Source organism: Triticum urartu, chromosome 2 (assembly GCF_003073215.2).
Source record: "Triticum urartu cultivar G1812 chromosome 2, Tu2.1, whole genome shotgun sequence".
NCBI classification, from domain to species: domain Eukaryota; kingdom Viridiplantae; phylum Streptophyta; class Magnoliopsida; order Poales; family Poaceae; genus Triticum; species Triticum urartu.
Genome location: NC_053023.1, coordinates 537191844 through 537263932, shown reverse-complemented (window position 1 = coordinate 537263932; position 72089 = coordinate 537191844). Strand labels below are relative to the sequence as shown.

At 45.1% G+C, this 72089-nt stretch overlaps 3 protein-coding genes across 4 annotated transcripts; 1 reads left to right on the top strand and 2 right to left on the bottom strand.

Annotated features, from left to right (window-relative positions):
- Positions 1 to 39310: 39310 nt before the first annotated feature.
- LOC125538583 (cyclic pyranopterin monophosphate synthase, mitochondrial) lies at positions 39311 to 43790 on the bottom strand. 2 transcript variants are annotated; one of them, XM_048701847.1, is made up of 3 exons: positions 43581 to 43790; positions 42367 to 42498; positions 39311 to 40170 (listed from the first exon to the last, which is right to left on the bottom strand). In XM_048701847.1, the coding sequence occupies exons 2-3, from the start codon at positions 42466 to 42468 to the stop codon at positions 39595 to 39597; spliced, it is 678 nt and encodes a 225-aa protein (XP_048557804.1). In that variant the 5' UTR covers positions 42469 to 42498; positions 43581 to 43790; the 3' UTR covers positions 39311 to 39594. The 2 variants fall into 2 exon arrangements, with proteins under 2 accessions (XP_048557804.1, XP_048557805.1); XM_048701848.1 differs by lacking the exon at positions 42367 to 42498 and having other exon boundaries at positions 43581 to 43776.
- A 1484-nt stretch (positions 43791 to 45274) lies between these two features.
- LOC125538581 lies at positions 45275 to 45807 on the top strand. The gene has a single exon (XM_048701845.1). The coding sequence runs from the start codon at positions 45473 to 45475 to the stop codon at positions 45632 to 45634; it is 162 nt and encodes a 53-aa protein (XP_048557802.1). The 5' UTR covers positions 45275 to 45472; the 3' UTR covers positions 45635 to 45807.
- Positions 45808 to 46019: 212 nt separating this feature from the next.
- On the bottom strand, positions 46020 to 48183 carry LOC125538580 (amino acid transporter AVT1I-like). Its single transcript, XM_048701844.1, has 3 exons — positions 47840 to 48183; positions 47108 to 47718; positions 46020 to 46870 (listed from the first exon to the last, which is right to left on the bottom strand). Exons 1-3 carry the CDS (start codon positions 48036 to 48038, stop codon positions 46358 to 46360), a joined length of 1323 nt encoding a protein of 440 aa, XP_048557801.1. The 5' UTR covers positions 48039 to 48183; the 3' UTR covers positions 46020 to 46357.
- Between the last annotated feature and the right edge of the window lie 23906 nt (positions 48184 to 72089).

Genomic DNA, 72089 nt, shown 5'->3' with positions numbered 1-72089 from the left:
ACGAGTACATGATCGAGGAACCCGTTGAGTATGCCTACGAGGTTCAAGCTTTCGTCTTCTCGGAGATCTTTGCAGACAAGATGACCATACCCTCGAAATCACTTCTATCTTTCCTTGCTAGATGCTCGCTCTATTGCTATGCCTATGCTACGATACCTACCACTTCCTTATCATGCCTCCCATATTGCCATGAGCCTCTAACCCACCTTGTCCTAGCAAACCGTTGTTTGGCTATGTTACCGCTTTGCTCAGCCCTATTATAGTGTTGCTAGTTGCAGGTGAAGATTGGAGTTTGTTCCATGTTGGAACATGGATATTTTGTTGGGATATCACAATATCTCTTATTTAATTAATGCATCTATATACTTGGTAAAGGGTGGAAGGCTCTGCCTTATGCCTGGTGTTTTGTTCCACTCTTGCCGCCCTAGTTTCCGTCATACCGGTGTTATATTCCTTGATTTTGCGTTCCTTACACGACTGGGTTATAATGGGAACCCCTTGACAGTTCGCCTTGAATAAAACTCCTCCAGCAAGTCCCAACATTGGTATTACCATTTGCCACCTAGCCTCTTTTTCCCTTGGGTCGGCCAACCCAAGGGTCATCTTTATTTAAACCCCCGGGCCAGTGCTCCTCTGAGTGTTGGTCCAACCTGTCAGCTGCCGGTGGCCACCAGGGGCAACTCTGGGCTGGCCTACCGGAACCTTGAACAATCCGGTGTGCCCTGAGAACGAGATATGTGCAGCTCCTATCGGGATTTGTCGGCACATTCAGGTGGCATTGCTGGTCTTGTTTTACCATTGTCGAAATGTCTTGTAACCGGGATTCCGAGCCTGATCGGGTCTTCCTGGGAGAAGGATTATCCTTCGTTGACCGTGAGAGCTTGTGATGGGCTAAGTTGGGACACCCCTGCAGGGTTTTGAACTTTCGAAAGTCGTGCCCGCGGTTATGGGCAGATGGGAATTTGGTAATGTCCGGTTGTAGAAAACCTGAAGCTTAACTTAATTAAAATGCATCAACCGCGTGTGTAGCCATGATGGTCTCTTTTCGGCGGTGTCCGGGAAGTGAACACGGTGTTGGAGTTATGCTTGAACGTAAGTAGTCTAGGATCACTTCTTGATCATAGATTTCTCGAACGTGCTTTGCCTTCTCCTCTCGCTCTCATTTGCGTAAGTTAGCCACCATATAAGCTAGTGCTTGCTGCAGCTCCACCTCACATACCTTTTACCTACCCATAAACTTAAATAGTCTTGATCACGAGGGTGTGAGATTGTTGAGTCCCCGTGACTCACAGATTACTTCCAAACCCAGATTGCATGTGCCGATGATACCATGCAGGTGACGCAAGCGAGCTCAAGGAGGAGCCTGATGAAGTTCGTGTCCGTTGAGTTGTTTCGTTTCCAGTTGATCAGTAGTGGAGCCCAGTTGGGGTGATCGAGGATCTGTAGCATTAGGGGTAGTCTTCTTTTATTTTGGTTCCATAGTCGGACCTTGATTGTATCTGGTTGATGTAATGTTATATTCATGTATTGTGTGAAGTGGCGATTGTAAGCCAACTATGTACCTCTTTCCTTATTCAGTACATGGGATGTGTAATGATTACCCCTCTTGCGACATTGCTTACAATGCGGTTATGCCTCTAAGTCGTGCTTCGGCACTTGGGAGATATAGCCGCATCGTGGGCGTTACAGCTGGAGGGGGCATCGATCACAGAGGGCTTCTACATCAACACCATAGCCTCTCTGATGAAGTGTGAGTAGTTTACTTCATACCTACGGGTCCATAGCTAGTAGCTAGATGGCTTCTTCTCTCTTTTTGGATCTCAATACAATGTTCTCCCCCTCTCTTGTGGAGATCTATTCGATGTAATCTTCTTTTTGCGGTGTGTTTGTTGAGATCGATGAATTGTGGGTTTATGATCAAGTCTATCTATGAATAATATTTGAATCTTCTCTGAATTCTTTTATGTATGATTGGTTATCTTTGCAAGTCTCTTCGAATTATCAGTTTGGTTTGGCCTACTAGATTGATCTTTCTTGCAATGGGAGAAGTGCTTAGGTTTGGGTTCAATCTTGCGGTGTCCTTTCCCGGTGACAGTAAGGGCAGCAAGGCACGTATTGTATTGTTGCCATCGAGGATAACAAGATGGGGTTTTCTTCATATTGCATGAGTCTATCCCTCTACATCATGTCATCTTGCTTAAGGCGTTACTCTGTTTTTAACTTAATACTCTAGAAGCATGCTGGATAGCGGTCGATGAGTGGAGTAATAGTAGTAGATGCAGGCAGGAGTCGGTCTACTTGTCTCAGACGTGATGCCTATATACATGATCATACCTAGATATTCTCATAACTATGCTCAATTCTGTCAATTGCTCAACAGTAATTTGTTCACCCACCGTAGAATACTTATGCTCTCGAGAGAAGCCACTAGTGAAACCTATGGCCCCGGATCTATCTTTATCATATCAATCTCCTACTACTTAGTTATTTACTTTGCTATTTATGTTGCTTTTATTTTACTTTGCATCTTTATCATAAAAATACCAAAAATATTATCTTACCATATCTATCAGATCTCACTCTCGTAAGTGGCCCTATAGGGATTGACAACCCCTATTTGCGTTGGTTGCGAGGATTTATTTGTTTTGTGCAGGTACGAGGGACACGCGCGTAGCCTCCTACTGGATTGATACCTTGGTTCTCAAAAACTGAGGGAAATACTTACGCTACTTTGCTGCATCATCCCTTCCTCTTCGGGGAAAACCAACACAGTGCTAAAAGATGTAGCACACACCATATCTAATAAAGTGCGGTTACGACGTTCGGACACACCATTACGCTGTGGTGTTCCAGGTGGCGTGAGTTGCGAAACTATTCCGCATTATTTCAAATGAAGACCAAACTCATAAGTCAAATATTCACCTCCACGATCAGATTGTAGAAACTTTTTTTTCTTGTTACGATGATTTTCCTCTTCACTCCAAGATTCAAACTTTTCAAATGTTTCAGACTTATGTTTCATCAAGTAGATATACCCATATCTTCTCAGATCATCTGTGAAGGTCAGAAAATAATGATACCTGTTGCGAGCCTCAACACTCATTGGACCGCATACATCAGTATGTATTATTTCCAATAAGTGAGTTGCTCGCTCCATTGTTCCGGAGAATGGAGTCTTAGTCATCTTGCCCATGAGGCATGGTTCGCAAGCATCAAGTGATTCATAATCAAGTGATTCCAAAAGTCCATCAGCATGGAGTTTCTTCATGCACTTTACACCAATATGACCTAAATGGCGGTGCCAAAAATAAGTTGCACTATCATTATTGAACTTGTATCTTTTGGCTTCAATATTATGAATATGTGTATCACTACTATCGAGATTCAACAAAAATAGACCACTCATCAAGGGTACATGACCATAAAAGATATTACTCATATAAATAGAACAACCATTATTCTCTGATTTAAATGAATAATAGTATCGCATGAAACAAGATTCAGATATAATTCTCATGCTTAACGCTGGCACCAAATAACAATTATTTAGGTCTAAAACTAATCATGAAGGTAGATGTAGAGGTAGCGTGCCGACGGCGATCACATCGACTTTGGAACCATTTCCCACGAGCATCGTCACCTCGTCCTTAGCCAATCTTCGTTTAATCCGTAGCCCCTGTTTCGAGTTGCAAATGTGAGCAATAGAACCAGTATCAAATACCCAGGTGCTACTATGAGCATTAGTAAGGTACACATCAATAACATTTATGTCAAATATACATTTCACTTTGCCATCCTTCTTATTCGCCAAATACTTGAGGCAGTTCCGCTTCTAGTGACCAGTCCCTTTGCAGTAGAAGCACTCAGTCTCAAGCTTAGGTCCACACTTGGGTTTCTTCACTTGAGCAGCAACTTGCTTGTCGTTCTTCTTGAAGTTCCCCTTCTTCCCTTTGCCCTTTTTCTTGAAACTGGTGGTCTTATTAACCATCAACACTTGATGCTCCTTCTTGTTTTCTACCTCCGCAGCCTTTAGCATTGCGAAGAGCTCGGGAATCATCTTATCCATCCCTTGCATATTATATTTCATCACGAAGCTTTTGTAGCTTGGTGCCAGTGATTGCAGAACTCTCTCAATGACACTATCATCAGGAAGATTAACTCCCAGTTGAGTCAAGTGGTTGTGGTACCCAGACATTATGAGTATATGTTCACTGATAGAACTATTCTCCTCCATCTTGCAGCTATAGAACTTATTGGAGACTTGATATCTCTCAATTCGGGCATTTGCTTGAAATATTAACTTCAACTCCTTGAACATCTCATATGCTCCATCACGTTCAAAACGTCGTTGAAGTCCCAATTCTAAGCCGTATAGCATGGCACACTGAACTATCGAGTAGTCATCAGCTTTGCTCTGCCAGACGTTCATAACATCTGGCGTTGCTCCTGCAGCGGGTTTGGCACCTAGCGATGCTTCCAGGACGTAATCCTTTTGTGCAGCAATGAGGATAATCCACAATTTACTGACCCAGTCCGTGTAGTTGCTACCATCATATTTCAACTTAGCTTTCTCTAGGAACGCATTAAAATTCAAGGGAACGGTAGCATGGGCCATTGATCTACAACAACACAGACATGCAAATACTATCAGGTACTAAGTTCATGATAGATTAAAGTTCAATTAGTCATAGTACTTAAGAACTCCCGCTTAGATAGACATCCCTCTAGTCATCTAAATGATCACGTGATCCATATCAACTAAACCATGTCCGATCATGACGTGAGATGGAGTAGTTTTCAATGGTGAACATCACTATGTTGATCATATCTACTATATGATTCACGTTCGGCCTTTCGGTCTCAGTGTTCCGAGGCCATATCTGCATATGCTAGGCTCGTCAAATTTAACCCCGAGTATTCTGCACGTGCAAAACTGGCTTGCGCCCATTGTATGTGAACATAGAGCTTATCACACCCGATCATCATGTGGTGTCTCGGCACGACGAACTGTAGCAACGGTGCATACTCAGGGAGAACACTTATACCTTGAAATTTAGTGAGGGGTCGTCTTATAATGCTACCGCCGTACTAAGCAAAATAAGATGCATAAAGGATAAACATCACATGCAGTCATAATGAGTGATATGATATGGCCATCATCGTCATGTGACTTGGATATCCATCTCCAAAGCACCGTCATGATCACCATCATCACCGACTTGACACCTTGATCTCCATCGTAGCATCGTTGTCGTCTCGCCAACTATTGCTTTGACGACTATCGCTACTGTGTAGTGATAAAGTAAAGCAATTACATGGCGATTGCATTTCATTCAATAAAGCGACAACCATAAGGCTCCTGCCAGTTGCCGATTACTTTTACAAAACATGATCATCTCATACAACCATTTATATCTCATCACGTCTTGACCATATCACATCACAACCTGCCCTGCAAAAACAAGTTATATGTCCTCTACTTTGTTGTTGCAAGTTTTACGTGGCTGCTACGGGCTTCTAGCAAGAACCGTTCTTACCTACGCGTTAAAACCACAACGATTTTTCGTCAAGTGTGTTGTTTTAACCTTCAACAAGGACCGGGCGTAGTCAAACTCAATTCAACTAAATTTGGAGAAACAGACACCCGCCAGCCACCTGTGTGCAAAGCACGTCGGTAGAACCAGTCTCATGAACGCGGTCATGAAATGTCGGTCCGGGCCGCTTCATCCAACAATACTGCCGAATCAAAGTAAGACGTTGCTGGTAAGCAGTATGACTATTATCACCCACAACTCATTGTGTTCTACTTGTGCATATAACATCTACGCATAGACCTCGCTCAGATGCCACTGTTGGGGAACGCAGTATTTCAAAAAAAATCCTATGATCAAGCAAGATCTATCTAGGTGATGCATAGCAACGAGAGGGGAGAGTGTGTCCACGTACCCTCGTAGACCGAAAGCGGAAGCGTTTAATAATGCGATTGATGTACTCGAACGTCTTCATGATTCAACCGATCCAAGCACTGAACGTACGGCACCTCCGTGTTCAGCACACGCTCAGCTCATTGACGTCCCTCGAGCTCTTGATCCATTTGAGGACGAGGGAGAGTTTTGTCAGCACGACGGTGTGTTGACAGTGATGATGAAGTTACCGGCGTAGGGCTTCGCCTAAGCACTACAACGATATGACCGAGTTGTGTAACTGTGGAGGGGGGCACCACACACGGCTAAGAGAAGAATTGGTGTGCCTTTCGGGTGCCCCCTTCCCACGTATATAAAGGGGGGTAGGAGAGGAGGCCGGCCCAAGGTGGCGCGCCAAGGGGGGGAGTCCTACTTGGACTCCCGGTCCAAGTAGGATTCGGCCCCCTCCTTTCCTTTTCGGAGAAAGGGGAAGGGGAAAGAGGTGGAGGCAAAGAATGAAAGCCCCCCCAACCCTAGTCCAATTCGGTTTGGGCTTGGGGGGCGCGCGCCTCCACCTGGCCGCTGCCTCCTCTCTCCACAAAGGCCCATTAACCCCTAGGGGGTTTAGGTAACCCCCCGATACTTCGGAAAATGTCCGAACCTTTCCGAAACCATTCAGTGTCCAAACATAACCTTCCAATATATCAATATTTACGTCTCAACAATTTCGAGACTCCTCGTCATGTCCGTGATCTCATCCGGGTCTCCGAACAAACTTCAGTTCATTAAATCACATAACTCATAATACAAATCGTCATCGAACGTTAAGCGTGCGGACCGTACGGGTTCGACAACAATGTAGACATGACCAAGACACATCTCTGGTCAATAACCAATATCAGAACCTGGATGCTCATATTGGTTCCTACATATTCTACGAAGATCTTTATCGGTCAAACCGCATAACAACATACGTTATTCCCTTTGTCATCGGTATGTTACTTGCCCGAGATTCGATCGTCGGTATCCTCATACCTAGTTCAATCTCGTTACCGGCAAGTCTCTTTACTCATTTCATAATACATCATTCCGTCACTAACTCATTAGTCACATTGCTTGCAAGGCTCATAGTGATGTGCATAACTGAGAGGGGCCAGGGATACCTCTCTGATACACTGAGTGACTCCTAATCTCGATCTATGCCAGCTCAACAAACACCATCGGAGACACCTGTAGAGCATCTTTATAATTACCCAGTTACGTTGTGATGTTTGATAGCACACAAGGTGTTCCTTCGGTATTCGGGAGTTGCATAATCTCATAGTCAGAGGAACATGTATAAGTCATGAAGAAAGCAATAGCAATAAAACTAAACAATCATTATGCTAAGCTAATGGATGGGTCTTGTCCATCACATCATTCTCTAATGATGTGATCCCGTTCATCAAATGACAACACATGTCTATGGTTAGGAAACTTAACCATCTTTGATTAACGAGCTAGTCAAGTAGAGGCATACTAGGGACACTCTGTTTGTCTATGTATTCACACATGTACCAAGTTTCCGGTTAATACAATTCTAGCATGAATAATAAACATTTATCATGATATAAGGAAATATAAATAACAACTTTATTATTGCCTCTAGAGCATATTTCCTTCAGCTGGGAGTCCTCAACGTAGGACGGCGGGAACTGGCTCTCAGACAGCATGTGGGCTTGACTAAACTCTTGTGTGGTCATGTCCTACAAACATAAGTGTCATCAACACCACATGACACTATACATGGATGGCATGAACTAGCATTACAACATGGACAGATCGAACTAGCAGTACATCTTGGACAGGTCGAACTAGCATTACATCATGGATAGATCAAACTAGTAGTAACACATGCACAAGCATACCACAACTAAAGCATACCACAGCATAACAGAGCACTAATCATGGAGAACAGAGCACTAATCATGGACACATGGATGATCTTGTTCAACACTTGCACACTAGCATACCACCGATTCATCCATGACCACTAACTACCAACACTTTCCCACATGGAAACCACCCCTAGCATGCTCCAACTCCATCACAACTAGCTACTACAACATCACAGTCAAAAAGACGGACAACCTGACCTTAGCACATAGATAGATCTAGCTAGAACTAGAAGAGAGGAGATGGTGATTGAACTTACAGAGGCCATCAGAACGGCCGCCGAGGAGGTGCCTGGCACGTCGGAGAGGAGTCGACCCACTGTCGCAGTCAACCGATAGACGGAGTAGATGCGCCACTTACCTTGTCGTCAAAGTGGATCCGCACCGGATGGAAAGCTCGAGAGGGGGAAAATGGTGGTGGAAGTTTTGTCGCGGTGGTGACCCTCGATATATATGGCGACCAGATCGACGGGCGGTGACTCAAAATCGTCTCGTCGCTTTTTCGGAGATGCGCCATCGCTCCCGCCATCTCCCTCCACTGTGTGGCGTGGCACGGTGTTCCCCTCCCCTGCATCACTCAAGCTTGGCTCGTTGGAAACAGCCGATTCGGCCGTTCCTAGCGGGCCAGGCTAAGGGGTGCTTTAAGGTTCGAGCTATACATGCTAAACAGTAAACACAAGCATTCAAACAACCCATTTTCATCCCGAGCGGCCCTGGCTGGGCCTAATGCAGGCTAACAACGCGTCCCAAGTATGGGCCTGCAAACGACCGTACACGTAGCCAGATGTGTCTGCGGGCACTGACCGAGCACTCCTCATTTGTCTACTCTTACAACTGTGTCCCTCATATCCGAACCTCAAATCCATGCAACGGTATGTAGATGAACATGATGAACACACTTAGTAGCAACAATTGGACTAAATTCATCCGATACAAAAGGATCATAATTCATCGCCGAACAAAAGGATCAAAGTTCAACACCGGACAGTGGAAATTCATACTAAAAACTACTATATATACACATAGATAAAGTGGAGAAGAGCGAAGGAAACACCATTTCCCCACTAGCCCCTTCCTCTTGCGGTCGCCGGCGCAGTTGTGCCCCTCCGTGTAGGTGCTGGCATGCGGCGGTGCATTGTCGCATGAGCTAGAGCCGTCTATGACGCCCGAGTCATCGTCGGAGCAGACTTGGCCCATTAGCCTCCGGACCAAGTGGCCATGCTCATTAGCATGCCAAGCCGCCTTTGCCCTGGCTGCCACCTCCTTAGATGCATCGCGCTCCGACAGCTCCATAATGAGCCGAATTGCCTTGGCATTCTTGCGGCGGAGCCCCCGCGCATCCATCTCCGTCATTGTCAGGGAGTGGTGGAGGACCGCCGTGAGGAGCGCATCCTCAGGATCCACCGACATGCGTGCATGTCTGGCCTCGGATTCGGGCATCCTCGTCTGCGCTGGTGAAGATCCAACGATGCCCGGGTAACACATCTGGAGCAGATTGAGCTTGCAGTGATTAACCATTGCCAGCTTGACTCACAAAGAGAGAATGGATTCAAAAGAGTGGGCAACAACGCTCCCAACCACGAGGAACAAATCTCTCAATCGCAAGTTGTTCCTTGTGTCGTCATGGCCGTCGTTACCATAGGAAGCATGTGTTCGTTCGTCCGTGCTCCAGTGCACACAAAGTGTTTAATGAAATGCGTATACAAACATGTCTGGATAAATAGGGAAATTTGATGACTAAGATTGGATGGTCGGCTCCCGTATCGTTTCCACAGACGCAGTCCGCAGACGGATACCGTATCCACTTTAGGGAATGACGTTGAAGATACACTAAGAATACTTTGCGGGAATATTAGTACCACATAAGAGATGTAGAGCCAAATATATCTACTAACAGGAGGAGGCAAGCACTTTTTTGAGCAAAAGAGGGTTTCCCCTCCGACTTCCATTAGAGAAACTAGGCCGAAGCCGAGCAGTAGTCTAGTAGTTCGATACAAGTTCAGGGGCAGATAAGAAACATAAAGTAAAGCAGGGGGCTTAGCTAGCCTAGCACCCCTGTGACAACAATCTTAAGCTTCATTACAACTTCAAAGCAAAAGGGAAGAGGCAAAGGACACAAAGTAACAGTAGACAAGCCCAAAAGGCCGCCGCTTCACGAAGCCTTTTCACATCTGCAGCCTTGGAACTCCGAAGCGCCATCCCTGCGAAGCTTTGAAGATCTCACTTGCCACCTGTTCGATGAGCCTTGCCCCCAGCATCAGCATTCTTTCCCGTGGGTCCTTTTTCTGCAAAATAGCCCAGTCAATGATCCAGCTGCACATTCTTTTGACGATCCCAATTGGGTTGTTTATATTTTTCCTACCAATCACAATATCATTTCTACAATTCCAGATCGCCCAAAGGAGGGCAGAGGTGCCAGTTAGGACCATTTTCTTGTCCTCTTTGTTAAATTTGTTTAACCACCTTCCAAAACAGTCATCTGTGTCTTTTGGAATGTTTTTAAGATCAAATGCACATCCTACCAGACTCCAAACAAGTCTAGCAACCGAGCAAGAGAAAAAAAAAGGTGATAAATGTTCTCTTCTTTCCCACAGAACACACAGTGCTTGTTTCCTTTCCATCCCCTTTTTAACAAGTTATCTCTGGTCAGGATACTTTTTTTATTCAAGAGCCAGAGGAAAATTTTGATTTTTGCAGGCACCATAACCTTCCACAGAAATTTGTGTGGGAAGCCAAGATCAGTTTTAACAAGATGTAAATATAAGGATTCCACAAAAAGATTTTGTTAGTATTCAACATCCACAATGGTTTATCCCTCCCTCCATGCATTATGATTTCCTCACATCTTCTCTTTAAACTATCCCAGAGATTATCATATCCCCCACAGATTGTTCTTCTAAAAGACATAGCTCCCCATCCCTTATCTATCACCCCGCCCCCTGACAGTAATCTCTCTGTCATTACTAATTGAGTATAGTGAGGGATAAGCTTCTTTTAGGGGTTTATCATCTACCCACCAGTCTTCCCAGAATCTAGTGTTCCTCCCATCCCCCAGTCTCTTCTTGATGTGGGGGAAGACTAGACCCTTAATTTTTAACAGGCAAGTCCAGAACTGAGAATCTCCCTGTCTTTTTTTGACTCCTGAAAGACATTTGTCCTAGAGATATTTGTATTTAATAATATCTTGTGAGAGCCCTTCCTCAGCCTCCAGCTTCCAAATCCATTTAGCAAGCAAGGCAATATTAAAATTTTCAAGATTAATCAACCCAATCCCACCTTTTTGTTTTGGCAAACAGCAAGTTTTCCAGTTAACTAAGTGATATTTCTTTTTACCTTCTTCAGCTTGCCAAACTAATCTAGCTCTGAAGAAGTCAACTTTTTTCCTAACTCCAATAGGGAGCAGGTAAAATGACATCATATATATGGGAATGTTGGTAAGACAGGACTGCACCAGTGTAACTCTACCAGCTATATTGAGCAATCTGCCCTGCCAGCAAGCACACCTCTTTTCAATTTTTTCAGTCACATTTCTCCACATTTTATTACTTATCCTTTTATTATGAACTAGTAGGCCTAAATATTTTAGTGGCATTTCCCCCAAAGCACAAGTGAAGATCTCTTGATAAAGATTTCTCTTGTTTTTAGCTTCTCCAAAGAGATAGATGTCACTTTTGTGGAAATTAATTGTCAATCCTGACATTTGTTCAAAGGCAGTCAGAATGACTTTCAAGTTTTTTGTTGATTCCTCATCATCTTGTATCAGGAATATAGTATCATCAGCATATTGCAACATATTAACCCCATTCTCATGAAAGTCAGTAAGCACCCCTTTTATGTATCCTTCAGTTCTAGCCCTATCCAAAATTATTGCCAGGGCGTCTACAGCTAAATCAAATAGTAAAGGGGGTAAAGAATCCCCTGTCTAAGTCCCTTGAAAGTTTTGAAGAATTTACCAATGTTATCGTTGACTTTCACCCCTACTTGCTGATGTCTACTACACAACTTTATTCTTGTAGACACGTGTTGGGCCTTCAAGCGCGGAGGTTTGTAGGACAGTAGCAATTTTCCCTCAAGTGGATGACCTAAGGTTTATCAATCCATGAGAGGTGTAGGATGAAGGTGGTCTCTCTCAAACGACCCTGCAACCAAATACAAGAAATCTCTTGTGTCCCCAACACACCCAATCCAATGGCAAATGGTATAGATGCACTAGTTCGGGGAAGAGATGGTGATAAAAGTGTAATACAGATGGTAGAAATATATTTTGATAATATGAATAAATAAAACAGTAAGGTATCAAATAGTAAACGGGCACAAAAACAGTATTTCAATGCTTAAAAACAAGGCCCAGGGTTCGTACTTTCACTAGTGCAATCTCTCAACAGTGCTAACATAGTTGGATCATATGATTATCCCTCAAAGTGTAACGAAGAATCACTCCCGAGTTCCTATTATCGGAGAACAAAAGATAGGAATTGTTTGTAAGGTACAAAACCACCTCAAAGCTATTCTTTTTGTTCGATCTATTCAAGAGTTCGTACTAAAATAACACAAAGCTATTGTTTCCATTCGATCTATCCTATAGTTTGTACTAAGATAACACCAAAGCAAATTCATATTCATAATACTCAATCCACACAAAGAACTACAAGGAGACCCCAAAGTTTCCGTCGGAGAAAAGATAATAAAAACGTGCATCAACCCCTATGCATAGATTACCCCAATATCACCGCGGGAATCCGCGAGTTGAATGCCATAACATATATCAAGTGAATCGATAAGATACCCCAATTGTCACCTTAAGTATTCATACCGCAAGACATATATCATGTGTTCTCATCTCTGAATATTCAATCTGGCAAGACAAAACTTCAAAGGGTAAAGATTCAATTCATCACAACAAGAGTATAGAGGGGAGAAACATCATATGATCCATCTATGCTAATAAAGCCCATGATATAGATCATGAGAGAGAGAGAGAGATAGATAGATAAAACACATAGCTACTGGTACAAACCCTCAACCCCGAGGGTGGACTACTCCCTCCTCATCGTGGTGGTCGTTGGGATGATGAAGATGGCCACCGGAGATGATTCCCCCCTTTGGCAGGGTGCCGGAACGGGTCTAGATTGGTTTTCGATGGCTACGGAGCCCTGCGGCGGCGGAACTTCTGATCTAGGTTAACCCCGAAGGGTTTCGAAATATTTGGGAATTTATAGTGCAAAGAGGGGGTGCGGGACGCCATCGAGGTGGGCACAACCCACCTGGGAGTGCCAGGGGGCCCTGGCGCGCCCTGGTGGGTTGCGCCCCCCCTCGGGGCACCCCCCAGGTGCAGCTCTGGCCCATTGGGTTCCTTCTGGTCCAAAAAAATCTTCGTAAAGTTTCACAGTGTTTGGACTCCGTTTGATATTTATTTCTTGAGATGTAAAAAAACAACAACTGGCACTAGGCACTAGGGCAATAGGTTAGTCCCAAAATGATATAAAGTTGCTATAAAATGATTGTAAAACACCCAAGAATGATAAAATAACATCATGAATACTTCATAAATTATAGATACGTTGGAGACGTATCACTTGCCCCCCCCTCATGGTATGCATCACCCAGTCACACCATTTATCAGGGAAGTTTTTCAGTTTGTGCATTTTATGGACAAAAGGCCATTTAATTTTGTCATGTGCTTTTTCAAAATCAACCTTAAACAGCATAGCATTCTGCTTTTTTGTATGAATTGAATTCAGAGCTTCATGTAGGATGACCACTCCTTCCATGATATATCTGCCTTTACCAAAGGCAGTTTGTATGGGTGAAATAATTGGGTTGACAGCCCTGCTAAGTCTGTTCATCAAGACTTTAGTAATGATTTTGAAGCTGACATTCAAAAGGCAAATGGGCCTGAATTTTTGAATCTGTTTGGCTTCCTTGACTTTAGGGACCAAAGTAATAATCCCATAGTTTAGTCTGGCCAAATCAACCACCCCTCTATGGAAATCATCTAGAATATTTTTTAGGTCATTTTTAACTATATCCCAGAAATTCTAATAAAATTCAATGGCAAATCCATCGGGCCCTGGGCTTTTATTTTTTTCCATAGAGAAGATTACCTCTTTGATCCCCTCTATAGAGAAGTTTATAATCAGTTTTTCTTGTGTTTGAGGGGAGATTTCTCTAGCCCCTTGTATATTAAGGTTTATACTAGAAGTCTCTGCTTGACCAAACAGGTTTTTGTAGAATGCAGTAATGTAGTCCATCAGTTCTTTTTCTCCTTCAATTACTTCCCCATCTTGTTCCAATTTGATGATTCTATTTTTTCTTCTTCTACCAATTACCTTTGCATGAAATATCTGGTTTTAGAATCTCCTTATTTAATTTCTTTATCCTTATATCTTTGTAACCACTTAATTTTCTTCCAATTTGAGGATCTCTTTCAACTCTCTCCTTAATTCTTTTTGCATGATTCTTTCCTGGGCATTGATACCTCTAGATTCAACATTTTTATCCATGATATCAAGCATGTTTAACAATTCCTTTTTCCTCTTCCTATACATGGCATTTGCATTTAAAATCCAGCCTTTTATTTTCTGCCTAATATTCCTAATTTTCTTTTGCCAGGTGTCCATACTGGACCCACTACATTTCACCTCCCAATTTTTTTCAACAAATTCTTTAAACACTTCCATATGCATCCAGACATTCTCAAATCTGAATATGGGTGAGGAAGTTTTCTGTTCCCCTGAGTCTAACAGCAGAGGGTGTGATCAGAAATTTCTCTTTCTAATGGAGTGACCATGGTCATGGGATATTTTTCTTCCCAATCTGGGCATATCAGTATTCTATCAAGTTTCTCATAGGTGGGTTCTCGCAAATTATTTGCCCAAGTATATTGTCTTCCATTAATGGGAATGTCTCTCAGCCCAGCATGTTCAATTATAGCATTGAAAACAAAACTGAAGTGATCAACCCCTCCAGGTTTATTTTTCTCAGCACTATTTCTAATAATGTTGAAGTCTCCTCCAATAACACAGGGGAGAGGATTATCTTGATATAGTCTGGATAATTCAGCTAGAAATGCTGCTTTTCCTTCTTTTTGGGCTTCACCATAAACAGTCACCAAATTCCAGCTAAATTTAGTTTTTTGTCAAAGAGAAGTGTCCTGACAAAGTATGTACCCTTTTCAACTTGTAACAAATCAAATTTATCATTATTAATCCCAATTAAGATACCCCCAGATTTGCCTCTAGGGGCAATCCATTCCCAGAGAAAATTTCTTCCTCCAGAAAGGTTATGAAGTTCATTCTTTGTGTAATCTCCTTTGATGGTTTCAAGCAAACCCACAAAATCCAAGTGTTTATCTACAATGGTTTCCCTAATAAAATTCCTTTTGATATCCTGTCTAATCCCTCTCACATTCCAGAACATTCCTTTCATTGTTTCTTTTTCTTTTTTCATATAGTATAATAAAGCAAATCACTACTCTAAGTACTGTTGCAAACCAATTCATATTTTGTTTTTGCATTGTGTCTACTGTAATATAACTTTTTCATGGCTTAATCCACAGATATAAATCGATAGTTTCATCAAAACAAGCAAACTATGCATCAAAAACAGAATCTGTGTAAAATAGAACAGTTTGTAATAATCTGAACATTCACCATACTTCTGATACTTGAAAAATTCTGCCAAAATTAGTAAAAATAAAAAATTTGTATAGAAAGACAGTGCAAAAAGAATCAGAACCATTTGACGTTCCAACTAAAAATGTAAAATCTCTCACTACACCCAAAGTTTTTGTCCTACACCGTACAAACCATCAAGTAAATGTAAACATCCTAAAGGCAAACCATGGCACATTATTTTTATAATACAATGGAATTATACAATGGGATAATTATTTTTGTTGAAAAGTTTCTGTAATCAAGATTCACAAAGTTGCCGTGAGCATGAACAAAGTTCAAGGAGCTCTCCCAGTTCAACAATGCTGTCTTTCTCACTTTCACTTTCCTTTTTGAAAAAGTTTTGGGTTACCCTCTTTATTTTTGTTGTTTTTAAACTATATGAAAGCAGTCAACAGAAATAAATGACTCTCTAAAACTTCTGGGTTGTCTCCCTGGCAGCGCTTTCTTTAAAGCCATTAAGCTAGGCATATAGTGCTCAAGTAATGGATCCACCCGGATCCCAAGGTATATCAAAGCCAATTTTAATTAATAATGATTTGTAATTTAGTAGTGATCACAAAGTAGCATATATCATGCAATGACGAAGTCTAACTCTCTTCCTATGCATAGGCATGTCATAAAAGAACAATTCATGCACACAAAGTAAAGGCCAATGCATAGTATAAACAGTTTCTTGCAATTTTGTTGTATTGGAAACATAAAGAGGTGGAGATGTAGTTCCTCTCTCATAATAATTGCAAGTAGGAGCAGCAAGCACATGCATATTATATCTATCAAAATTATCATGTGCAATGGTAAAAGGCAACCCATCAATATAATCCTTAATAAGGGCAAACTTTTCCGATATAGTGTAGTCAGGAGAATTCAAAAAGATAATAGGACTATCATGTGTGGGTGCAATATCAACAATTTCATGTTTAACATAAGGAACTATAGCAAGTTCATCTCCATAAGCATAATTCATATTGGCATCTTGGCCACAAGCATAGCAAGCATCATCAAAAAGGGATATTTCAAGAGAATCAACGGGACCATAACAATCATCATAGCAATCATCCTTCGGTAAGCACGAAGGGAAATTAAACCATGTATGAGTTGAAGAGTTACTCTCATTAGAAGGTGGGCACGGGTGATCAATCCGCTCTTCCTCCTTTTGTTCTTCGCTCTCCTCCTCATCTATTTCTTCCAATGAGCTCACAGTTTCATCAATTTCTTCTTCCATAGACTCATGCAAAATATTAGTCTCTTCTTGGACAACGGAGGAGTACTCAATATATGGTTTAACATAGGCATTAGAAGCATAATTATCATAACAATATTTAAGTATGGCAAAAAAATTAGATTTGTAAAGAGTAGCATCATACTTTCCAATCAAAGAAGCAATTTCATAAGCACCCTTAAAAGCAACAAATTCTTCAATTTGTTGAACATCATAGTAATTATAAACACCCTTAGCATACGAAGATACGATTCCATTATCACTAAACTCACATTGGTAGGGAAGGTGTTTCTTAGGGTCTTCAGAACAACAAGTAAAATCATATATTTCACGGATGCACTAGAGCTATTAGTGTATGAAAGCTCCAACTGAAACTAAGTGGGTGTGCATCCAACTTGCTTACTCATGAAGATCTCGGGCGTTTGAGGAAGCCCATCATCGGAATATACAAGCCAAGTTCTATAATGAAAATTCCCACTAGTATATGAAAGTGATAACTCAAGAGACTCTCTATATGAAGAACATGGTGCTACTTTGAAGCACAAGTGTGGTAAAAGGATAGTAACATTGCCCCTTCTCTCTTTTTCTCTCAATTTTTAGCCTTCTCTTTTTTTGGCCTTTCTGTCCTTTTTTCGTCCGGAGTCTCATCCCAACTTGTGGGGGAATCATAGTCTCCATCATCCTTTCCTCACTGGGGCAATGCTCTAATAATGATGATCATCACACTTTTTTTACTTACAACTCAATATTACAACTCGATACTAGAACAAAGATATGACTCTATATGAATGCCTCTAGCGGTGTACCGGGATGTGCAATGATCTAGCGTAGCAATGCCATCAAAAAATGGACAAGCCATGAAAACATCATGCTAGCTATCTTACGATCATGCAAAGAAATATGACAATGAATGCTCAAGTCATGTATATGATGATGATGGAAGTTGCATGGCAATATATCTCGGAATGGCTATGGAGATGCCATGATAGGTAGGTGTGGTGGCTGTTTTGAGGAAGGTATATGGTGGGTTTATGGTACCGGCGAAAGTTGCGCGGTACTAGAGAGGCTAGCAATGGTGGAAGGGTGAGAGTGCGTATAATCCATGGACTCAACATTAGTCATAAAGAACTCACATACTTATTGCAAAAGTCTATTAGTCATCGAAACAAAGTACTACGTGCATGCTCCTAGAGGGATAGATTGGTAGGAAAAGACCATCGCTCGTCCCCGACCGTCACTCATAAGGAAGACAATCAATAAATAAATCATGCTCCGACTTCATCACATAACGGTTCACCATACGTGCATGCTACGGGAATCACAAACCTCAGCACAAGTATTTCTACAATCCACAACTACCCACTAGCATGACTCTAATATCACCATCTTTATATCGCAAAACTATTTCAAGGAATCAAACATATCATATTCAGTGATCTACAAGTTTTATGTAGGATTTTATGACTAACCATGTGAATGACCAATTCCTGTCATCTCTCTAAATAGATATAAGTGAAGTAAGAGAGTTTAATTCTTTCTACAAAAGATATGCCTGCACTCTAACAAATATAAGTGAAGCAAAAGAGCATTCTACAAATGGCGGTTTTCTATGTAAAGAGAAACAGGCAATCCAAACTTCAAATGATATAAGTGAAGCACATGAAGCATTCTATAAGGCCATACTCAAAAGATATAAGTGAAGTGCATAGAGCATTCTATAAATCAACCAAGGAATACCTCATACCAGCATGGTTCATAAAATAAAAATGAAAACTAAATGCAAAAGACGCTCCAAGATTGCACATATCGCATGAACGAAACGAATCCGAGAACATATCGATACTTGTTGAAGAAAGAGGGGATGCCTTCCGGGGCATCCCCAAGCTTAGACGCTTGAGTCTCCTTGAATATTTACTTGGGGTGCCTCGAGCATCCCCAAGCTTGAGCTCTTTCCTCTCTTCCTTCTTCTCACATCGTGACCTTCTCGATCATCGAACACTTCATCCACACAAAACTTCAACAGAAAACTCGGTAAGATCCGTTAGTATAATAAAGCAAATCACTACTCTAGGTATTGTTGCAAACCAATTCATATTTTGTTTTTGCATTGTGTCTACTGTAATGTAACTTTTTCATGGCTTAATCCACTGATATAAATCGATAGTTTCATCAAAACAAGCAAACTATGCATCAAAAACAGAATCTGTGTAAAACAGAACAGTCTGTAATAGTCTGAACATTCACCATACTTCTGATACTTGAAAAATTCTGCCAAAATTAGGAAAAATAAAAAATTTGTATAGAAAGACAGTGCAAAAAGAATCAGAACCATTTGACATTCCAGCTAAAAATTTAAAATCGATCACTACAGCCAAAGTTTCTGTCCTGCACCGTACAAACCATTAAGCAAATGTAAACATCCTAGAGGCAAGCCTTGGCACATTATTTTTATAATACAATGGAATTGTACAATGGGATAATTATTTTTGTTGAAAATTTTCTGTAATCAAGATTCACAAAGTTGCCGTGAGCATGAACAAAGTTCAAGGAGCTCTCCCACTTCAACAATGCTTGTCTTTCTCATTTTCACTTTCCTTTTTGAAAAAGTTTTGGGTTCCCCTCTTTATTTTTGTTGTTTTTAAACTATATGAAAGCACTCAACAGAAATAAATTACTCTCTAAAGCTTCCGGGTTGTCTCCCTGGCAGCGCTTTCTTTAAAGCCATTAAGCTAGGCATATAGTGCTCAAGTAATGGATCCACCCGGATCCCAGGGTATATCAAAGACAATTTTAATTAGAAATTATTTGCAATTTAGTAGTGAGCACAAAGTAACTTATATCATGCAATGACGAAGTCTAACTCTCTTCCTATGCATAGGCATGTCATAAAAGAACAATTGATGCACACAAAGTAAAGTCCAGTGCATAGTATAAACAGTTTCTTGCAATTTCGTTGTATTGGAAACATAAAGAGGCAGAGATATAGTTCCTCTCTCATAATAATTGCAAGTAGGAGAAGCAAGCACATGCATATTATATCTATCAAAATCATCATGTGCAACGGTAAAAGGCAACCCATCAATATAATCCTTAATAAGGGCAAACTTTTTCCAATATAGTGTAGTCGGGAGAATTCAAAAAGATAATAGGACTATCATGTGTGGGTGCAATATCAACAATTTCATGTTTAACATAAGGAACTATAGCAAGTTCATCTCCATAAGCATAATTCATATTGGCATCTTGGCCACAAGCATAGCAAGCATCATCAAAAAGGGATATTTCAAGAGAATCAACGGGATCATAACAGTCATCATAGCAATCATCCTTCGGTAAGCACGAAGGAAAATTAAACAATGTATGAGTTGAAGAGTTACTCTCATTAGAAGGTGGGCACGGGTGATCAATCCGCTCTTCCTCCTTTTGTTCTTCGCTCTCCTCCTCATCTTTTTCATCCAATGAGCTCATAGTTTCATCAATTTCTTCTTCCATAGACTCCTGCAAAATATTAGTCTCTTCTTGGACAGCGGAGACTTTCTCAATAAGTGCATTAATATCGTAATTGTATTCATAATTCTCATAACAATATTTAAGGATAGCTAAATTTTCAGGTCTATAAACCGAATCATCAAAGTCTTCAAACTCTTTAAACATAGATTCAATTTCATAAGCACCCATAAAAGCAACAAATTCTTCTATTTGTTCCACATCATAGTAATCATATATACCATTAGCATAAGAAGCTAAGGTTTTATTACCATTAAATTCGCATGAAAAGGGAAGGTGTGGAGCCTTCATCCTAGAGCAACAAGTATAATCATATCTCAAGCATAGTTGCCTAGCATACCAATCCAATATATGAATTTGATCCCTTAATAGTTTCCCTTTTTGTGTCAAGCGATAATCCCTAAAGTACTCACGTTGATCCAACGTTACTCCCATTACATAATTGAATGGGGTTTTCTCAGGATTATTCAAGTAGTACATAATATCATTCACATAACCAGCATCGAGGGTTTTAGGAGGTTCCCCATCTCCATGAGCAGAAAGTACACCTAATTTTTTTGGTACTTCGTGTTCCATATCCGTAACTAAAGATAAAGAACAGCTAAGAACAGCAAATAAAAATTACTTAGTGATAAAGCAAACAAGCACACACGAGAATATTTACCCCACACTATTGCTCCCCGGCAACGGCGCCAGAAAAAGGTCTTGATAACCCACAAGTATAGGGGATTGCAACAGTTTTCGATAAGTAAGAGTGTCGAACCCAACGAGGAGCTAAAGGCAGAACAAATATTTCCTCAAGTTCTATCGACCACTGATACAACTCTACGCACGCTTGATGTTCGCTTTACCTAGAACAAGTATGAAACTAGAAGTACTTTGTAGGTGTTGTTGAATAGGTTTGCAAGATAATAAAGATTATGTAAATAAAAAGTAGGGGCTGTTTAGATGTCAGGACCCCGATTCCAAGTCACATCGATCTAGCCGGTAGCACCTCATATCACTTTGCGGCCTCACACACGGTATTCCCACGGGTGTCGCCTTACCATGGCCCGGGACTGTTTGCGCCTTTTGGCTCACGTATATGATAGTGTCGCTAGCATCCATATGACAAAGAATCCGGGCCGACATGGCTAGTCGTGAACCCAAAGCGGCACTAACCTATGGGGACAGGCATACATGAATCACATCGAGCGTGTCGGTCAACAGCGTGTGAATCCGGGCTGTAGCACTGGGCTAACAGGACTCCGGGAACCCGGGCTGTAGCAGGCTAGGCAGGACTACGGATTTCACCGCGTGACATTTCCCCGAAGGGACAGACACATGAACGAAGTGAAACACATGCCGGCCAGTCAAGTGTCCTGAGCAGTAGTGCTGGGCTAACAGGACTCCGGTGAACCGGGTTGTAGCGGACTACTATGGCTCATGGAAGCACTAGACTACATTTCCCATAAGAGAGGCTGCCAAGGATAAACAACTAGATTGTCGGATCGCACACATACCAAGCATTTCAATCATACACACAATATGCTTGATATGTGTAAATACAACATGGCATCACAACATAACTCTACAACTCAAGTATTTATTCATTAGGCTCCGAGGAGCGAGATATTACAAACATGGGTCTCATGACCCAACAATCATAGCATACAAATCAAAGCACATGCGGAAGCTTAACATGTCTGAGTACAGACATCTACAAATGAAAAAGGCTAAGAAGCCTGACTATCTACCAGATCCTGCCGAGGGCACAAGATCATAGCTGAGGTATCAAGCTAAACATCGAAGTCCACACGGAACTACTAGCGAGACTGACGTATCTCTGCAAAACATAAAATAGGCAAACGTGAGTACAAATGTACCCAGCAAGACTTACATCAGAACTATCTACATATGCATCGGTATCAATAAAGGGGGTGGTGGAGTTTAATTGCAGCAAGCCAGCTTTGACTCAGTGGCTATCTTAAACTACGACTGCAAGTAACTCTTTTGAGGTGGCGCACACGAGTCCACATATTCACCAATCAATACACCACTAAGGATCTGCTCCTGTCTCCCTACGAGAACGTCATCCATAACACTCACGCTTATCTTGCGCATTTTAGAGTATCCACTTTCACTTGTCTATGAACTGTTATAGGCAACCCAGAGGTCCTTTACCGCGGACACGGCTATTCGAATAGATCATTTATAACCCTGCAGGGGTGTACTTCTTCACACATGTTTCCACCACTTAGCGTCTGCACACGACATGTGCTCGGCAGACTTCAAGCGAAAGCCGACGTGGGTGTAGACCACGACCTGACTAACCGCACAAGTCTCTAGTCCAGGTTTATCGCCTATTCGGGTTCCATCCGCAAGGAAATCCGGCCGGGGTGTCCTCAACGGCCCCAAACGATGTGTACAGGGTCCCGAGACGCCAAACGGGCGCCCGGCATACCCGGCCACGGTGTATCTACCGCATCATAGCCCACCCCTAGGGTCAGCGCTACGCACGGCCGCCAACACATAATCTACAAACACCAGAAACTAGTTGCAACTCCTGGACAGAGGACGAGAGGGGTCAATAAGTCGAGCGGGGTCATATTCCAGGGCCCAATGTGTGGTAGTAGCTGTTTCATGGATCACAAACACAGAACTCAGTTCCTGAGGACGGTTTCAGTGAGACAACCCACCATGTACTCCTACATGGCCTCTCACCGCTACCTTTACCAAATCGTGTTCACACACAGTAGGACATGTTCATCACTGTTCTAATTCACCCCCGATGAATCAGACCTGACTCAACTCTAAGCAGTAGCAGGCATGACAAACAAGCATGAATGAGTAGGCACATCAGGGCTCAAACAACTCCTACTCATGCTAGTGGGTTTCATCTATTTACTGTGGCAATGGTAGGTCATGCAGAGGATAAGGGGTTCAACTACCGCAACAAGTAACAGTTGAATCGTTGTTGTCCTAATGCAGTAAAAGAGAGCAGGAGCGAGAGAGTGGGATTGCATCGGAATGAACAAGGGGGTTTTGCTTGCCTGGCACTTCTAAAGATAATATAGCTCTTCATCGGTGTCATCGAACTCATCGTCGGAATACGCCTACCGAGAGGGGACAAGCACCGGCAATAGAGAAGAACACAATCAATGCAAATGCGACAATATGATGCATGATCATGACATGGCAATATTCTATGATTTGTGCTAATGCATCTAGCAACAATTTAAATGAAGTCCATATGAACCAAGGGTTCATATGCAAACTCCATAAGGGGTACTTAAAATGCCATTATCATGTTTTCACTTATACAGGGGGTATAAGTTGGTTGAACATGCATGAAAGTAGCATAAATGGATAGATTGGATTTTTATGATAATTTTTCATATATAATTTATTTCATTTGGAGTTACGGTTGATTTTCTATGATTTTTAGAAGTTCAGGCAGTTTTCTGGAATTTCTGTAAAAGAATAAATCTAGAAAAGAGTTATTGTATTAGCATGACATCACTGTGATGTCAGCAGTCAACGGGTCAGTGGTTAGTTAACTAACTAAATTTAGTTAGCGTTAAACTAATACTAATCCTAGTTTAGTTTGTGGCCTGAGGTCCACATGTCAGTGAGCCAGGGGAGGTCAAACCCCTGGTCAGCTGGGTCAAACTCGCCGGAGTTGACCCGCGTGTCGTCGCCGGCGACACCAGAGATGGCGGAGGGCGTCGGAAAAGCTCCTCCGGCGACCAAATGAGCGGCGGAGAGGCTCTACGGGGAGCTGGCGATCGCGCGCATCAAACAGGGCAAGCGGGAGCAGCTGGGGTGGACTGAGCTCGTCGGAAGGGAGCTCGCGGCGGCGGCCGGAGTTCGGCCAACGGCGGTTTGCATGTTGCGGGGCATGTCCGGAGCTGTGGATGGTCGTGATCGACCCGCGGAAGTGCAGCGAGTGCAGCGGTGAGCTCGGACGCGTGCTTGCACGGCCGTGGTCGCGGTGGCGACATGGCCGGCGGCGAGGAGCTATCGGCTCCGATGGCTACGGTGGTTAGAAGGCGCGGACGAGCACGGGGAGAGAGGGGAAAAGGGCAGGGGCTAACGGCGATTCCAGTAGAGGCAACAGCGAGGCCGGGGAGGGGCTGGAGCTCGCGAATCCCTGGTAAGTTCGCCCGCGGTCAGAGGTTGAAGACGAGGTCGGGGACGACGCTGCAGGGCTTCCGGCGAGGCGTGGCTCGGTGAGGGGGTGGAGGACGAGGTGGCGGAGCTTCTGGGCGCGTCGGTGAGGCGTGGGGTGGCCATGGCTACGGCGAGCGGCGGCTGCGGTTGCGCTCGGGTGCACTGCGAGGAGAGAGCAGAGGAGGGGGAGAAGGAGTGGATAGGCCAGAGGGGTTGGGGCGGTTGCGTGGCGCGTCCAGCTAGCCTACAGCGTCGGCGGAAGCAGGAGGTGGCTCGGCGCATGCCGGCGCGCGGCGACCACGCGCGCGGCGTCCGACTGGCGGGAGCTGGACGACGACTAGCAGCGCCAGGTGGTGGGCTGGGCCAAAACAGGTGAGGCCCAGGTGAGTGCCAGGTAAAAACCCTCTCTCTCTCTCTCTCTTATTAATTGTTTCTGTTTTCTAATTTCTGCAATTGTTTTGGTCTTTATTAAAAATGCCAGAGCATTTCCAAAAACCCTGAATATATTTGTGGGCACTGTTGAAATTATTCCAAACAGCCCTCAACTAGTTTCCGAATTATTAGAGCATTTAAAATGTTTATAGGATTTAAATGCCCCAATTCAAGTACAATATGAGTTAATTCAAATATCCAGAAATGACCTAGAAATATGTTTATCATTTTTGGCAGAGGTTTTTACCTTTATCAGAAATGATGAACATTTCCAAAGGCATTTTGGGATCATTGAGAATATTTCATTGTGATCCTAGTTGGATTTCATTTGGTGCTAGGGTTTGAACATCCCCATTTCAAGTTTAGGCAAAATTTAAACATGATGCACACATGAAGCTAGCCTAGTGCAATGCCAGAAGCTAGGGATGTGACATTAGATAAAGACACAACTAAGTTAGGTTTAGTAAAGAGCTTGTTGTTATGAGAAAGCAATTTGTCCCTGGGCAATCGATAACTAGACCGGTAATCATTATTGCAATTTTATTTGAGGGAGAGGCATAAGCTAACATACTTTCTCTACTTGGATCATATGCACTTATGATTGGAACTCTAGCAAGCATCCGCAACTACTAAAGATCATTAAGGTAAAACCCAACCATAGCATTAAAGCATCAAGTCCTCTTTATCCCATACGCAACAACCCCCTTACTCGGGTTTGTGTTTCAGTCACTCACGCAACCCACTATAAGTGAATCATGAACGTATTGCAACACCCTACAGCGGGGATCCCTCACGCTTGCGCGACACGGAGAGCACCATAGGACAGCACCAATAATAAAACATGCAACTCAAACCAATCTTGATCATCAAATAGCCCATAGGACAAAACGGATCTACTCGAACATCATAGGATAGCCATACATCATTGGGAAATAATATATAGCGTTGAGCATCATGTTTAAGTAGAGATTATAGCGGGTAAGAGAGAGGTTACATCGCTGCATAGAGGGGGGGAAGAGTTGGTGATGATGGTGGTGAAGTTGTTGGTGAAGATTGCGGTGATGATGATGGCCCCGGTGGCACTCCGGTGCCACCGGAAGCAAGGGGGAGAGAGCCCTCCTTCTTCTTCTTCTTCCTTGACCTTCCCCCTAGATGGGAGAAGGGTTTCCCCTCTAGTCCATGGCCTCCATGGCACGGGAGGGGCGAGAGCCCCTCCGAGATTGGATCTGTCTCTCTGTTTCTGCGTTCTCAGATTCTACCCTTTCACCGTTTCTTATATTCCCGGAGATCTGTAACTCCGATTGGGCTGAAATTTTAACACGATCTCTATCCGGATATTAGCTTTCTTGTGGCGAAAGAAGGGCATCAACCGCCTTACGGGGTGGCCACGAGGGTCAGGGGCGCGCCTGCCCACCTGCCTCGTGGGCCCCTCGACCATCGTCTCGCATTGATTTCACTTCCCAAAAATCACATATATTCCAAAAAAATCTCCGTCCATTTTTATCCCGTTTGGACTCCGTTTGATATGGATTTTCTGTGAAACAAAAAACATGCAACAAACAGAAACTGGCACTGGGCACTGGATCAATATGTTAGTCCCAAAAATAGTATAAAAAGTTGCCAAAAGTATATGAAAGTTGTAGAATATTGGCATGGAACAATCAAAAATTATAGATACGACGGTGACGTATCAGCTAGCCCGACCTCTTTCTCGTTCCAGTGATGTCGACCACAAACCAGATTATCTCATAATCCTTGTCGCATGGCCATGCTTATCCTGGTCGGATCACACGAGGGGCCCAGAGTATATCTCTCCTGGTCGGAGGGGCAAATCCCATCTTGCTCAACCATGTCTCACAGCATGGGTTTGGACAAGCCCGAAACCTACCTTTGTAACTACCCAGTCACGGAGTAGCATTTGGTTGGCCCAAAGCAAGTCTGTCACCATCCTGAGTACATGCGCCAGCTCAGATCTTAGGACATAGAACATATGTTGTACTAGAGACTCACAGATGACATATCACTACGTCTCATAGTTGGGTCTGTCTGACTCAGACCTTATCTCAACTCGGATCCGACTACGTCGAATCCGAGTAGATCCTTACGAGTCCATATTATCCGGTTAGCATCCAATGCTCCATGGCTAGTGAGACCAAGCCATTGACCGTGTCATATGCTAGTCTAGTCGGTTGCACGTCCACACAGGCCTTTCAACTAGGGACCTTTTAGGACAATCATCATACAATGCATAGTCCCACAAACAAGTCACGTACTTGCTGATACACATCATTGATAATGTCCAAGGACTATCTTTATTCACAAACACATAGGAAATATCATCATACATGATTGCCTCTAGGGCATATCTCCAACACATTATAAGATGATCTCTCACTAAATTTCAAGGTACAAGTGTTCTCCCTGAGTATGCACCATTGCTACAGTTCGTCATGCTGAGACACCACGTGATGATTGGGTGCGATAAGCTCTACGTTCACATACAATGGGTGCAAGCCAGTTTCTGCACAAGTAGAATACTCGGGTTAAACTTGACGAGCCTAGCATATGCAGATATGGCCTCGGAACACTGAGATCTAAAGGTCGAGCGTGAATCATATAGTAGATATGATCAACATAGTGATGATCACCATTGAAAACTTCTCCATCTCACGCGATGATCGGACATGGTTTAGTCGATGTGGATCACGTGATCATTTAGATGACTAGAGGGATGTCTATCTAAGTGGGAGTTCTTAAGTAATATGATTAACTAAACTTTAATTTATCATGAACTTAGTAGCTGATAGTATTTTGGATGTCTATGTTGTTGTAGATAAATGGCTCGTGCTACTGTTCCTTTGAATTTTAATGCGTTCCTAGAGAAAGCTAAGTTGAAAGATGATGATAGCAACTACATGGACTGGGTCCGTAACTTGAGGATTATCCTCATTGCTGCACAGAAGAATTACGTCCTGGAAGCACCGCTAGGTGTACCACCCGCGCCAGCAACTGCAGACATTGTGAATGCCTGGCAGACGCATGTTGATGACTACTCGATAGTTCAGTGTGCCATGATTTACGGCTTAGAACCGGGACTTCAATGACGTTTTGAACATCATGGAGCATATGCGATGTTCTAGGAGTTGAAGCTAATATTTCAAGCAAATGCCCGGATTGAGGGATATGAAATCTCCAATAAGTTCTACAGCTGCAAGATGGAGGAGAATAGTTCTGTCAGTGAACATATACTCAGAATGTCTGGGTACCACAACCACTTGACTCAACTGGGAGTTAATCTTCCTAATGATAGTGTCATTGACAGAGTTCTTCAATCACTGCCACTAAGCTACAAAAGCTTTGTGATGAACTATAATATGCAAGGGATGGCTAAGACAATTCCCGAGCTCTTCGCAATGCTAAAAGCTGCGGAGGTAGAAATCAAGAAGGAGCATCAAGTGTTGATGGTCAATAAGACCACTAGTTTCAGGAAAAAGGGCAAAGGGAAGAAAGGGAACTTCAAGAAGAACGGCAAGCAAGTTGCTGCTCAAGTGAAGAAACCCAAGTCTGGACCTAAGCCTGAGACTGAGTGCTTCTACTGCAAAGGGACTAGTCACTGGAAGCGGAACTGCCCCAAGTATTTGGCGGATAATAAGGATGGAAAAGTGAAAGGCATATTTGATATACATGCTATTGATGTGTACCTTACTAATGCTCGCAGTAGCGCCTGGGTATTTGATACTAGTTATGTTGCTCATATTTGCAACTCGAAACAGGGGCTACGGATTAAGCGAAGATTGGCTAAGGACGAGGTGACGATGCGCGTGGGAAATGGTTCCAAAGTCGATGTGATCGCGGTCGGCATGCTACCTCTACATCTACCTTCAGGATTACTATTAGACCTGAATAATTGTTATTTGATGCCAGCGTTAAGCATGAACATTATATCTGGATCTTGTTTGATGTGAGATGTTTATTCATTTAAATCCGAGAATAATGGTTGTTCTATTTATATGAGTAATATCTTTTATGGTCATGCACCCTTGATGAGTGGTCTATTTTTATTGAATCTCGATGGTGGTGATACACATATTTATAGTATTGAAGCCAAAAGATATAAGTTTAATAATGATAGTGCAACTTATTTGTGGCACTGCCGTTTAGGTCATATTGGTGTAAAGCGCATGAAGAAACTCCATGTTGATGGGCTTTTGGAATCACTTGATTATGAATCACTTGATGCTTGCGAACCATGCCTCACGGGCAAGATGACTAAGACTCCATTCTCCGAAACAGTGGAATGAGCAACAGACTTATTGGAAATAATACATACTGATGTATGTGGTCCGATGAGTGTTGATGCTCGTGGGGGGTATCGTTATTTTCTGACCTTCACAGATGATTTGAGCAGATATGGGTATATCTACTTGATGAAACATAAGTCTGAAATATTTGAAAAGTTCAAAGAATTTCAGAGTGAAGTGGAAAATCATCGTAACAAAAAAAATTAAGTTTCTACGATCTGATCATGGAGGTGAATATTTGAGTTATGAGTTTGGTCTTCATTTGAAAACAATGCGGAATAGTTTCGCAACTTACACAACGTGGGTCACCACAGCGTAACGGTGTGTCCAAACGTCGTAACCGCACTTTATTAGATATGGTGCGATCTATGATGTCTCTTACTGATTTACCGCTATCATTTTGGGGTTATGCTTTAGAGACGGCTGCATTCACGTTAAATAGGGCACCATTGAAATCCGTTGAGACGACACCATATGAACTGTGGTTTTGCAAGAAACCCAAGTTGTTGTTTCTTAAAGTTTGGGGCTGCGATGCTTATGTGAAAAAGCTTCAACCTGATAAGCTCGTACTCAAATTGGAGAAATGTGTCTTCATAGGATACCCAAAGGAGACTGTTGGGAACACCTTCTATCACAGATCCGAAGGCAAGATATTCGTTGCTAATAATGGATCCTTTCTAGAGAAGGAGTTTCTCTTGAAAGAAGTGAGTGGGAGGAAAGTAGAACTTGATGAGGTAATTGTACCTGCTCCCTTATTGGAAAGTAGTTCATCACAAAAACCAGTTCAGTGATTCCTACACCAATTAGTGAGGAAGCTGATACGTCTCCAACGTATCTATAATTTTTGATTGTTCCATGCCATTATATTATCTGTTTTGGATGTTTAATGGGCTTTAATATGCTCTTTTATATTATTTTTGGGACAAACCTATTAACCGGAGGGCCAATGCCAGTTTCTGTTCTTTTGCCTATTTTAGAGTTTCGTAGAAAAGGAATACCAAACGTAATCCAAACGGAATGAAACCTTCGCGATGATCTTTCTTGGACCGAAAGCAAACCAGAAGACTTGGAGTTGAAGTCTAGAACTCCGTGAGGCCGCCACGAGAAGGAGGGCGCGCCCAGGGGGTAGGCGCGCCCCCACCCTCGTGGGCCCCACGTAGCTCCACCGACGTACTTCTTTCGCCTATATATACTTTTATACCCTAGATCAATCGCAAAGAGCCACGAAACCACTTTTCCACCGCCGCAACCTTCTGTACACGTGAGATCCCATCTTGGGGCCTTTTCCGGCGATCTGTCGGAGGGGGAATCGATCACGGAGGGCTTCTACATCAACACGATAGCCTCTCCGATGAAGCGTGAGTAGTTTACCACAGACCTTTGGGTCCATAGTTATTAGCTATATGGCTTCTTCTTTCTCTTTGATTCTCAATACGAAGTTCTCCTCGATGTTCTTGGAGATCTATTCGATGTAATACTCTTTTGCGGTGTGTTTGCCGAGATCCGATAAATTGTGGGTTTATGAACAAGATTATCTATGAATATTATTTGGTTCTTCTCTAAATTCTTATATGCATGATTTGATATATTTGCAAGTCTCTTCGAATTATCGGTTTTGTTTGGCCTACTAGATTGATCTTTCTTGCAATGGGAGAAGTGCATAGCTTTGGGTTCAATCTTGCGGTGTCCTTTCCCAATGACAGTAGGGGCAGCAAGGCATGTATTGTGTTGTTGCCATCGAGGATAAAAAGATGGGGTTTATATTATATTGCTTGAGTTTATCCCTCTACATCATGTCATCTTGCTTAAAGCGTTACTCTGTTCTTATAAACTTAATACTCTAGATGCAAGCTGGATAGCGGTCGATATGTGGAGTAATAGTAGTAGATGCAGAATCGTTTCGATCTACTTGACACGGACGTGATGCCTATACTGATGATCATTGCCTAGATATTCTCATAACTATGCACTTTTCTATCAATTGCTCAGCATTAATTTGTTCACCCACCGTAATACATGCTATCTTGAGAGAAGCCACTAGTGAAACCTATGGCCCCGGGGTCTCTTTCTTATTATATTGCATCTCTTTTATTTACATCCCATCTCGTTTACTATTTTGCAATCTTTACTTTCCAATCTATACAACAAAAATACCAAAAATATTTACTTTACTATCTTTATCAGATCTCACTTTTGCGAGTGACCGTGAAGGGATTGACAACCCCTTTATCACGTTGGTTACAAGGTTCTTGATTGTTTGTGCAGGTACTAGGTGACTTGTGCGTTGTCTCCTACTGGATTGATACCTTGGTTCTCAAAAACTGAGGGAAATACTTACGCTACTTTGCTGCATCACCCTTTCCTCTTCAAGGGAAAACCAACGCATGCTCAAGAGGTAGCAGAAGCTAATGATGATGATCATGAAACTTCTAATCAAGTTACTGCTGAACCTCGTAGGTCAACCAGAGTAAGATATGCACCAAAGTGGTATGGTAATCCTGTTCTGGAGGTCATGTTACTTGACCATGACGAACCTACGAACTATGAGGAAGCGATGATGAGCCCAGATTCCGTGAAATGGCTTGAGGCCATGAAATCCGAGATGGGATCCATGTATGAGAACAAAGTGTGGAATTTGGTTGACTTGCCCGATGATCGGCAAGCCATAGAGAATAAATGGATCTTCAATAAGAAGATTGACGTTGACGGTAATGTTACTATCTACAAAGCTTGACTTGTTGCGAAAGGTTTTCGACAAGTTCAAGGAGTTGACTAAGATGCTCTACAGGTGTCTCCGATAGTGTTTGTTGAGTTGGCATAGATCGAGATTAGGATTTGTCACTCCGATTGTCGGAGAGGAATCTCTGGGCCCTCTAGGTAATGTACATCACTACAAGCCTTGCAAGCAATGTGGCTAATGAGTTAGTTGCGGGATGATGCATTACGGAACGAGTAAAGAGACTTGTCGGTAACGAGATTGAGCTAGGCATGATGATACCGACGATCGAATCTCGGGCAAGTAACATATCAATGACAAAGGGAACAACATATGTTGTTATGCGGTTTGACCGATAAAGATCTTCGTAGAATATGTAGGAACCAATATGAGCATCCAGGTTCCGCTATTGGTTATTGACCGGAGATGTGTCTCGGTCATGTCTACATAGTTCTCGAACCCGCAGGGTCCGCACGCTTAACGTTCGATGACGATATGTATTATGACTTATGTGATTTGATGTACCAAAGGTTGTTCGAGTCCCGGATGAGATCACGGACATGACGAGGAGTCTCGAAATGGTTGAGACATAAAGATTCATATATTGGAAGGTTACATTCGAACACCGGAATGGTTCGGGTCGTTTCAGATAAGTTTCGGAGTACGGGGGTTACCGGAACCCCCTCCGGGAAGTTATTGGGCCTTATGGGCCTAGTTGGAAGAGAGGAGGCAGGGCAAGAGGTGGTGCCCCCCCCGGCCCAAACCGAATTGGACTAGGGATAGCCCCCCCCCCTTTCCTTCTCTTCTTCCTCTCCTTCCTTCTTCTCCTACTTGGACTAGGAAAGGGGGAAACCTACTCCTACTAGGAGTAGGAATCCCCCCTTGGGCGCGCCCCTTGAGGACGGCCCTCCTCGTCCTCCCCTCCTTTATATACGGGGGAGGGGGGCACCCCATAGACACACAAGTTGATCCTTAGCCGTGTGTGGTGCCCCCCTTCCACAGTTTTTCACCTCGGTCATATTGTCGTTGTGCTTAGGCGAAGCCCTGCGTCGATAACTTCATCATCACCGTTACCTCACCGTCATGCTGATGGAACTCACCCTCGGCCTCAGCTGGATCAAGAGTACGAGGAACATCACCGAGCTGAACGTGTGCAGATCGTGGAGGTGTCGTGCGTTTCGGTACTTGATCTGTTGGATCGTGAAGACATTCGACTACATCAACCGCGTTACTAAACGCTTCCTCTTTCGGTCTATGAGGGTACGTAGACACACTCTCCCTTATCGTTGCTATGCATCTTCTAGATAGATCTTGCGTGATCATAGAAAATTTTTAAATACTGCGTTCCCCAACAATTGTACCTTGAGATTCCAACGAGAGCCCAGTCTCCTCGTCGAAATCCTCACCAGCGAGCAGCCAGAAGCTGCCCGCCGACGAGATCCCTACAATTGTACTGCGTTCCCCAACAATTGTACCTTGAGATTCCAACGAGAGCCCAGTCTCCTCGTCGAAATCCTCACCAGCGAGCAGCCAGAAGCGACTGCCCGCCGGCGAGATCCCTACTCCCGACCCTGGGAGCGAGCGAGACTGAGCAGGCGTGGGGAGCGGCGGGGGAAGCGCAGCGACCTCCTCTGGGTCAGTGGCATCTTCAGTATCTTCTTCTTCGTACCAGGCTTCGTTCCTCCCTTGCCCTTGCCGCTCCCCAGATCTGTCCGCGCCTCCGACGCCACCGCAGGAGCAGGCCTCACCTCCCTGGCCACCGCAGGCACCGGTGCAGGGAGACCCATCACCACACCAACCATGTACTCCGACGGGCCCGCCGGAGCGCGGCGGCGCGAGCGGAACGCCACCCACTTCATTGCTTGCATAGGGTCGTCCGATTCCGCCTCCTCCATCGCCCACAGCAGCATCCTGAGCGCCCCCACCGGCTCGCCCGTCGGTGCGAGGCGCCAGTCCTCCGCCTCGGTGAGCTTCCTGTAGGCCACCCCCGCCGCCTCCTTCAGATTTCTCTTCGTCGAGAACCTGGAGATGATCTCCATCAGCTTCGCCAGCTTCGATTCATCCCCGTCTGCGATCACCCGAGCCATCGCCTCGAGCCTCAGCTTCCAGGGCTCCATGGTTATCCTCTCGCGGAGCGCTCGCTTGTGGGAGAGAAGGGGAGTAGATTTCATCGAGAAGGGAGGGAATGGCCGCACCGCACCGCGTAGCAGCTTTAATCCCCCTCCATTCCCGACGCTCCCTCTCCTCCTCCGCCTCGATCTACGCGTTGTGCCGCGCCTCCGCCTCGGAACCCAGCACCCTGTCGACCAACACAACGTGACAAGGAAAACGCACCTGCGTCCCCTCCCAGATCGGAAACTTCCCGTGTACCCGCATCGAGTCGACGCGTACCCCGCGGTTGTCGATGAGGGCCAGCACAGGGGAATCACCACGCCGGAGCAGAACGCCTCGCTTGAAAATCATCAGCGCCGGCATGGATAGTCGGCGACGAGGTGAACCGCCCACCGGCGGTCGAGCGGAGTTGCCTCATGCGTTGTCATCCCAGCTGGAGAATTTTTTTAGATAATGGATGGAGCAAGCACTTGGAACCATTCATATATGGAGCTACTGCAGAAAGAACTTTGTGATCTTGCTCAGTTGTTAGCTGTACTACGGAGTAGATGGCAGTACTGTCATACAGTATCGTGTACGTCTGTACGTGCCAAGTGGATCCACCTACGTGGCACGATCTATATATATATTTTTCCTTTTGGGAGACGCTACATGACATGATTGATTACATGGTGCGCTTGTCTGTCATGTCGACGACGTTGATGAGCCATGATGGCATGCATGCGACCCCCTCCCCGGCTACAGTGACAGTATCTAGAGCTAGCTCGCCTGCCCCCTCCCATGCTGGCAACGGCCTCTGTTGGCTCTGCCGGTTCAATACGACGAGACAAAAAGGCTTCTTTCACGCTCTGACGTGCCGCTTGAATAGTCGACAACGCTACACTGTCATAAGCCGTGGCTTTCTGATCAGCAATCATTGCATGGCCGGGCCGGGGGTGCGAGCTCTCGGCCTGTGAGATTGTGATATGAATATGAACCTGATCGAGGTTGTGATTATTCTTGGACTCACAGAAAGGTGCGGTGCGTTTGTGTAGGCTTTCGTCTTAAGCAAGGGATATTCCATGGATATGTTGTTTCGGGGCTTTTTTTTTCATGGTAATACCTGTCTCAGTTATATCATAACGACCATAGTACAAGTTATGTACATACCGGCCTGACAAAACTGAAAAGACAGCAGACCACTAGCCTTTGCACACAGAAACATCAGCCAAGAAATAAAATTACAAACAAGACTGAAGAATCCTTTGAGCATGACACCAACGCCCGTCACCTGCCTCTGACAGCACCATAGCAGCCACCAAAGGAGAAAATGACGGATCACCTCCACACCCGAGCTCGACGCGGCTCCATCGCTGATATGCAGCTTTGCGGACCTCCAAGGTGGCTCACCAATAAAGACGAAGCCATTGCCGTTGAACGAATCAGACCGGAGCAACACCCCGGACACGCCATCGAATTCCAGATCTAGCACCCCCGCCCAATTAAGATGTTGGAGAAGGAAACCATACCTGCATGCCACGAACCACGAACCCAGATCCACCATCTTCCAGATGCCGTCAATGCAGATCACAATCTGCATCCGTTCCTGGACTACCTTCCAAGCTCCACGCCGGAGCTGGAGCAAACGCCGTCGCAACAGCGGAGCCCGAGGACAAAGGTCCACCACGAGGATGCCGCCGCCGTCGCCGCACCATCCTTACTTAAACAGTCTAATTTCAAAATTCATCCAAAAAACGAATCGTCTCGTTGAGGAAGAATCTGAAAATTTATTAGTCGGCGTCGCCATCGCCATCGCCAAAGCCATGACGATGAACGACCCAAAATTCTAAAAAAACTAAGGCCTAAAACAATCCACATGCGTGGATCCGACGACCCTCCTCATCACCGACGACCGAAGTCATCAGCGAAGGGGAGCCGCCGGAGGACGGCGGCGGAGGAAGTCGCCCTGGCGGCAAGAGGCGATCGCCTTTCTTTTCTTCTACTGGAAGAAAGAAAGCCTTTCCTCGGTCTCTACGCGAGCGTCAAATCGGAGACCTTGTTGCTTCGGGGCTTGATTAGTACTCCTTCACCGGAGTTGGTTTCCTACCAACGTAGGTGTACTGTTCCATACAATTATACATGCTCGTACATCTAGGAATCTAGCTACTACTACTACTAGTACATAGCTCCTGAATGGTTTGTCCATCATCGTGACTTCGTGAGCCATTTCCCTGTCGTGGCAGGGCAAGTACGTCTGTTCGTACATATTTTCGGCTTCGGAAGTTCACGTGTGCATGCACTGGTTGCGAGAGCCACGCCACCGGTTTCGACGGGTGGCCGCCGGCGAAACGGACCAGCCCTGCCGTGCGCACACGGCACACGCTCGCCAACCCGCGCACCCGTTGTCGCGGCGACACACCATCCACGCACGGAACGGCAAACGCGGCCCGGCCCGGCCTTACGGGCGCCCAAGTCAGATCGGGATCCGGAGAGCGCGACGGCTTTCTTCTCCCGGTGGAGGTGGGGCCGGGCGACGGCGACGCGCCCCCGACGCGTGTCGCGCCGAGAGTCCGGTGCGGGGAGATCACTAGTGTATGTGCCTATCCCGTCGACGTCCACGTCCACGTCGACCTCCGCTCCGCTCGCACGCATGAACCGCTCCGTGATCCGCGAGTCGTCGGCACGCCGGGTTTCCCTTTCGGGCATGGCTGTCCCGCCGGCGCCCGGCGGAACGCTTCAACTTGCCAGATCGGCACTAGAGACGCGGAGCAGAGAAATGTCCGGATAATGGCAACCGGGCCAATCATGGCAAGCAGCAAGGTCATTTCCACCTTTTGTTTTTGATGAAGGAGCAAAGGTCACCGCGACTTCAAGGGATGGGTGGCCGCTCTCCTTCCACTTCCTCCCCTTGGAAAAAAAATACATAAACTGGTTTATTTGACAGTGATCGGCTCTTTAAAGTATGTTATCTAGGAGTAGATCATTTCCGGGCGCTTCTTTTCCTGTCGGGACGGATCGACTTGTGTCAATGCTCCGTCGCCATGTGTGCCGCGACTCCGGGTTCCCGCTCCATGCCAATGCGTCGCACTGTTCTTCAAGGACACGCATTTTTCTAGTCGTAATGACAGCGCCTTCTGGTTCACATTCTTGAGATTTTTGCACCGGAATCCTGTTTCAATCCTTCACGTCTCCTGTCCTGTCACAACGAGTACGGCAATACGCATTCATTAGTTCAGCTAATCAATCGGACCAAAACCTTCCGGTCGAAAACACTGACCAATTTATCCAGTCTAGTATATCATATCCTGTTTGACGTGGCAGATCCTTTTTCACACCACTACTCCAGCCTCCATCGACTTTCTATACTGAACTCACTCACTTGTGTTCAGACTTCAGAGACACCGTATCAAACCGGTTTTCTTACAAAAAAGGCTAAAGGAACTAGGGCATCAATTGGCGGAGATGCCAATGTTAGGCTGTTTGCAACTAGCACGAGAGACCGGAAACGAAATGGCCTGCTTGGATCCCTCCATACTTTAGGCCAAGAACATCTTTTTCCCTCAACCACGCGTGTTCTTTGCTCGGTTTCAAGTTTCAACCAAGTTTGTGTTATTCAGGGCTGAGGGTTTATGCCCCCTGCCCGCAAACATCACAGCAGGGGCGTGACAAGAATTCGGAACATGCTGCCAAAAACAGGAGAGAAAAACATACTTGCGGTTTCATAATTGAATGTCGGTCAAACCGCGATCTGCAAAGATCTGTTGGGGATGCAGCCACCAGGGACAGTTGACCCAAAATCTGCAGGTGGCCAGGACGACTAATTCTGAGTGGTTGGCACTAGGCCTTGCAGAAATTGACCTCTTCAGATGCCATCATCAGAGAGGATTACTATTATTTCAATAGCAAATCAGCAGTCAGAGGCAGGAACACACTAGAATGCCAGATAAGCGCCAAAAAACGTCGGTTTCAGCTTGTCCATGGCTATGTGTCCAGGCAACGGGAGACTACAGCAAAGCAGTGCAAAGCCTGCATGTCATCCAGTATGTCAGCTCAGAATATAATAAATGTGAATAACTTATGTTGATACAGGTGTTCATTGTGAGGATTTTCAAAGGAGATAGGCACAGAAGAATCCCAACTACTTCAGATTTGCACTGATCATCACTAAGGCCATGGCATGGACAGCTTCGGTCTCTTGTAAACTACCGCTGCTTTCTGGTGCGCAAAGCATGTGCCCAGATCATGTCAGCAGCAAAGCACTTAAACCAAAACAAACATGATCGACCAAGTAAGAAGAAACATGTAAAGACTTTGTGTGGAATGTTTGCACAAGGGTCCTCTATGTAGTCACTGTCTCGCCTCCTGCATGTTTGGCCAATAACCTACAATATTCTAGTTTTCAAAGTGAAACATCCAGACCTATTGTTCATATAATGTAGAACAAGATGTCACATGCATCATGCCATCAAAAAATAACTAAATGTGGACCAAACATCACCTAAAATAATGATTTGGATGTGAACTAGTTATGTTTCCCTTCTCTAAAAGTCACTATCCCACTTCCACCATGTCCAACCAATAGGTTATATGATTGGCATGTTTAAGAAAGTAACTTTACCTGGGATCAATTCGTTTTATATAGGGTCAAAAAAATCAGAATATTTCCTGCATCATCAGAAAGTAACCACATTATCAGGATAACAAAAAGCAAATGTGGTACCAGCTAAAGAAAGAAACGTGTATCTGTAGTTGGTTATGAACCAAGCCGCATCAATTTGGAAACGTTAGTTAAGATTTTGTCATTAGCTGCAAATAACTTCACCACGTCGATAGGAACTAAGCCCAGGGATATTGGACGTTTTTGTGCGTGAGTGTCAAAAAATAATCAAATGAAGGCAATCAGATACCATCTCCATCTGAGTTACTAGTATTTTAAGGTAATAACTTAATGGCACTGCATAACACTGACAGTTAGTTGAGGTAATAACTTCTATATAATCAGGTTATGATAACTGCAACAGACGTGGCTTCTTCTGTACCGTCTGGCGTCAAGTATTTTATATACACACTAAGTCGATCGGAGTACAAGATGAAGTGCAGCCAATCACTCTATGGTTCACTGTACAAGATGAAGTGCAGCCAATCACTCTATGGTTCACTACTTCACTTCTTGTCACCATGGTTATCCAGGAGATGCATTCTTCCACCTTGTAATCAAATAAAAAAGAACACATGCGCCATGATCAATATTATCGAGATCATCACACCAACTAACAATTACACAAGTCGGAACCTAAAATGATAAAGGACTCAGATACTAAATTTGCAGAGAGAGCGTTCGTATAATAAAACTGGCCTTTATGCACTCTTCCAACCAAGGACACAAAAATGTCAACATATTTATTCTCAACTTTCACTTACTCCACCTTATGTTGACATGTGCATACCAGTCTGTGTACAATGAGCAGCAATGGAGAATGCACAACAAACCATGGGTAACATAACCAGTTGGGCAGTGCATTAACAGGCAGGGAATTCAAAATAACCTTCTCTGATGGCTCAAAGATTTAACATCTAGTGTGCACAAATTTAAAGCAAATCAAAACCTTCTGGTGTCAGAATTCAGGCCTGCATTCATATCCTCAGAAAAGCAACTGAAGCTTCTAATTCCTGGACCAGTTTCCACTCTTTCCCCCCGATTTGTGCTGGAGACAGATATCTGTTATACATATGTCCTTTGAAGCTGCTTTGCACATGTCATAAACCGTCAGTCCGGCAATGGTCACTGCAGCCATTGCTTCCATTTCAACCCCTGTCTTCCCGCAAGTGGTGGCTTCCCCTTCTATGACAACACTAGAGTCCTCTTCATTGAGAGTGAGATCAACACGAACATGGGAGAGATTAATGTTGTGGCACAGGGGTATGAGGTTACTAGTTTGCTTCGCACCAGTTATTCCAGCTATCTTTGCAACAGTAAGTACATCGCCTTTGGCAATCTGGTTTGACGCCACCAAGTTAAATGCCTTCTGGCCTAGCAAGACCCTGCAACTGGCTATAGCTACTCTCTCACTGTCATGTTTGGGTGAGACATCAACCATCTTTGCCTGGCCACTGCAATCAACATGGGTAAGACCCGGTTGTGTCTCCCGGGCTGCAGGAGTGGGATGGACTACTTGCTGCGGAGGATTTGAGCCCAAAGGGCTGGCTGAAGGAGATTCGCCAAATATCGATTCCATTTCCTGGAATTACAAAGTTCAAGATAATTATTAATGCCCAATGACCAAATATATTAGTACGAGGACAGTTCACAATACTCATGACTAAGTCAGAAACCTATATTAGTTTGTGTAGATTTTTTGTCTTTAAGAATTCTGCATACTACAATTCAGAACCAAAGGAAACAGATTCAGTTGGTAAATTCTAAATTGGGAAAGCTTAGAGAGGAAAAATGAAACATACTGGATAGTAAAGTATCTATACCCCTAATCATTCACCACATTTCAAGTGAGTCATCTACTTATGGACGTCCTCAATCATTATAACATGTTTTAGTATGATTAAATGGAAATTCATATCTTTAGTTTCCACATCCAGTAAGAATAAACTATACCTCTTTTATTAAGCAAATCTTCCCGGTGATGTTGGTTCACAGGACATACAATCAAAAGTTCATGTTGTTCTCAACTAAGTCGTGTTCAGTATCTTTGTTTTCACTGGATAGACGATTAAGATAAAACAAACTGTGTTTTAATCCTGTAGGCTGTAGCTAACAATAGCTGTTCTTTCTCCTTTGTCAGGCTGTAACAGTTTTGTTAGCAACACCACATTTCTGTCAGCAAGGACTTGAAATCAGGTTGTAACTACAGTTTTTTTTTTCTTTACCTGCACTGTAGTACCAGACCTTGGATTTTCTTACTTTCTAAATCAGTGTCATAATAGTTTAAGTCAAGCAAAGTACTGTGTATACATTTTAAAAGACAATGCATAAACCTTTAGCTTCGATTGTCTTTTTGGTGTTCCAATTATACAATTTGTGTCTAGAACATCATTAATGGGATTCCATATCCTTGTTCTGTCATGAGTACACTGAATTATTTGTTTATTATAAAGTTATGAAGTTATGTTATTCAAGGATGGATGTATAAGTGGAATAGTAGTACTTTGGGATTTCTTTCAGTCGATTCGATTTGGCAGCCATCTGTTCAAACATTTTTCTTTTGTTTAGAGCACATGAACTGCACTAGAATATTTTGACATCTTTGGAAGTTAGACACATTTGAGAAAAGTTACACATGATCATGATGGATGAAGAATGAATAATATATAGACAAAACAGCTGTAAGTTTCTATTATTGGTTATAAAAAAATGCAGCTCCAGAATTTGTACTGAACTAGATGTTCATTTCAGTCAGTTGTTTCTGAAAGTTGGAATTACAGGAGTGGTCAAGAGAAGTTGGCCCAACTGTGATTCTTGGCACCGATCCCGTCCATGAATCTGACGGTCAGAATGAGTGGATCCACGGCTCCATGGTTTTCCTAAATTTTATCCAATTAATATTATTCTGAATCAGATGAATAACACCATGTTTTTTTTGGAAGTAACATTGTGATATGGAAATAGCCTAATTAATCCTCTTTGTTGCGTGCACCCTATTTGCTTAACGCTAGATCATGAATTTGCTTAATTTTGCTCGAGTGGATATATCTGCTGATAACTTTTGCTACCCATCAATTTTTTTGAAAAAAAGACGCATATCAAGGTTGCAGTTTGGGTGGTAATTCGGATGTCCCATTTTTCTTTTGCCATTGAAGATCCTCCTATACCCTGAGCATATGAAGAAACAAATTTGCTTTAGTTTAATTTAGGACATGTTTTACCTCTTCTTTGACAAAGTTAATTTGTTATCATGTGCCGTGCACCCAAGCCATGAACAGAAACTTCCTTTCTCACATATATTATCTATATTTTGTCTGAAGCCATGATTTGTCCATGTCCTATAGTTCATTTGGGTATTAGTCAATATAATTTTCGTGGTGTAAATCATTTGATACATATAACCTGATTTCTGGATGTGTTCTACAGGAAGAGTCCAAGGCTGCACTATTTCAGCCTTTTTTTGCCACATATAGGGAGTAGTAGACTATAATTCACCAAACTTAAGCGTGCTACAATAGGACATGGTTATCTTACAGCTCAGGCATAAAGGGAAAAGTAACTATCATGATCATGTTGGACACCCAACCTGAAGATACCAAAAAAACACCACATGCACGTACACGGCAATTACGTAATTGCCATTACCCAAAGCATCAAACGACAAATATGTCTAGTAATCTAGCCATGTCTAGTCTCAATAAGATGACTAAATAACAGTAAAGGAAAAGAACAGGTTACACATGACGAATTATTTAAAGAGAGAGTGAAGAAACCTAACCCTATTGAGCTCCGCTATAGAATCAGAAGGGATTCCAGTAGCAAAGCATCTCCAGCCTCTACTTCTTTCTATTCTCGGGAGAATGAAGCGAAAGATGGACATGTGTAAACAATTGCCGCACAGTTTACACTTCTGCAAGGAATAAGTAAACAGAAAACAGAGAAATTTTAGCACAGAGATACTCTCTACCTGAAGTCTTAATAACAACTCCAAGGCTAGGCTGCCCAGATATGATGATACAGATACCGCGAAACGGCAACTTTTTAAAAATGCAGCGATACATTTTCATATATATAGATACTAAAACAATATAGATATTAATGATTCTATGCAGGAACGGGAACATAATTGTTTTCCAATCCCACGAGCCAACACACCACTCAAGCTCACCAAATCATGATAACTGCACGTGCAAGCTGCCAAGCTCATCAAATCACAATGACTGCATGAGCAAGACACACCAAGACATTAGTGATTGCACCGGATGTATCCAGATGTATCAGCATATCCGGGCAGTATCCACCTCTTATAGACTGGTTTTCTGCCGTATCCGTGTTTCGTAGCTCAAGGTGAATGTGTGACGAAAACCTACTCATTTGAGTGTATAACATGATTACCCCCCACCCTACCACAGTACCACCACCACAAATAGTTCTAGAACATGACACAATCCAAATCCATGTAGAAATTCAGGAAATCCTATGTCCATTTAATTCTTCCCTGAGTTCCAAATCGCCTATGTCCATTTGGCTTGTGGAACGGGGCTGTCCTTGCAAATTTGGAGGCCCAATTCAAATTCTTATGAAATTGGGATTGATCTGCAATCCCAACTTTTGTGTTTGGTTGCCAAAAGTTCATAATTTCCCCATGGAAACACATGGCAATGCCAACTTACGTCTGCCTATTCCTCAAACAATAATGTCTAGCTGCCCAAGGTGGATTATATTCCCTATATGGTGAGTAACCTGATCGTATATGTCAAGTTGGGTGTATTGTAATTTTTGTAATTTTGTTCATATGGGGAGAAAATTAACAATAAAATGGAGCATTCATATTCCCCACCAAGCATACCTCTCGCAAAGACCACCATAAAATTTCACTCAATACGGGATGGAAGCCTGATAGACCATATAATGCAACCAAAGAGAATGGGGGAAGAGCCCTCCGCCTGCTGCTTCGATGAGTACCCAACACAAGAGGCGAGAGAAGCCTACCTATGTCCGGGGGGTGCGTCCTTGGTGCAGCTCCAGGTGGACTGGATCCTCGACCAGCGTCGAGGAGGACTCGACGACGGGCGGCTCGTTGGGCGACGGCGGCGCAGATCCTATTCCTAGGGCGGCGTCGAGGAAAGGGTTCGTCCGGTCGGCGGTGCCGCGGCGGTGGGTCGGACGAAAGGCAGCAGCGGGTCAGAAGGTTGCGATCACTACTCGGGCCAGGCGCGGGAGGCCCACGGGAAAGATGTACCGGCCGGCCCGTGGGTGCGGTTGGTTTTGCGTAGTGAGCACGGGCCAAAAATTGAGAGAAGTTGATCCTCAAAAAACAAAAAACAAAATTGAGAGAAGTTGGGAGTCGCTAGAGTCGTCGCGGATTTCCTCCGGATTCAGGCGCGTTCACAACGAAGCAACCTGAGAACATTACTTTTGTTTACAAAACTATTTAAATGTATGAACCGGTTTCAAATTCATTAACATTTTTTTTACTCACCAAACATTTTTTGAATCGATGAACTTTTCTTTAAAATTGGGAAACAAATTAAAAAAACAAAATATTTATTTTTATTTTTGTGAACATTTTCTAAAATGTATTGTACATTTTTTTCATATTCCGGAATATGTTTTGAATACACGATCATGATTTTCGGAATATGTTTTGAATACACGATCATTTTTTCGGAATATATTTTATGATTTCTCAAACATTTTATTTTTGAAAACTCGCAACTTTTAGAATATTAAAATCACGAATTAATTTAAAGAAGAAAGAAGAAAGAAAACATAATGAGAAAAGAAAAGACAAAAAAGCAAAACCACCAACATTTTTTGAATCTGCAATTTTTTTATGATTTTCTAAACATTTTTGAATTCACATATATTTTATGATTTCTCAAACATTTTATTTTTAAAAACTTGCAACTTTTAGAATATTAAAATAACGAATTAATTTAAGGAAGAAAGAAGAAAGAAAACATAATGAGAAAAGAAGATCTACCAGCCAACCACTCTGCCACTCGTTTTTCTGTGTATTCTACTCGTCGCTCCCCTATAAAAACAATGAAGGAGGCGGCGATTTTTGGTCCGAAAAATTGAATCGTTTTCTACTTATGGGTGGCATTGGTGGGTAATTTTTATCAACTTGAAGAGTACTTTTAATGACGGATGACCAGAAGCGATAGCCGCTTTATTAGTAGGTAAAGATAAAGATAAAGATGTACACGCACCGAACATCCCAAAAATATCCAGAAAAAAAACAAATAAAAAAACAAATAGAAACAGAAAGGAACAAAGGAAGAGAGAGGAGGGCCGTATCGTACAGGTAATGGGCTTGAGAAAGTTGAGGAATTGACACTCAAATTTGTGATCAGTCGAAAAACCCAGGTCAAGACAACTCACCAAAAAAAACGCAAATCTCAAAGCAGAAATCGATGAGGAAAAAAAAACTAGCTGACCCAAAATCAATTTTCTGGCAGTTTACATATGGCTAAAATGATTTACGCCTACAAAGGCTAAAATGATTTACGCCTACAAAGGCTAAAATGATTTATATTAAATCAAAAGCAAACAGTGAAGCTAATCAAACAATGCTTAGTTCAAAATTGACGGGCGTTCAGACGAGCCGCGACGCCGGCGAGCCGCAAACGTCTTTCCCGGCTCCGAAAGACAGACGGCACCCCCGGGCGACCCTCGAAGCCCTCCATAAGCTCAACCCTCTCCACGCGCTCTCACCAGCAACGCACCAAGGCGTTGACCTCAGAGCTTTAATTCCCCAACCCCCACCACCTCCCATCGCAGACTCGCAGAAGCATCCAAACAAACAAGAGAAGAAGTCGATCGAGAGCAGCACCGGCAGCCGCGGAAGGGAGGCCAAGAGACGACCGAGCGGCGGCAGCATGGACCGGAACATGACGGGGCTCCTGCTCGGGTGCGTGGGCGCCGCCATGACGGTGCTGGCGTACCAGCAGACGGTGGTGTCCAGCACGCAGTGCATCGGCGCCGGCCTCGCCGTCCTCGTCTGCGCTCTCTGCATCAAGGAAGGCTTCTTCTCCTTCTGATGCCCGCCGCCCGTGTAGCGCACAGCTTTTGCCGGTTTCAGTTTCCATATTCCTTTGTAGCTCCTCCTGGTTGGATCATCTGATCCGCATATGATTGCTGCAGATCGAAGTGGTTGTATCTTGTATTCTGTAATTTCCTCCCTTTTCTTATACATACATAGTAGTTTTTTGTCTGTCTTGAAGCGTGGCTGATTGCATCTCTTTTGTTGTTGTTGTTGTGCGCTGATTACATCTCTTTTACGACTAAATTGCGGCTTCTGCCTTTCTTGGATGCATACAACCAGTCAAATCCCCTAACCACCAAAGGAGAATCATTCGCCTAAAATGGTTGACTTAATGTACTCCATTGCTTTTCGTACTACTTTTTGTACAAGAGACAGTCTAGTGTTTAACAGGAATACCTGCAAGCATCAGGAAATGAAATCCGCACAACTACAATAACATGGAATGCCGATGAAGTGCCGTCCTACAATAGCATGCAGTTACCTGCTTTACTAGAAACAGAAATACTCATCTCGAACGTAAGTACATTTTGAGCGTAGAACTATCCGTTCTGTACTATCCCTGCCTCATCTACAAACTGCCATGACACGAGACAACACTACGTAGCTGCTGTTCAGTTCAGATGCGCTGTTGGAAATTTTGCATTGCCGCACAACACCAAGCAGACGGACAGAGGGGTGCCGCCACCATCATCTGAAGTCGTGAATGATCTTCAGAACTTCAGAACTCGTGAATGATCTTCTGCAGAGAAGAGTAAGTCCCACTTGCGGCAACCAAGGAGCCGAGAACGATGATCATGACGATCAGCGCGACCTCGGCCCTGCTGCACCTCGCCGTGCCGAAGATTTTGAGGTAGCAAATGCACGGGAGCAGCATGGAGGCCATGACGCTGAGGAGCGAGCCGACGAGCGCCATGAGGTGGCCGAAGAAGGGGACGGCGAGGGCCACGATGACCGTGCTGATGACGATGAAGGTCCTGATGAGCATGTTGAGGGACCTCTTGTTGCCAGCAAGCAGCTTCTCCTCGATCGCTGTCGCGACGGGGGTCACCATCAGAGCGTACTTTGAGAACGGGTTGATCAGCGCCGTGTAGATTGCTAGCTTGGAGCTGAGCTTGCCCTCCGGGAGGTTCAGGGTCACCTGAGACTCGACGTCGTCGCCGTACATGAGGTAGCCCAGTATGGCCATGGATCCGTAGTTGAGGGTGCATGCCACGAAGCATATGACCAGTACCTGTCAATGCACTCCAACAGACAGACATGCCAAATCTTCAGTCATTCAATCTACTGTACTTTTTAGTTGAGGGAAGTGAGACATCGTTCAGCATAGAACACTGTTAGGTCACTGTCACATGTTTTTTAGTATCAGATCTATTGCACGTTAAAACGCCAAGAAAAATACAATGATGAACAGTTTGGGAATGTCTTGGCTGGCGTTAAAATGATAGGCCACTCATTGATTAGTGATTACCTTGGAGAACTTGTCCTTTTCCTTCATGGAATTGCACAATGTCGGGAATATGGCGTGGCCGCAGTAGCAGAAAGTGTAGAGTCCGAGCGCGGTGGGTAGGCCGCTGACGTTGAGCATGGTGCCTTTCCCCTGAAAGCCGACGCCGTCAACCACCGCGGCCCAGAGCACGCAGAAGACCAGCACGACCGACGCGAGCACGCCGCTGGCCGACACGTAGGCGAGCACGCCCAGGTTCCTGAGCCACGTGGTGGGCAGGATGACGATGGAGACGAGCACGATGAAGAGGTGCTTGCCGGAGAGCAGGAGCACGCCGCCGAGGCTGAGGCTGGCGCCCGGGAACAGCTTGTCGAGGTTGTCCCCCTCCAGTATGAGGAAGCCGATGGCGACGAGGTAGAGCTCGGCGTACATGAAGGCCGAGACGGCGAAGCGGCCCTTGGCCCCGAAGGCGCGCGCGCCGATGTCCGGGTAGCCGCGCACGTCCGGCGACGCGCCCATGCACGTCTGCAGGAGCTGGCCGGTGTAGCAGCAGACGATGGCGACGAGGAGGAGCAGCACCAGGCTGAGCCACCCGCCCTCCGCCAGCGCGTACGGGATGGACAGCAGCCCCACGCCTGAAACCTCGACATCGACCGGTCAGTCAGAGTGGGCCGACACTGTCAAGAAAGGGCATGGCCGTACCGAAGATACAGATTGTTGCAGGCAACGGAAGAAAGATTCGGGCTCCGGACTCACCGGAGAGGGCGTTGAGGCCATTGAAGCATGTGCGCAGGGACGTCGCGCCGCCGGCCGCCGGCGAGCACTGCGCCTCGTGGTCGTGCGCCGCCGCGGGGTCCTTGCCGGGCAGCAGGCCACCGTGCGCGTGGAGGAGTGGCTGCTCGAAGCCCGGTAGCCCGCCCGGCGAGTCGTGCGGCGCCGCTCCGCCAATGGCCATCTTACTCTTATCCTACCTCCACCTCTAGGCGACGCCTCCTCTAACGAAGCTCTAGCAAAGACCAAATATTTTCACGACGGATGGAACAGGCAGGGGGCAGGGAGCAGAGAGAGCGCAACGAGCATGTGGCGCTGCGGCTGCGGCCTGATCCGCGGCTGTATAAAAGGGAACCCTACCTCGGCTTCTTCCTCCTGTCCTGCGTGCGGCGCCGACGACGGGTCACGAGTCGGGAGGCCCACACGGCTCGGGAGCTCGCTCTTGTGCGCTGCGCGCGCGGCCCATGCGGTTGCGAACTCCGAGAGCAAGACTCCGCGGGATCTGCGGCGTTAGATCTGCCATGTGGCATGCTGCTCTGGTGTGATTTTATGTGAAGCATCTCGTTCCGCAGGGACTGGAGATTTGGAGTAGAGTTTCTTTTCACCCTTCTTTCTTAGTATCCCCGAAGGATGGCCTTTGTAGGATGTCACGTCTCGTCTTATCATATGAGTTGGATCCGAGGAAACCTTTTTCTTTTTCTTTTGAGGGTAATCCGAGGAAACCTCAATGGAATGGGTAACGTAGCCTTCGTTGCTCCCGACCGTTTACGTGCGCATGCAGCTACACTATGTACACATGGTCCGTTTAGTTGCTCCCGTAACTAGGAGTACTATACTACGAAAATGCATAGGAGCTCTCGGGTGCTACGCCCCTCTATATTCAAAAATAATTTAGTAATTTAAAAAAAGTCAAAAAATTTCGGAATTTTTTATGGAATCAAACATGACCAGGTATTGCACTCGTATAAAAAGATTTAAATAGGAAATGACTTTTATTGTATCCGGGGTCAAAGATTTCCCAAAAGATGCTAGATACAACTACTATTCATGCTATATTGTCGTCATAAATTTGTTTTTTGCCCTGAAGTCAACGAGAATTATTCCTTGGCCAAACATTTTATATGAGCACAATACCTAGTCATATTTGGTTCAAAAATATATCTAAGATTTTTTTAACCTTTTTTGAATTATTAAATTATTTTTAAATATAGGGGGGTGGAGCACCCGAGTGCTCCTAATCCGCTTCCTACTATATTACTCCTTCTGTACCAAAATAGTTGTGGCTGGAGTAGCTCAAGGAAGTATATTTAGGAAAGCCTCTTGATTAGGTTGCATGAGTGGGCATGCCGTGGCTAGCGCTCACGTGCAAGCATTAGTTTTATCAGCCTAGTGGTTCGCACCACTGAGCTACTACTTCTGTGGCGCACCACGACATAGGGAGTAGTGCCTCGTGTGTGGCTTGAGCCCTGATATGCCGTCACCGCTGGCCAGGCTCGTCCAACGGCACGTTAACACGTGGTAAATGTGTATAAAGTTCACTGTTATTTGTGACTAAAGAAAAGCAGATGTTATTAATAACAATGTCATACCACTATAACTACGGGACGCGAGGCAGGGTGTGGCGAGCAATCTTCAAATCATTCAAAATAACTGGGCGTAGACATGCCTCAGGCCATCCCTGGCCTTGGCCCGAGGCGTGAGGATAAAACCTAGGCTTGTTTATTGCTACAGACGTGTAATGTAATACACTGTAGCCACAGTACCCTAAAGCTGGCCCGATATCCTAGCTACGTTACTGGCCAGGGGTGTTACCAGCTTCCCCTGTATTGCCCGATAAGCCGCCGGTCGCAAATGTTTGCACACAATCACACTCTATGACACATTTACACCAAGCCATTTCCGTTCACACGCTGTAACCAGCAATGTGGCCCAAGACCCGGAATTCATGTTGTATACGATCAACCACCGACAAAAAGAACGCACCGATGCGACAAGTGAACGACAAATGCACCAATGCGATAGGTGAACGACAAATCTCCCGTGTGCTGGGAGGGATCCGTCACCTTGCTAGCTCCATGGTTTCAGTCTATTACTCCAATCATGGACAGTATCCCCCCGGCTACATGCATGTAACCAGCAATGTGGCACTATTAATATCTCCCTGGATGCATGATGAGCTTTTATTAATACCAACCACCCTTCTTCTAGGCAAGAAATGCCAGCAGAATACCTCCAAGAAACCGTTTCGGTCAAGGGGACAAAGTCAAATATTTTCAGAATCAAATTCAAATACTATGTTTTTGGAATTAAGTTTGGAGTTGAATTTCGACGAGGGAAGGGCGATGACGGCGGCGCGCCTTCGGCTCGCTTCAGTGCTTGTAGTCGTCGTTAGATGGTCTATAAAATTGAATATAATTTTTATTATTTCTGATGTTAGCTGTATTGTCATGATTAAACATGAATAGAATAGAAGTTTCTCACAAACAAAATGGAGTCGAATTCAATTCATAGGAGGCAAGCGAGATGTAAGTTTGAATTAAGCTGCTAGGCCAGCCAAACCACTGGCGAACATTTGGCCACCCGCTTCTTCTCGAGGAATTGGTGTGAAAGTGAACTGCGCCCGTCAATAAATAAATTGGCTCCCATCCAAGCAGACGCAGAACAAGCAGTGAGCATCAATTTGTTGACAGGGCAAGTGGGCGTTGGCTCAAATCCAAACAGACACTGAGCTTGGGTCAAGGAGGGAACGCCAAACACATAAACCAAGACGATCCTTGCCTCCGTACTCTGTCTTTCGTACTAACAGTAAATAAAATACAGTTCGTCAATGTCATCAACGAGGAATTACCTCCCAATGGATCTTGCCTATATGTACGATAACACAAAAATACAGCGGTTCACTGGTCACTATACACGAGTACACGTCGCCGAAAACATCTCTCTCAAAGAGAGAGCTAACGTAGGAGCACACTAGGAGCCGCGATAGCACATCGTGGCCAACTCGTCCTTGCGGTTCAGAAAGGCCGTGGCCATGTGCGCGATATATCGGCCGTTGGTGGGACGATCGAGTCACGGCCACCGTGTATTTCGTCTTGATCGCCCCACCACCGGCACCGAGGTTTTTGTCCGCGCCATATCGTGTCCGGTCCTCTACAACCGTTGTTTATTCAGCCGCGCGCGCACGGCGCCCGACCGCGACCTGAAACCGAAATGTGTACTCCGGCACAAGGCCAAGTAAATTTTTAGCTGGTGTAGTAAAACTGTAAAAGTACCGTGCACGGGTCAAAAGGGGTTCGTCGTATACGTTCGCCACTCTCCTGCAATCTTTTTATACTCTCTTCGTTTTTTAGTCCGCATATAAGGTTTGATCAAAGTCAAGCTTTATAGAGTTTGACTAAGTTTATACTTCCTTCGTCCGGAAATACTTGTCCTATAAATGAATAAAATAGATGTATCTATAACTAAAATAAGTCTAGATACAACCATTTCGGGACAAGTATTTCCGGACGGAAGGAGTATTAAAAAGTATAAACATTTACAATATGAAATCAATATTATCATATGCACCATGAAACGTATTTTCAAACTATATAGTTTTAGTATTGTAGATGTCTATATTTTTTTATATAAATTTGGTCAAATTTTGTGTATTTTGACTTTAACCAAATCTTATATGCGGAGCAAAAAGAAACGGAGGGAGTACTAACCACTCTGATGGATGCGATCTGTGGTTGCATGATTAGAAGGACAGTGGTATTCCCAGTTCACCAGGGCTCAAGTCTCGGTGCTCGCAAATTTCAAGATAACATGCCGGCTCAGTCTCTCGAAGATGCTCATAGGGATAGGGTATGCGTGTGTGCGTTCATAAGGGTGAGTGTATGCGCGTATGTATGAGCGCTTATGTCTGTACTGATGTTAAAAAAAACACTCCGATGCATAGAACCAGTTTGGAATACGGATCTTAACTTGGTACCGGGCCCTCTGGGAGCGATGCACTGATGTGAAGATTGGCAAAAAGAAGAGGCATGCTACGCGTCCGCCGACTGATTTTTTTTTAAAGATCAGTCGGGCTGAGAGCCATCGGATCTGCCTAAGAAGGGGCGTGCTACGCGTCCGCCGGCTGATCTTTTAGATCAGCCGGGTCGAGAGCCGTCGGATCTGCCTCATTGACTGGCAAGCGCGCCTTCTCCATTTTAGAAAGATCTTGTTGCATCACAGGTATTTGGCATGGTATTGTTGCAGAATTATTTCTACAACACATGTATTGTTGCAGAATATTTTTGTAATAACTGTTTTATTGCATAAACATTTTTGCAACTGATGTTTTGTTGCAATTTTGTTTTCAACGAGGTCTTGTTGCAGAATTTTTTTGCAACATAGGTTTTGTTGTAAAACATAAACCCATCGTAAACCATTGCGACACGCCGACACCGCATTTAAATATATTATAACCGAGCATTTTTCCAGCCCTCTCAGGCTACAAGCTTTTCCAACCGTTTGATCGTGACTGTTGAGGATTTCAGACCATTAGATTAGCTGTGAGTCACGCCTAATCCAGCTCCGTTCGCTAACACGGACCGCTAACGGGCTGGGGCAGCTCCTCCCGCAGCAAAATTGCTGTCACGTGGTTTATTGGGCTCGTTCTTGCATGAAGCCCATTGGAAACTCCCTTCGCTCGATGCCCCCCTCCCTTCGTCTCGACTTCTCTCTCTCCGCCCCTCCTCATTCTAACCATGCTTGGGTGGCGGCAGAGCATATGTTTTAGAAGTATAATCCCTCTGCAACCTGCCGGTTGATGCTAAGCTTTTCTCCAAAAAGAAAAGAAAAAACTTGAGCACTATCAGCGGCAGAAGTAGGACGGCCGAAATCTAACGTTTAGTGGGGCGGTTGTAGGGGGGGACTACTGTTCACCTGCTTTCAACAAGCAATTTGACATTCGTGGGGTGGGCCTTGGGCGTGGTTGGCCACCCGCCCCGGTGCCCCATGTTGGCCAGATGAAGAAATGGGATGCATGAGATCTTTTCGGTGGCGCTTAAAAAAAGATCTTTCCGATTTGCTTACAAAACCATTCTGCAAAATGTTATTCTTTCGACAAACCTTACTGCCCACAACATTATTGTTCGACGAACCTAAGTAAAATATAAGGGTTTCTACAATGCCGACCCTCGGAACAGATATGGTGTCCATCTGTCGATACGTCCAGACGCATCCATGGATACCGGTACGAAAGCCGGTCATTTAAACATATACCTTAAATCTCCTCCACTATTAACTTCAATAAAAAGTGACCTTGCGCCAAATAACAATCGTCTTTCATCGTTACCTAAAAAATTAGCATGTGATCACAAGTATACAATCGATTAACGGCCTTTCTGTCGTAGCCTGCAATGGCCTTCTGCCAACTAAGAATGACATTCCGCTGTGGACACACTGTTCATTAGTTCATTTGATTTTTGTTCGATGTCTTGAATCGTTTACTAATCACATATACATATAGTAGGCCCCCTTTGCCACTCCACGTCTGGTCCGTCTTGGTCTCGCTCACTTTGCCCGCCTATCGTATCGGCTCGGCATCGTCCGTCAAGCGACAACTTCTGCCTTTGATGGCTTCACTATCATTTATGATCGGTGGTAGTTGTTTCTATGTAGTACTCGGTCTTTGTTGAGCTTCTGCCTCTGACGGCTTTGCTATCGTTTATATATAGTGTTGTATTTTTTTTGCGGGTGTTGTATACGATCAACCAACCACAGGAATGCACCAATGTTGTATTTTTTTGCGGGTGAAGCATGGGAAATTTATCCTGCAAATTGACCTCTTCGACAAGAGTAAGAACTATAAGTGGGCCTTGCTAGTGGTGTATGGGGCTGCACAGGATGAAAGCAAACCTGAATTCATAGCAGAGATGTCGTCGATGTGTCATAGGACTGTTATCCCCTATATAGTGGGGGGAGATTTTAATATTCTTCGTCATAGTGGGGAAAAAAAAGAAAACCCCCATGTCTCATTTCTCTGATGTGTTCAATTCGGTTATACACCTGTTGGGTCTGAGGGAAATTGATATGTCAGGCGGCTGCTATACTTGGTCGAATAAATAAGAGAACCCTACCTTAGAGAAATTGGATAGGGTTTTCATGTCATCAGACTGGGAGGACCTTTATCCCCTTGTTTCTGTTTGTAAGTTGGTCAAGGAAATTTCTGATCATAACCCCTTGTTGTTAGATGGGGGTGTGGCTTCATCTAGAGCCTCTGGGAGTAGATGCTTTAAGTTCGATAATGCATGGCTAAATAACCCAGACTTTCTTCCTCTGGTGACAGAAATCTGGTCCCAGCCTGTCTATACTAGTGATCCTATCGATATTCTAAATATCAAGTTGAAGAGAATTAATAAGTTCTTCAAGGGTTGGGGATCTAATATATTTGGTCATAACAAGATCAGAAAAGATCTCATCAGACTTGAATTGCAAGAGCTAAAAAAGTTGGAGGAGGAATATGATCTTTGTGGGGAGGCTTATACGAGAAAGTTGGACATCCTAGCTGAGCTTAATACCATGTACATTGAAGAAGAGACCCATTGGCACCAAGTTTCTAATGGGAGATTGTCACGCCCTCGATGTGGCTATAGCTCCCACGTGTCGAGGCATGACTTAGAGGCATAACCGCATTGAAAGCAATGTCGCAAGTTAGGCAATCTTCACAACATCCCATGTAATATAGATAATAAAAGGGGAGATACATAGTTGGCTTACACTCGCCATGTCAATCAAAGTACATAAATAGCATTACATCAAACAAACACTCATGGCCCGACTACGGCGCCAAAATAAAAGAACAACCCAACATGCGACACGGTCCCGATCACCCCAACTGGGCTCCACTACTGATCATCAGGGAAAGACACATAGGAACGGCGTGAGTCCTCGTCGAACTCCCACTTGAGCTCAAGCGCGTCATCTGGAACGGAATCATCAGGCCCTGCATCTGGTTTGGAAGTAATCTGTGAGCCACAGGGACTCAGCAATCTCGCACCCTCACGATCAAGACTATTTAAGCTCATAGGTAAGGCAAGGTAAAATATGTGGAGCTGCAGCAAGCGACTAGCATATATGGTGGCTATCCTATTCGCAAAAGAGAGCGAGAAGAGAGGGCAAAGCGCGAACGAGTAACTAGAGGGCAACCTGCGGCAAGTATTACCCCAACACCGTGTTCACTTCCCGGACTCCGCCGAGAAGAGACCATCACAGTAACTCACATAGTTGATTCATTTTAATAAGTTAAGGTTCAAGTTATCTACAACCGGACATTAACAAATTCCCATCTGCCCATAACCGCGGGCACGGCTTTAGAAAGTTCAAATCCCTGCAGGGGAGTCCCAACTTAGCCCATGACAAGCTCTCACGGTCAACGAAGGAATAGACCTCCTCCCGAGACATTCCGATCAGACTCGGTATCCCGGTTCTTCAAGACACTTCGACAAGTTAAAACAAATCCAGCAACACCGCCCGAATGTGCCGACAAATCCCGATAGGATCTGCACATATCTCGTTCTCAGGGCACACTCAGATGAGCCAGACGTCGGGTAGGCCAGACCAGAGTTTCCCCTGGTAGCCCCGGACATCGCTCGGTTGGACCAACACTCAGAGGAGCACTGGCCCGGGGGGGGGTTAAAATAAGATGACCCTCGGGCTCCGGAAACCCAAGGGAAAAAGAGGCTAGGTGGCAAATGGTAAAACCAAGGTTGGGCATTGCTGGAAAAGCTTTAATCAAGGCGAACTATCAAGGGGTTCCCATTATAACCCAACCGCGTAAGGAACGCAAAATCCGGGAACATAACACCGATATGACGGAAACTAGGGCGGCAAGAGTGGAACAAAACACTAGGCGAGAGGCCGAGCCTTCCACCCTTTACCAAGTATATAGATGCATTAAGATAACATGGCAATATAATGATATCCCAACAAGTAAATAATGTTCCAACAAGGAACGGCCTCCAATCTTCACCTGCAACTAGCAACGCTATAAGAGGGGCTGAGCAAAGCGGTAACATAGCCAATCAACGGTTTGCTAGGACATGGTGGGTTAGAGGTTTGACATGGCAATTTGGGAGGCATGATAAGCAAGTGGTAGGCATCGTAGCATAGGCATAGCAAAAGAGCGAGCATCTAGCATAGCACAGATAGTAGTGATTTCGAGGGTATGATCATCTTGCCTGCAAAGTTGTCAGAGTTGACTGGATCCTCGAAAGCAAACTCAACGGGCTCCTCGTTAGCGAATTCGTCTCCCGGCTCTACCCAAACAAGACAAACAAGCAACAGCGGACGAGGAGGAGGTCGGTGGCGGTCGGGCACCGGAGCCGGAGATGGCGGCGCGAGGCGGATGGAGCGGCGACGGCGGTCGCCGGAAGCGGCTCCGGCGCGGGCTTGCGGCGGCGGCCCGGTGCGGCAAGCCGGGCGGCGGCGGAGCCACCGGAGATGGCGGCGCGGTGCTCCGGGAGGCCGGCCTCGGGGAAGAGAGGCGGCAAGAGGCGAGGAGCCTCGGGCCCGGTCGGCGTCGTGGAGGGCCCACGGCGGGCTTCGCGGGCCGGGTGCGATTCGCGGCGAAGTGGGGCTCGTGGGAGCTGACGTGGCGACGGCGGCGCGGGTCGGACAATGTACAGCCCGGCGGATTTTGTCCGGCGGCGGCGGGTGGAGATGGACCTAGGGATTTCGGGGGGAAGGAGAAGGAGATTTTTCGGGGGTGTCTTTATATAGGCATAGAGGGAGCTAGGAGAGTCCAAATGAGGTGCGGTTTTCGGCCACGCGATCGTGATCGAACGCTCTAGATGATGGAGAGGGTTTTGGTGGGTTTTGGGCCAAAATGGAGGGGTGTTGGGCTGCAACATGCACGAGGCCTTCTCGGTCCCTCAGTTAACCGTTGGAGCATCAAACGAAGTCCAAATGGTACGAAACTTGACAGGCGGTCTACCGGTAGTAAACTAAGTCCGCTTGGCAAGTCTCAGTCCAATCCGGAAATGTTTAATTCCCACACATGAAAGAAAGATAGAAATGACCGCCGGAGGAGAACGGAGCACCGGAATGCAAAACGGACAACGGGGAAAATGCTCGAATGCATGAGATGAACACGTATGCAAATGCAATGCACATGATGACATGATATGAGATGCATGACAACGATAACAACACATGGAGACAAAAACCCGAACCCGAGAAAATAAAATAACTTAACGCCGGAAATGGCAAGAGTTGGAGTACATATTGGGAAAATCATATCCGGGGTGTTACAACACTCCACCACTACGAAAGGATCTCGTCCCGAGATCTAGGACTGAAAGAACGCCGGGTATTCAGAACGGAGGTGATCCTCGCGTTCCCAGGTAGCTTCACGGTCGGAATGGTGTGACCACTTGACTTTGAGGAATTTGATTGACTTGTTGCGAGTCTTGCGTTCAGTCTCTTCAAGAATAGCAACGGGGTGCTCACGATAAGAGAGATCTTCTTGGAGATCAATGTCCTCGAAGTTGATAGTGCGGTCAGGAGTTTTGAAGCACTTTTGAAGCTGAGAGACATGGAACACGTCATGCACATTTGCAAAGTTTGAAGGAAGCTCGAGTTGATAGGCGAGATCGCCTCTCTTGCTGACGATCTTGAAAGGTCCCACGTATCTAGGGGCAAGCTTCCCTTTGATACCGAAGCGATGAGTACCTTTCATTGGAGAGACACGGAGGTAAACATGATCTCCGATCTCGAAAGCCAAATCACGGTGCTTACTATCATAGTAGCTCTTCTGGCGGGATTGGTCTGCTTTGAGGTTATCTCGAATGACTTTGCACATTTCCTCTGCCTCTGTGATTAAGTCATTTCCCAAAAGCTGACGTTCACCGGTTTCGGACCAGTTGAGAGGGGTACGGCACTTCCCGCCATACAGAATTTCAAATGGGGCCTTGCTCGAACTTGCTTGAAAACTATTGTTGTAGGAGAATCCAGCATATGGAAGACAATCCTCCCACTTCATGCCGAAGGAGATCACACAAGCCCTAAGCATATCTTCAAGAATCTGGTTGGCATGCTCGACTTGACCACTAGTTTGAGGATGGAAAGCTGTGCTGAAGCGGATGTTGGTGCCCATGGCCTTCTGAAAAGAATCCCAAAACTTGGAGGTAAAGATGCTGCCATGGTCTGAAGAGATCACTTGTGGAATACCGTGCAGAGAGACAATTCGAGAGGTATAGAGCTCCGCCAATTGAGCTACAGTGATAGACTCTTTGATAGGCAGAAAGTGAGCCACTTTAGTGAGTTTTTCGATGACAACGAATATAGCATCATTGCCACGTTTGGACTTTGGAAACCCAGTCACGAAGTCCATCTCAATGTGATCAAACTTCCGTTCTGGAATGGCAAGAGGTTGGAGGAGACCAGCTGGCCTTTGGTGTTCTGCCTTCACTCTTCTGCAGACATCACACTCATTCACGAATTGAGCAATCTCGTGCTTCATTCGAGTCCACCAATAAGCCTGCTTGAGGTCCTGATACATCTTCGTGCTCCCAGGGTGGATGAAGAGGAGAGAATTGTGAGCCTCGTTCATGATCACTTTACGAAGGTCACCTTTGGGCACAACAATACGATCCTCGAAGAAGAGAGTATCCTTGTCATCAAGGCGGTAGCACTTGTACTTGGGTTGACTCTTGGCAATCCCAATCTTCACCTTTTTCACCATAGCATCAAGAAGTTGAGCTTGGCGAACCTGGTCTTCCAAGGTAGGAGAGACTTGAAGGTTGGCGAGGAAACCTTGAGGAACCACTTGCAGATTAAGTTTGCGGAAAGCTTCACAAAGCTCGGGTTGATAAGGCTTGAGAATCAGATTGTTGCAATAAGCCTTCCTACTCAATGCGTCAGCAATCACATTGGCCTTTCCTGGAGTATACTCGATACTCGGATTATACTCTTGAATCATTTCGACCCATCGAGTTTGCCTGAGGTTGAGATTAGGCTGAGTGAAAATGTACTTGAGACTCTTGTGGTCAGTGAAGATGTCCACTTTTCTTCCCAATAAGAGATGTCTCCAAATCAAAAGAGCATGCACAACTGCCGCCAACTCGAGATCATGAGTGGGGTAGTTCTTCTCATTGGGCTTCAATTGGCGAGAGGTATATGCCACAACTTTTTTCTCTTGCATCAATACTGCGCCAAGACCTTGGAGAGAGGCATCGCAAAAGACCTCGTACGGTTTGGATTCATCAGGAGGAGTCAGAACTGGAGCAGTGACCAATTTCTCTTTCAAAGTGTTGAAAGCAATGTCACACTCCGGAGACCAAACGTACTTGACGTGCTTCTGGAGAAGATTTGAGAGAGGCTTCACGATCTTAGAAAAGTTTTCAACGAATCTTCGACAGTAGCTTGCGAGACCGAGGAAGCTACGGAGTTGCTTCACATTCTGAGGTGGTTCCCAATTCACAATTGCAGACACCTTCTCAGGATTCACCGCAATGCCCTTGGCAGAGATGATATGACCAAGATAAAGAACCTCATCGAGCCAAAATTCGCACTTGGAGAACTTGGCGTAGAACTTGTGTTCCCTGAGCTTATCGGGCACCAAACGCAAGTGCTTGGCATGATCTTCCTTGTTCTTCGAAAAGACCAGAATGTCGTTGAGATAGACCAAAACAAAGTCATTGGTGTAGGCGTTGAAGATGAAGTTCATCATGCGAGAGAAAGTCGGAGGAGCGTTGACGAGACCAAAAGACACGACAGTGTATTCATAAGAACCATAGCTTGTCCTGAAAGCCGTCTTGGGAATATCTTGCTCACGGATTCGAATCTGATGATAACCCATACGGAGATCAAGCTTGGAGAATACTTGGGCGCCTTTGAGTTGTTCGAACAGCTCATTGATGTTGGGAAGTGGGTATTTGTTCTTGATGGTCTTCTTGTTCAATGGACAGTAATCGACACAAAGTCGGTCCGTTCCATCCTTCTTCACAAAAAAACACCACAACCCCACGGAGAAGAACTAGGCCGGATGAGACCCATTCTCTCTTGAACATCGAGTTGTTTCTTCAGCTCCTTCAACTCTCCGGGTCCGAGCTTGTAAGGACGCTTGCACACTGGTTCCGTGCCAGGCTCAAGATCGATGACGAATTCAACTGGTCGGTGCGGAGGCATTCCTGGAAGCTCTTCTGGAAAGACGTCTTGATATTCGCAAACGACTGGAATTTGCGATATAGCATCCAGTTCACCCTTCTCATTGAGAGAAAACAGACGGATGGTATCATCACGAGCGGCAAAGATAATTACATCCTCAAACGAATGAGTCAATTGAATCTGCCTGGCTGCACAATCAAGATGCGCCTTGTGCTTAGAAAGCCAATCCATCCCGAGAATAAGATCAATATCCGAGTTACCAAGAACCACCGGAGAAGAAAGAAACTTGTAGTCGCCCAACGTGATAGAAACATCCGGAGCCATAGCGCTTGCATTCAAGAATTTACCCGGAGAAACAACAGATAATTGTCTAGGCAAATCTTGTAAAGACAACTCATGCTTAGAAACAAATGGTCTCGAGATGAAACAATGAGATGCACCCGTGTCAAAAAGAACTTTTGCAGGAATATCGTTAACAGGAAGGTTACCCATGATGACATCTGACGAGTCCTCTGCCTGAGCTGCATTCGGCAAGTTGACCTTGGCAGACTTGGTGTTATGCTTGACCATAGCTGTACTTGCCGATCTCACAGGAGGAGGAGGAGGAAGACACCTCTGATTGAAGCACTTGTTGGCGTAGTGACCCTTCTGTTGGCACTTGTTGCACGTGACCTCTGAAAGCGGACGGTGATACGGAGCACTCGATCTTGGAGCTTGAAACGAAGTCTTGTTCTGAAAGCCAGGGTTGGGTGGGTGGGAAGATCCACTGCCACCTTTGCTCTTCTGCTGATACGGCTGACGAAACGGAGGAGGAAGCCAATACTTCTGCTGCTTGGCCACTTGAGTAGAGGAAGAAGGAGTAGTGTCTCTGACTCGCTTCTTGGAAGCATCACACCTCAGTTGAGCGGCCTCTTGCTTCAATGCCATGTTGTAGAACTCATCGTACCTCAAGGGCTCAAAGAGAACAAGAGCTAGCTGGATTTCTTCTCTGAGACCACCCCTGAACTGCTATATGATGCTCTTCTCATCAGGTACGTCCTCCTTAGCAAAGCGAGCGAGCTTCTGAAACAACTTGTTGTAGTCATAGACAGACAAAGAGCCTTGCTTCAGGTTGCGGAATTCCTCACGCTTGCTTTCAACCATGCTCTGAGGAATATGATGAGCTTTGAAGTCTTGACGGAATTCATCCCAGGTAATCACACAGCCTCCTCTGGAATCCTTGTACTGTTGGAACCATTCTGCAGCTTGGCCTCTTTGAGTTGGAAGGAAGCGAACTTGACGAAGTCCTCAGGCCTGACGTTACTGCACTCGAAATGCTTGCACAGATCCATGAGCCAATCGTCAGCATCAGTTGCCTCAACACAATTGCTGAAAGTCTTTGGTCCGTTAGCAAGGAACTGGTTGAGTGTAGCAAAGTGATTCTGATTGTTGCCTTGGTTGCCTTGGTTCGCTTGATTGCGCTCTTGAAGAATTTGCATGATCAATTGCGTGTTTGCATTGGTTGCGGCCATCACAGCTTGCCATGCCTCCGGAGGAGGTGGAGGTGGTGGCGGATCCTGATTCTGATTCTGATTGGTGCTCTTAGCGGGAGCCATCCTGAAGAGGTTGACAACCGTTAGCACATTGGCAGATAAAATGAAGCTGAATTGAACGGGTTGAAATTGCAACATATAGTCTTCACATCCGAACAAAATGAACGAAGCATTCCACTTGAAATGGTCACATATCCATAAATTGAGAAGCCACTTAGAATTTAGGTAGAGAAATAAATCAACAAGGTACAGACCAAGAACGAATACTCGGTAAGAAATCCCAATCTCAAACCAAATATCCGTGGAAGAAGAGCTAGAGCTACAAGAATTCCCACCTATGAAACTCCCGAACCTTTCCGGTTATGCAATCAGGTGTTGGGGATACAGGGGAAGCATAATATCTCACCCAAATCTAGCAATTCCTACATCCAGCTGTATCCATCCTTCAACACATAACCAAGAAAAACTTTGGAAACCATCTACCTCAACCTTAGAAAAGCATCCGTTATACAAGTTATGGCGATAGTCCCAAACTCCCGCCCCAGTACTGGGTGGCGTCGAGGTTATCTCACCAACGAACTGCATAAAAGAGATTTTCGATGTCGGCGTACTAAACTCAGGTATTCCAGAACTGCAACGATAAAATTGTGACGACAACGCCTCGGAGCTCAACTCCCGGGACACTGCCACAACCCCTAAAGACAGGAGGCACCAAGAACAATGTTCTCGTCACAAAACCATCGGAACGATTCCAAGATACCCGCGTGATCCTAATTTTTTTTGTGAAATTTGAGAAGAGAAGAGTCAAAACTCTACGTCAGGATGCCTTACCAGAGTGATGAGGAGACTGGGGAGTAAAAAGAATTCCTAAACTCTCCGATATATAATTTCTAAATAACTCAAAACATTTTTCTAGACTCAACTCGGCCGCTAAAAACGATCAAGCAATGGGGCTCCTAAGGTCGGGGAAGGCTCTGATTACCAACTTGTCACGCCCTCGATGCGGCTATAGCTCCCACATGTCGAGGCACGACTTAGAGGCATAACCGCATTGAAAGCAATGTCGCAAGTTAGGCAATCTTCACAACATCCCATGTAATATAGATAATAAAAGGGGAGACACATAGTTGGCTTACACTCGCCACGTCAATCAAAGTACATAAATAGCATTACATCAAACAAACACTCATGGCCCGACTACGGCGCCAAAATAAAAGAACAACCCAACATGCGACACGGTCCCGATCACCCCAACTGGGCTCCACTACTGATCATCAGGGAAAGACACATAGTAACGGCGTGAGTCCTCGTCGAACTCCCACTTGAGCTCAAGCGCGTCATCTGGAACGGAATCATCAGGCCCTGCATCTGGTTTGGAAGTAATCTGTGAGCCACAGGGACTCAACAATCTCGCACCCTCGCGATCAAGACTATTTAAGCTCATAGGTAAGGCAAGGTAAAATATGTGGAGCTGCAGCAAGCGACTAGCATATATGGTGGCTATCCTATTCGCAAAAGAGAGCGAGAAGAGAGGGCAAAGCGCGAACGAGTAACTAGAGGGCAACCTGCGGCAAGTATTACCCCAACACCGTGTTCACTTCCCGGACTCCGCCGAGAAGAGACCATCACGGTAACTCACACAATTGATTCATTTTAATTAAGTTAAGGTTCAAGTTATCTACAACCGGACATTAACAAATTCCCATCTGCCCATAACTGCGGGCATGGCTTTTGAAAGTTCAAATCCCTGCAGGGGAGTCCCAACTTAGCCCATGACAAGCTCTCACGGTCAACGAAGGAATAGACCTCCTCCCGAGACATTCCGATCAGACTCGGTATCTCGGTTCTTCAAGACACTTCGACAAGTTAAAACAAATACAGCAACACCGCCCGAATGTGCCGACAAATCCCGATAGGAGCTGCACATATCTCGTTCTCAGGGCACACTCAGATGAGCCAGACGTCGGGTAGGCCAGCCCAGAGTTGCCCCTGGTAGCCCCGGACATCGCTTGGTTGGACCAACACTCAGAGGAGCACTGGCCCGGGGGGGAGGGGGGTTTAAAATAAGATGACCCTCGGGCTCCGGAAACCCAAGGGAAAAAGAGGCTAGGTGGAAAATGGTAAAACCAAGGTTGGGCATTGCTGGAAAAGCTTTAATCAAGGCGAACTATCAAGGGGTTCCCATTATAACCCAACCGCGTAAGGAACGCAAAATCCGGGAACATAACACCGATATGACGGAAACTAGGGCGGCAAGAGTGGAACAAAACACTAGGCGAGAGGCCGAGCCTTCCACCCTTTACCAAGTATATAGATGCATTAAGATAACATGGCAATATAATGATATCCCAACAAGTAAATAATGTTCCAACAAGGAACGGCCTCCAATCTTCACCTGCAACTAGCAACGCTATAAGAGGGGCTGGGCAAAGTGGTAACATAGCCAATCAACGGTTTGCTAGGACATGGTGGGTTAGAGGTTTGACATGGCAATTTGGGAGGCATGATAAGCAAGTGGTAGGCATCGTAGCATAGGCATAGCAAAAGAGCGAGCATCTAGCATAGCACAGATAGTAGTGATTTCGAGGGTATGATCATCTTGCCTGCAAAGTTGTCAGAGTTGACTGGATCCTCGAAAGCAAACTCAACGGGCTCCTTGTTAGCGAATTTGTCTCCCGGCTCTACCCAAACAAGACAAACAAGCAACAAGGACACAATCAACCACGTGCAAAACTCCAACAATATGATGCAATCATGGTATGCTATGCGGGATGCAATATGTGATGCATATGCAAGATTTGACAAGTAATTAATGAACCTAGCCTCAACTTGAAAATCCAAGTGGGCCACTCCAAAGATGAGATGAAATCGCTTGAAAACGATATAAAGAACGCCGGAATCGGAGTTACGGTTTGGGAATGGCAAGCAATTCAAATATGACCACGTTCTGCGATTTACAGCAAGTAGCCATCTAAATGCAACAAGATGAACATGCTACAGCACTCAAACATGACAACAAAATACATAGCAGGGATCCATTCATGATGCTTAACAAAAGACTAGCACTGAGCTACGGCTAATTCATCCATTAGTAGGTTCAAACAAGCATGGCAAAAATGCATTTGGTAAACAGATTTCAGACTTTGTGAAATTAACACTTGTCTGGAATTTCAGATCAGGTAGCACACTTTGGAGCATGAAAAGTATATGCTACAGGTGCTGAACATGACAAAGTAAAGCATGGCATGGAGCTACTCAAAGAGCTTAACAAAAGTCCCTTAGTGACCTTGAGCCAAAAGGGATCAGAAAATACATTTGCAAGCATGTGAACATGGCAAAAACATAATCAGTTCTCAGACTTAGTGAAAACTGAAGCATGCTGAAACAGATATCAAGTAGGCATGTTTACGAGCTCGATGCACTCACTAAAGAGCAAGTAATGACAATCTAAGCATACACCCATCAAGAATACACATTATACAAGCTAGACATGTCAAGTACAATAACATGGCATGCACGGATCAACTACAACATCCTCGGCAAAATCGCTAACAAGTAGACTATCTGCCCAGATTCACGAAATAGCAAAAGTAGAGCTCGATTGACTCAAGCTAGGGTGCTCCATAATTGCAAACAAAGACATGGATGGATAGAGCACTACAAGATTAACAAAACATCCTTATTGATCATCCTCAAAAGAGGCACGGATCACTAGGAAACAACAAGAACATATGGCATATTGAGATAAACAGATCAAGGACTTAGTGGAAATGCTAAGTCCCTGAAATCAGCATTAACGAATGCTTCACTTTGCAAGCTTGTGCTAGTCACCACACACACCACAAAAATACATAGGTTGCACCTCTGGATAGATGGCAAAACATATAACAAAATACATGTAGAGCTGATGGGCATATCATGCACACAATAATCATGGCAAAAATGACAAATATCTAATTGGAGCAGCAGATCTGACAATTATCTCAAATAGCATTCTTCTAACAGCACTTCGGGCATCAAGATGAACTCAAAAGAAAATGATGCAATGAGATGAAATGATGCGCTCTCTGAGACGAACATTTTGATATGCTATATGCCCAAAACAAAGCTACGGATGCAAAGTTACGATGCGATGAACATAGACAAAATAAATAGGGTTTCGGGCAAAAAAAAGTTAACCGAGGCAAGATCCGGATCCAGATCTGGCCGGGCGCGGTTTACGAGGTTGGCCGGCAACTGTTCACCGGCGACGGGGCGTGGCCGGAGCAAGCGGATGAGGAGGAGGTCGGCGGCGGTCGGGCACCGGAGCCGGAGATGGCGGCGCGAGGCGGATGGAGTGGCGACGGCGGTCGCCGGAAGCGGCTCCGGCGCGGGCTTGCGGCGGCAGCCCGGTGCGGCAAGCCGGGCGGCGGCGGAGCCATCGGAGATGGCGGCGCGGTGCTCCAGGAGGCCGGCCTCGGGGAAGAGAGGCGGCAAGAGGCGAGTAGCCTCGGGCCCGGTCGGCGTCGTGGAGGGCCCGCGGCGGGCTTCATGGGCCGGGCGCGATTCGCGGCGAAGTAGGGCTTGCGGGAGCTGACGTGGCGGCGGCGGCGCGGGTCGGACAATGTCCGGCCCGGCGGATTTTGTCCGGCGGCGGCGGGTGGAGATGGACCTAGGGATTTCGGGGGGAAGGAGAAGGAGATTTTTCGGGGGTGTCTTTATATAGGCATAGAGGGACCTAGTAGAGTCCAAATGAGGTGCGGTTTTCGGCCACGCGATCGTGATCGAACGCTCTAGATGATGGAGAGGGTTTTGGTGGGTTTTGGGCCAAAATGGAGGGGTGTTGGGTTGCAACATGCACGAGGCCTTCTCGGTCCCTCGGTTAACCGTTGGAGCATCAAACGAAGTCCAAATGGTACAAAACTTGACAGGCGGTCTACCGGTAGTAAACCAAGGCCGCTTGGCAAGTCTCGGTCCAATCCGAAAATGTTTAATCCCCACACACGAAAGAAAGGTAGAAATGACCGCCGGAGGAGAACGGAGCGCCGGAATGCAAAACGGACAACGGGGAAAATGCTCGAATGCATGAGATGAACACGTATGCAAATGCAATGCACATGATGACATGATATGAGATGCATGACAACGATAACAACACACGGAGACAAAAACCCGAATCCAAGAAAATAAAATAACTTAACGCCGGAAACGGCAAGAGTTGGAGTACATATTGGGAAAATCATATCCGGGGTGTTACAGAGATGGCTCCTGAAGGGGGATAATAATACAGACTTTTTTCATAAAGTGGCTAATGGGCGACGTAGAAAGCACACTATGATCTCGCTGGAGTGCGGCCCAGTAATTGTTGAGGGGACCAAGAATTTATTGTCTCATGCTACGGAGTATTATAGAGACTTATTCGGTCCGGGCCCTGGAAATACTTGTAAGATCGATGCCTCACTTTGGTCTCGGGATGAAAAAATCATGCCTGAGGATAATGAGTACCTGACTTGTCCCTTTTCACTTAAGGAGATTAAAGAAGCGATGTTTGTGATGAAACCAAATCGAGCCCATGGAATGGATAATATACCGGTGGAATTTTACCAGCATTGCTGGCAGGTTGTGAAAACAGATTTGTTCAACCTTTTTGAGTGGTTCTATGAGGGAAAATTAGATGTTCAAAGACTAAACTATGGTATTATTACACTGTTGCCTAAAACAGGTGATGCAAGAAAAATTCAGCAGTATAGGCCTATTTGTTTGCTGCGGTGCCCATATAAATTGATCACGAAAGCCATGGATCTCAGGGCCGCAAAATTTTCTAGCAAGCTTTTTAGAATTCAGCAGAATGCGTTTATTAAGGGGCGACATATAGTGGATGGTATCTTATCCTTACATGAGGTGTTGCACTATACTCATATCAAAAAGGAGGTGGGTGTGATCTTTAAGATCGACTTTGAGAAAGCCTACGACAAAGTGAATTGGGACTTCTTACTAGACTGTCATGCTAAACGTGGGTTCAATTCAAAATGGTGTGGGTGGGTGTCGCAAATCCTTAGGAATGGCACGGTGAGTGTTAAAATCAATGATGAGACTGGTGTTGGAAATATGCCCTAGAGGCAATAATAAATTAGTTATTATTATATTATATTTCATTGTTCATGATAATCGTTTATTATCGATGCTAGAATTGTATTGATAGGAAACTCAGATACATGTGTGGATACATAGACAACACCATGTCCCTAGTAAGCCTCTAGTTGACTAGCTCGTTGATCAATAGATGGTTACGGTTTCCTGACCATGGACATTGGATGTCGTTGATAACGGGATCACATCATTAGGAGAATGATGTGATGGACAAGACCCAATCCTAAGCCTAGCACAAGATCGTGTAGTTCGTTTGCTAAAGCTTTTCTAATGTCAAGTATCATTTCCTTAGACCATGAGATTGTGCAACTCCTGGATACCGTAGGAGTGCTTTGGGTGTGCGAAATGTCACAACGTAACTGGGTGGCTATAAAGGTACACTACAGGTATCTCCGAAAGTGTCTGTTGGGTTGGCATGAATCGAGACTGGGATTTGTCACTCCGTGTAAACGGAGAGGTATCTCTGGGCCCACTCGGTAGGACATCATCATAATGTGCACAATGTGACCAAGGAGTTGATCACGGGATGATGTGTTACGGAACGAGTAAAGAGACTTGCCGGTAATGAGATTGAACAAGGTATCGTGATACCGACGATCGAATCTCGGGCAAGTACAATACCGCTGGACAAAGGGAATTGTATACGGGGTTGATTGAATCCTCGACATCGTGGTTCATCCGATGAGATCATCGTGGAACATGTGGGAGCCAACATGGGTATCCAGATCCCGCTGTTGGTTATTGGCCGGAGAGTTGTCTCGGTCATGTCTACATGGTTCCCGAACCCGTAGGGTCTACACACTTAAGGTTCGGTGACACTAGAGTTGTTATGGGAAATAGTATGTGGTTACCGAAGTTTGTTCGGAGTCCCGGATGAGATCCCGGACATGACGAGGAGCTCCGGAATGGTCCGGAGGTGAAGATCGGTATATTGGACGAAGGGTATTGGAGTCCGGAATTGTTCCGGGGGTACCAGGTGATGACCAGCGTGTCCGAAATGGGTTTCGGAGGCCCCGGCAAGTGTTGGGGGGCCTTATGGGCCAAGGGGAGAGGGAACATCAGCCCACTAAGGGGTTGAGCGCCCTCCCACCCCATCTCACGTAACCAGGAGAGGTGGGGGCGCCACCCCTAGGGCAGCCGCCCCTCCCGGCTTGGGGGGCAAGTTTCCTAGGGGGTGGGGGCGCCCAAACCCATCTAGGGTTTCCCCTGTGGCCGCCGCCCCTCCCCTAGGGAACCCTAGGGCGCCTCTCCCTCCTCCCTTCCCCCTATATATAGTGAGGGAGAGAGAGGGCAGCGGCACCCTTCCCCTGGCGCAGCCCTCTTCCTCCTCCAACACCTCATCCTCCTCCGTAGTGCTTGGCGAAGCCCTGCCGGAGAACCATGAGCTCCATCACCCCCACGCCGTCGTGCTGTCGGAGTTTTCCCTCAACTTCTCCTCTCACCTTGCTGGATCAAGAAGGAGGAGACGTCTCCCAACCGTACGTGTGTTGAACGCGGAGGTGCCGTCCGTTCGGCGCTAGGATCGTCGGTGATTTGGATCACGACGAGTACGACTCCATCAACCCCGTTCACTTGAACGCTTCCGCTTAGAGATCTACAAGGGTATGTAGATGCACTCTCCTTCCCCTAGTTGCTAGATTACTCCATAGATTGATCTTGGTGATGCGTAGAAAATTTTAAATTTCTGCTATGATCCCCAACAGTGGCATCATGAGCTAGGTCTATGCGTAGTTTCTATGCACGAGTAGAACACAAAGCAGTTGTGTGCGTCGATTTTGTCAATTTACTTGTCGTTACTAGTCTTATCTTGATTCGGCGGCATCGTGGGATGAAGCGGCCCGGGCCGACCTTACACGTACTCTTATGTGAGACTGGTTCTATCGACTGACATGCACTAGTTGCATAAGGTGGCTAGCGGGTGTCTGTCTTTCCCACTTTAGTCGGATCGGATTCGATGAAAAGGGTCCTTATGAAGGGTAAATAGAAATTGGCATATCACGTTGTGGTTTTCGCGTAGGTAAGAAACGTTCTTGCTAGAAACTTATAGCAGCCACGTAAAAACTTGCAACAACAATTAGAGGACGTCTAACTTGTTTTTGCAGCATATGCCGTGTGATGTGATATGGCCAAAAGGATGTGATGAATGATATATGTGATGTATGAGATTGATCATGTTCTTGTAATAGGAATCACGACTTGCATGTCGATGAGTATGACAACCGGCAGGAGCCACTGGAGTTGTCTTAATTTATTTATGCCCTGTGTGTCAACTTAAACGTCATGTAATTACTTTACTTTATTGCTAAAGCGTTAGCCGTAGTAGTAGAAGTAATAGATGACGAAACAACTTCAAGAAGACACGATGATGGAGATCATGATGATGGAGATCATGGTGTCATGCCGGTGACAACGATGATCATGGAGCCCCAAAGATGGAGATCAAAAGGAGCAAAATGATATTGGCCATATCATGTCACTATCTGATTGCATGTGATGTTTATCATGTTTTACATCTTATTTGCTTAGAATGACGATAGCTTAAATAAGATGATCCCTCACTAAAATTTCAAGAAAAGTGTTCCCCCTAATTGTGCACCGTTGCGAAGGTTCGTCGTTTCGAAGCACCACGTGATGATCGGGTGTGATAGATTTTAACGTTCGAATACAACGGGTGTTGACGAGCCTAGCATGTACAGACATGGCCTCGGAACACATGCAATACACTTAGGTTGACTTGACGAGCCTAGCATGTACAGACATGGCCTCGAAACACGGAAGACCGAAAGGTCGAGCATGAGTCGTATAGAAGATACGATCAACATGAAGATGTTCACCGATGTTGACTAGTCCGTCTCACGTGATGATCGGACACGGCCTAGTTGACTTGGATCATGTTTCACTTAGATGACTAGAGGGATGTCTATCTAAGTGGGAGTTCATTGAATAATTTGATTAGATGAACTCAATTATCATGAACATAGTCTAAATTGTCTTTGCAAATATGTTGTAGATGAATAGCTCACGTTGTAGCTCCCTGTTTCAATACGTTCCTAGAGAAATACCAAGTTGAAAAATATTGTAAGCAATGATGCGGACTTGGTCCGTAGTCCGAGGAGTGTCCTCACTGCTACACAGAAGGCTTACGTCTTTGATGCACCACTCGATGTGCAAACCCCTACAACGTCGTCTGTGGATGTTGTGAACACCTGACAGACACATTCTGATGACTACTTGATAGTTTAGTGCATCATGCTTTACAGCTTAGAATCGGGATTCCAATGACGTTTTGAACGCATAGAACATATGAGATGTTCCAAGAGCTGAAATTGGGATTTCAAGCTCATGCCCGTGTTGAGAGGTATGAGACCTCTGACAAGTTATTTTGCCAACAAGATGGAGGAGAATAGCTCAGCTAGTGAGCATGTGCTCAGAATGTCTGGGTACTACAATCACTTAAATCAAGTGGGAGTTAAACTTCCAGATAAGATAGTGATTGATAGAGTTCTCTAGCCACTATCACTAAGCTACTAGATCTTCGTGATGAACTATGACATGCAAGGGATGGAGTTGATCCCGGAGCTGTTCGCGGTGCTTAAGACCGCAAAAGGTAGAAATCAAGAAGGAGCATCAAGTGTTGATGGTTTGACAAGACCACTGGTTTCAAGAAGGGCAAGGGCTAGAAGAGAAACTTCATGAATGGCAAACCAATTGCCGCTCCAGTAAAGGAACCCAAGGTCGAACCCAAACCCGAGACTAAGTGCTTCTATTGTAAAGGGGACGGTCACTGGTAGCGGAATTACCCCAAATGCATGGTAGATAAGAAGGCTGGCGACTTCAACAAAGTATATACGTGTTATTAATGTGTACCTTACTAGTACTCCTGGTAGCACCTGGGTATTGGATACCGGTTCAGTTACTATTATTGGTGACTTGAAGCAAAAGCTACGGACTAAACGGAGACTGGCTAAGGGCGAGGTGACGATGTGTGTTGGAAGTGTTTCCAAAGTTGATGAGATCACCATCACATGCTCCATCTGCCTTCGGGATTAGTATTGAACCTAGATAAATGTTATCAGGTGTCTACGTTGAGCATGAATATGATTAGATCATGTTCATTGCAATACGGTCATTCATTTAAGTTAGAGAATAATGGTTATTCTGTTTACATGAATGATCCCTTTCATGGTCATGCATCCTATGTGAATGGTTCATTGAATCTCGGTCGTGGTAATACACACGTTCACGCAAAAGATGTAGAGTTAATAATGATAGTACCACTTTCTCGTGGCACTGCCGCTTAGGTCATATTGGCGTAAGATGCATGAAGAAACTCCATGTCGATGGATGTTTGGAGTCACTTGATTTTGAATCACTTGACACATGCGAGCCATGCCTCATGGGCAGGATGACTAAGATCCCGTTTTCAGGTACAATGAAAC

Excerpts from the sequence above, each read along its gene's own strand:
- LOC125538583 (XM_048701847.1), bottom strand. The coding sequence starts at position 42,468 with ATGTCCATCTTTCGCTTCATTCTCCCGAGAATAGAAAGAAGTAGAGGC. Across the intron at positions 40,171-42,366 it reads CTATAGCGGAGCTCAATAGG|GAAATGGAATCGATATTTGG; the intron begins GTTAGGTTTCTT and ends TTGTAATTCCAG.
- LOC125538580 (XM_048701844.1), bottom strand. The coding sequence starts at position 48,038 with ATGGCCATTGGCGGAGCGGCGCCGCACGACTCGCCGGGCGGGCTACCG. Across the intron at positions 47,719-47,839 it reads TGGCCTCAACGCCCTCTCCG|GCGTGGGGCTGCTGTCCATC; the intron begins GTGAGTCCGGAG and ends TCGAGGTTTCAG. Across the intron at positions 46,871-47,107 it reads AAAAGGACAAGTTCTCCAAG|GTACTGGTCATATGCTTCGT; the intron begins GTAATCACTAAT and ends GTGCATTGACAG.
- LOC125538581 (XM_048701845.1), top strand. The coding sequence starts at position 45,473 with ATGGACCGGAACATGACGGGGCTCCTGCTCGGGTGCGTGGGCGCCGCC.